General features: G+C 34.6%; 1 protein-coding gene and 1 long non-coding RNA gene across 2 annotated transcripts; both read right to left on the bottom strand.

Moving 5' to 3' along the window:
- Positions 1-42333: 42333 nt before the first annotated feature.
- LOC128279493 (uncharacterized) lies at positions 42334-44451 on the bottom strand. The gene is made up of 3 exons (XR_008269704.1): positions 44293-44451; positions 43335-43376; positions 42334-42482 (listed from the first exon to the last, which is right to left on the bottom strand). It is a non-coding gene; the product is annotated as an uncharacterized LOC128279493 (long non-coding RNA).
- An 8145-nt stretch (positions 44452-52596) lies between these two features.
- LOC108481564 (AP-1 complex subunit gamma-2-like) lies at positions 52597-66273 on the bottom strand. Its single transcript, XM_053028740.1, has 18 exons — positions 65846-66273; positions 64197-64499; positions 63882-64023; positions 62998-63171; positions 62318-62497; positions 61573-61727; positions 61383-61473; positions 60650-60813; positions 60120-60174; positions 58545-58667; positions 58362-58457; positions 57436-57563; positions 55681-55785; positions 55313-55572; positions 54524-54772; positions 54262-54437; positions 53504-53608; positions 52597-53010 (listed from the first exon to the last, which is right to left on the bottom strand). The coding sequence occupies exons 1-18, from the start codon at positions 65875-65877 to the stop codon at positions 52915-52917; spliced, it is 2634 nt and encodes an 877-aa protein (XP_052884700.1). The 5' UTR covers positions 65878-66273; the 3' UTR covers positions 52597-52914.
- Positions 66274-72089: the final 5816 nt, after the last annotated feature.

The raw sequence follows: 72089 nt of genomic DNA, 5'->3' as shown, positions 1-72089 counted from the left end.
ACACAAACAAAGGTTCACATAACTTACCATGCTTTCCTATACACGAATTTAAGTATATATAATATACATATATATATGTATATCCGAATGACTCTATGTCACAAGGTACATACATAAGTTATATATATATATTTATACCTATGTGTGACTATCACAATTTAATCGATTACTCATTTCATGCACAACCACGTATACACCTATATATAATTATAGCATGCCTTAATATCTTATATACTCCATTCGGACCTAACCACTCAAACTTAGCTTTCATATACAATTTCCATTTCATGATCAAATGTAGCAAATTGCACATAGGTTTCATTCTTGCCAAACAATGACCGAATATGCATATCAAATAAATAGCTTACTTAACACATTACTCACATAGCCAAAGTACATATGTCCAAATATGTATATCACCCAAAATTCTTATGACTTAACCTTTAAATCCCTTTTAGCCGAATATCCATTAAATATCTAGTTCACATACACAAACACAAACACTATAAAATTTTTCTTTAACTAAACATATATTCGGCAATGACCACAACAATTTAACAAATCTTAGAAACAATCTTTAACATTTTAAATTCATCTTATCCCCCCCCCATAACCAAATGTGCATATATATAAAAAAACTCAATTAACAACAAAATTTTCTTTCCAAAATGCATATACATACATACGGCAATTTCAATTCATACCTTTCAACCATGAATTCAACTTATTCAACCATCATTTAAACTGCTTGACATATAACTAACATCTTCCCAAAAACTTATCAAAATAACACAAATTTAGCACTTGCCGAATGGATACTTGTTCATTGATTCATGAATTTAAACCATGAGTTAACTATGCTATGTATTTATCAATTTAATGTCATAATCAATTACATAAAAAAAATTACATTACATACCTTTAAATGGAGATAACCATGGCCGAATGCCTTGGCTTCTTCTTCAATATTTTTCTTTCCAAAATTCGACAATGAAGAAAGAAAGATGAACATCCATTATTTTATCATCTTTTCTTATTTTTCTAATTATTTTTATTTCAAAAATATAGCCATTACTAATTGTAATACTTAAATAAAACATATATTATCCATCAACCATCATTATGGCCGGCCACTAAACTAAAATTGGTCCATTTGACATGCAAGTCCCTCATGTCAGTAATTCATGCATTATTTGGCACTTTACAATTTACCTATCGCATTTTCAAGTCTTATCACATGAGTCCTATCTTATAAATTTCACATACAAATAACAAAATCAAAGCATGAAACTTTCACACATGCATTTACACATATAGTAAACGTAGAATATAACGATTAATTATTTTTATGACTTGGTTCTGTGGTCCTGAAACCACTTTCTGACTAGGGTCAAATTAGGGCTGTCACAGAATGTTTCTTATGAAGGTTGAAGTTTTGGAGTGGTACGTGGGTGTTAAGTCAGTAAGAATCTGTGATTGTTGGTTTGGTATGTGACAGTGGATCGAACGAATCCTTTTCAATATTGTGGTATGGATTAACGATGGTTTTAGACTAATGAGGGATTATTGTTAATCATAGGTGCATTGATCTCGGAAGCGTTTCGGTTACAACCCCATAACAGGTGCCTGTAATACTGCCATTGGATGTGAAACTGCAAAAAAATAAAAAAAAAAAAGGATGTGAAACTGCAAAGGCTGAAAAGCCGAAAAGCCGAAAGGATGAAAAGTCAAAAAAGTGGGTTGACGACACCACACAGGCGTGTGGCCTCCCGTGTGGCAAGCCGTGTGGTCGACGAGATAGCCATGAGCATCTTCATGGGCCGAAACAATATTGGGCCATTTTGGGCCGAACTTGGCCATGTAGGCCCAATGGGCCTGTGGGCTCCACATAGAATTAATCACATAAAAGTGTGGTTACTATTGGGCTAAGTTGTGTAAACCATACATCTAAGGCCAATTTGGGCTATGTGGGCCATACGAGCGTATGGGCCCACATGGGCCCGCAATATGGGCTGTGGGTTCATCATCATCGATTGACTGTTAAGGTTGCACGGGTCGCCCAAGACAACTATGGACCTACTGTTGGGCCAGTAAGTGTACCTGGACCCTTTTTTTGGTAAGATGACTGTTTTACCCCTATGTGATGTATGACTGTTTAAGCATGCCATTTTTACTGTATGTACATTTATATCATGTTGCAGTGCATGGGATGGGATATATGATTTTGGAGGAAGTGTACTGAAAGGCTATAAGCCTATTACTGGAAGCTCTACTGCAAATACTATTTTAGTGCCATAACCGATACGACTTGGTGTGTAGGGTTGGGTGGGTCGATTTTATCCCCACATGGTTTGTAGGGCTGGCACGGATATGGTGTATAGCGGATGGATTGGGTAGGATTCTGTGTTTGCATACTGTACTGAAATGGGCTAAGGCCCAGACTACCACTAATACTAAAATGGGCTCAGGCCCAGACTGTTACTGCTATTGAAAGAGGGGCTAAGGCCCCTAACTGAAACTGAGGGCTTAGGCCCAAATTGTGTTTACTCTGATTGTATGCTTTTATGGAATTTCACACACTTAGTTTTCGTAAACTCACCCATCTTTTAACTGTGCAGGAAATCCCCAGGCTTAGACGAATCGAGGAGACGGAGGACTCGGAGGTGGTCACTCGACGAATTTTCTTTTAATATTATAATTAAGATTTTATTTTGGGTTATAATTTTTAATTTTTAGGGTTTATTTATTTTTGATTTATATCTGCTAGTAGTAGGATGCAGGTTTTCAAAAGATATGCATGATTTACCAAGATTCCACGAATATGCAAAACCGTTTCAAAAGCTTCCGCGATAAACGATATTTTTGAATTAATAAGTTTTAAAGTGAATACTTTTTTATAGTGACGCAAATATAATCAACCCATCCATCCAACCCTACACTCCATATGATGTCATCCCGGGATGCCCAACATCGTGGACATTAGTATTGTCCCCAACCCTCAAGGAATTGGGATAGCCCACGACCCTTTAGGTATTAGGGGCTATCAGTTAGCTATACAGTGCCGTGCAGAAGGCCACAGTACAGACATGCAGTATGAACTGCCAGATCAGATATATTATGCAACAAAGCTAGCGTATAAGTTGTACTGTGCAATGCAGGGAACCACGGTACAGACGTGCAGTATAACTGCCAGATTAGATAGTGATACGAAGCGTAGCTAACGTACATGTGGTATAGTGCAAGACGATAATCCGCTATACTGTTATCAGTAATGTCCACGACCCTCAGGGTATTAGGACCGCCCACGACCCTTTGGGAATTGGGGCTATCAGAATGCAAATAAACTGCCAAATCGTAAATCTCCCTTCTCTTCAACATCCTACCCCAAAAGCTTATATACAGATATACCAATTCAGAATACAATTTCAAACAGTCATTCATAATCAGTCAATCGAAATCAGAAATGTACACACTCGGTACTTGAGCTCAATTTCAATTACAAAAATAACCTCGCTTATCAGTGACACGCAGTCAGACAGTCAGATAGAACTAGTTGCACACTCACTCACCCAGTTAACTGGGTACAGAATCAAACATATCATACAACCAATCACCAATAATGCATTATCCAAACTCAGAACAAAGTCATACTTACCCTCAGTGAATCTCAGTCAAGGGTTGGGACACATAGAGTTGCGATTGCACTTAAATTACCCTAAAATCAGAACTTGGCAAGTTAGGGCCACATGCCCATGTGCTCCAGTTGTGTGGAGAAATCCAGGCTGAGTGGGGGTCCAAACACCCGTGTGAAGGGTTGCACATAGCCATGTGATAGAGGCACACACCCGTGTGAAGCAGGGACATGGCCGTGTGAACAGGCCATGTAACTCTCTGCCAAAATCACTAAAATAAAGTGTATGGAAGACACGACCGTGTGAGTGTCTCACACACCTGTGTGCCCACCAGACACGGCTATGTGCTCCGAAGAACACGTCTGTATGGAATCCCTAATCCCCAAATCAGCCGCACGGTCGTGTGGGTAGGCCGTGTGACTCCAAAACTCCAAATCAATAATTCCCAAACTCACACGCCCGTGTGCCTAAGGGACACGGCCTTGTGAATTTTGAAAAATCCCTAAATCAGCCACATGATCGTGCGGCTAGCCATGTGGCACCTAATTTAGCCCAAAAACCCTAATTCCCAAATCCACACGGACGTGTGCCTTGGCATACGCCCGTGTGGCCTTCGAGGAAGCCACAAAACCACCCTAAACTAGCCCCGGAACCATTATTTCAGCCATCGTAACAGTCTCTAACCTTTACTCTACCAACAAACATCAGAAGTTGGAGTATTTCACTCACTTCCAGCATTCAGAAAACCCAAAATCAAAGAGTTAGACCACACACACACACAAAAAAAAAGGTCAAATCCCACACCTGTTAGTTGCAATCAGAGATGGCGGCAGAGGAGCGAAAATCTCAAATTCACAAGTCAGAACTGAAAAACCAAAAAGAAAAGGGAAGAGGGATAGGACAAGAGAAGAGAAGAACGTGAAACTAACAGAGAAAAAAAGAGAAAAATAAAAATAAAAATAATATCAACAACAATATTTTAAGGAAAAAAATAAAAATTTAAGTAGCACCAAAAAAATAACTTTATAAAACCCAAAAATAAAACATCCTTGCATGCACAGAGACTCAAACACAGGCCCTCCAACACTCCAACATTCTATTTAACCATCAGACTAGCAGGCTCATTCTTGTAAAAAAAATTACACATCTAATCACATATGAGCTTCCTCTTCACTGTTCCTATACCCAAATCCCAAAACTTCTAGGCCCAAAATTCAGGGCGTTACAGTTGAAGCACTTGAACAAATACCAAACTACGTCAAATTCATGAAGGATATCCTGTCAAAAAACTGAAGACTTGGAGAATTTGAGACGGTAGCCCTAACAAAGGAATGCAATGCATATCTTCAAGACAAACTACCCCCAAAGTTAAAGGATCCTAGATGTTTTACCATACCTTGCAACATTGGAGCAACATATTATGGTAAAGCACTATGTGATCTGGGTACGAGTATCGACTTGATGCCCATGTCAATATTTAGGAAGTTAGGGATAGGTGAAGTTAGGGACCTACTACGGTTACACTTCAATTAGCAGATCGATCTTTAGCACATCCAGAAGGAAAAATCGAGGATTTATTGTTACGTGTAGACAAATTTATTTTTCCTGCTGACTTTGTTATTCTAGAATTTGAAGAAAACAAAGAAGTGTCAATCATCTTAGGAAGGCCGTTCCTAGCAACTGGAAGGACCCTTATTGATGTGCAGAAGGGCAAGCTTACTATGCGTGTTCAGGACGACCAACATTTAATGTTTTTAAGTCTATGTGATTCCCTGACACAATTGATGATTGTTCTGTAGTGTCCAATTTAAAGGAATTAATCATGGAAAAGGAACTCAAATATGTTGAGGACCCATTGGAACAAATTTTGACAACAGACCCTCCAAATGATGAAGAGGAGGATGAATAATTAGCTTTGCTAGAAGCTAATCAAAAGGGATTTAATCCGCAATCTTGTTTTGAGTTTTTGGAGTTAGAGAATAGGGATTATGCCCAACCAAAAATGTCAATTAAGGAGCCACCTAAATTAGAACTGAAGGTACTTCCGTCACATTTAAAATATGTTTATTTAGGTGACAATTCTACTTTTCCTGTAATTGTTTCAGCAGAATTAACCGTTGACCAATAAGAGAAACTCATCTTAGTATTGAAAAAATTCAAGAAGGTTATCAGATGGACCATAGCTGAAATTCGCGGCATTAGTCTATCTGTATGCATGTACAAATTCATCTTGGAAGATGGTGAGAAAGGGGCGATTGATGGACAAAGAAGACTGAACCCTATCATGAAAGACGTGGTAAAAAAAGAAATCATCAAGTGGTTAGATGCGGGTATAATTTACCCCATCTCAGACAATTCATGGGTAAGTCTATTCCAGTGCATGCTAAAGAAATGAGGTATTACGGTCATTGAAAACAAGAATAATGAGTTGATACCAAATAGAATGGTTATGAGATGGAGAATTTGCATCGATTACCAGAAGTTGAACAAGGCAACTAGGAAAGATCACTTTCCTTTTTTGTTTTTGGACCAGATGCTGGATAGGCTTGCAGGGTGAGACTATTACTATTTTCTCGATGGATACTCGGGGTATAGTCAAATTACGTAACATTGGAAGATCAACACAAGACAACATTCACCTGCCCGTACGGTACATTCGCATTTGGACGCATGCCATTTGGTTTATATAATGCACTTGCTACATTTCAAATATGTATGATGCCTATTTTTATGATATGGTTGAGAAATACTTGGAAGTCTTTATGGATGATTTTTTAGTATTTGGAGATACATATGATGAGTGTCTAAACAATCTAGCCAAGGTACTAAGGCGATGCGAAGAAACAAACATCATACTCAATTGGGAAAAGTGTCATTTCTTGGTACAATAAGGTATTATTCTAGGGCATCAGATAACGAGACATGGAATCAAGGTAGATAAAGCAAAGGAAGACGTTATTGAGAAACTCCCACCTCCAACATCTATAAAGAGTGTTAGTAGCTTTTTGGGCCACGACGGTTTCTATTGAAGATTTATCAAGGACTTCTCCAAAATTGCTAAACCCTTATGCAAATTATTAGAGAAAGACATGACGTTCAAATTTGATGAGGAATGCTTAAAAGATTTCAAAGATTTGAAGATTCGGATAGTTTCGACACTCATAATCGTCACACCAGTCTGGGAATTGCCATTTGAATTGATGTGTGACGCAAGTGACTTTGCGATAGGAGCTTTCATGGGCCAGTGAAGGAACAAAGTTTTTCATCCCATCTACTATGCAAGTCAGACTCTGACAGGAGCTCAACTAAATTATACAGTAATGGAGAAAGAGTTACTTGCTATTGTGTTTTCTTTTGAAAAGTTTTGATCTTATCTTGTAGGTACCAAAGTGACTGTTTATACAGACCATTCGGCAATTAAGTATTTACTTGCCAAGAAAGACGCTAAGCCGAGATTAATCTGATGGGTACTTTTACTTCAAGAGTTCAATCTAGAAATTCAAGATCGAAAAGGAGTATTAAACCAAGTAGTAGACAACTTGTCCAGATTAGAGCCGCAAGAAAGGAATTCTCCACTTATACCCATTCAGGAGACATTTCTAGATGAACACATACTGAAGGTAAATCATGTCCATAATACTCCTTGGTTTGCTGATATTGCTAACTATTTAGCTTGTGGTTTGATGCCAATTGGTAAGATGTATCATCAGAAGAAAAATTTTCTTCATGATGTGAAGTACTATTTCTGGGAAAAACCATACTTGTTTAAAAAGTGTATATATCAAATGATCAGCAGATGCATGGCAGAAGATAAAGTACAAAAGATTCTATATCATTTCCACTCAACACTAAGTGGCGGACACTTCAGAGGTACATGTACTACGGCCAAAGTATTGCAAGCCAGATTCTTTTGGCCAACACTATTTAAAGACGCGCATGCTTAAGTAAAGAGCTTTGATCAATGTCAGAGGGTTGGAAACGTCACAAACAGAAATGAGATGCCTCAAACAAACATCATTGAGGTAGAATTATTCGATGTTTGTATTGACTCTCTCGGTCATTTCCCTTCCTCTTTTGGTCACAAGTACATATTGGTAGCAGTAGACTACGTGTCTAAGTGGGTTGAGGCTGAGGCATATCTGATGAACGATGGTAAGGTGGATAAATTTTTTGCAAAAGCATGTGTTCACAAGGTTTGGAACCCCAAGAGACATCATCAGTGATGAAGGGTCCCATTTTGTGAACAAGTGGTTGAAATGGTTTCTCGACAAGCATGGAGTGAAGCACAAGGTTGCCACAACTTACCACCCGCAGACAAATGGGAAAACTGAAGTGGCAAACAAAGAGATCAAAGGCATACTTGAGAAGGTAGTTTGTCCGAACCAACGAGATTCGTCCAAAAGATTGGATAATGCTTTATGGGCCTATAAGACAGCATACAAGACACCTTTAGGGACGTCACCCTATAGGTTGGTCTTTGGGAAAGCCTATCATCTGCCCTTGGAGTTAGAGCACAAAGCTTACTGGGCTCCCCAACAACTCAACTTGGATCTTAAGCTTGCTAAAAAGAAACGGATGCTCCAACTCAATGAGCTAGAAGAGTTCTGAATGTTCTCATACGAGAATGCCAAACTACTCAAGGAAAGACTTAAGAGATGGCATGACAAACACATTTGGGTTCGAAAATTTGAAATAGGTCAGCAAGTCTTGTTATTCAATTCTAGATTAAGGTTCTTTCATGTTAAGTTAAAATCACGTTGGTCCGATCCATTTACGATTCACCAAGTTTGTCCATATGAAGTTCTCGAACTTCAAAGTAAGGGCGGTAATTTCGAGTCAATGCTCAGCGCTTCAAACATTACTGGGGGGATCAAATTGAACAGGACCAAATCTCGTTCATTTAATTAAATATTTAATTTTTCTTAATTTTTTAATAAATTATTTAGGGTATATTTTCGGGATTACTATGTTTAAATAAATTCTGTGACAGCCCTAAATTGACCCTAGTCGAAAAGTGATTTCGGTACCACTAAACCGAGTCATAAAAATAATTAACTGTCATAGTTGATGCTCATTATATGTACATATGCATGTGTGAAAATTTCATGTTTGGATTTTGTTAATTGTAAGTGAATTTTATCAAATAGGACTTATGTGAGAAAATTTAGAAATATGCTAGGCAAATGTAAGGTGGCCTATAAATGCATGTTGTGAAAATGTTTGGGTTTGCATGTCAATTTACCCAAAATTTAAGCATAGTGGCCGACCATGTTATGAATGGAAACATGTTGCAAACATGTTTAGTTAGTGGTTATGTTAGAAAGAATAAATAATGAAAAGGAATATGATGAAAACAAAGAAAAGAAAAAAAGTGTCCATCCTTTCACATTTTGTTGGCTTGGCGAATGTTCTAAGAAGAAGGGGGAGAGCTTGAGAAAATCAGCCATGGAGGTTGCTAGACTAAGGTATGTTTGATGTTGTCCATGAGATTCATGCATGTTTTTAGTTGTTAGTTTGAGTTCTACCTAGCCCATGGTTTAAATCTTTGCTATGAGATGGGGATGATATTCGCCATGGGTGTTGTCTTCTTGGTTGATGTTTGATGTTTGATGTTGTGGTGATGAGGCATGAAGATGAGTTAAGTTTCGCTAAGGTGGATTTGTGTTGATGTCATTTGTATGCTAAGTGTGAAGCTTTGTAATGATACATGTGTATGGTGCTTTTGATGTTGTGAATGGAAGTAGAGGAAAAGTAAAAGAAAATTTATGTAGAAATGTGATATATGTGGATTTATAGGATGTTACAAATATATGTGAAGCCATGCTAGATTAGGAAAAATTCAGTCAAGTGTTCATGAGATGAAATTTTATGTTTAGGTGAATTAAAGATGATAGTATAGTTGATATTATATATATATATATATGTATGCATATTCGGCCATCAAATTAAGAGCATAAGTGATGATGAGTCTAAGCTTTGTACATTCGGCCATATATATATATATATGCATGTGTGATTGGATTATTGATAGTAGGGCGATAGCATATGGTTATTAGCCGAATAGCTAAGAGCATAAGGTAGCAAGATAAAAATTTTACCATGCCGTTCCGTATGTCATAAAATCATTAAAATGTGAATACCAATATATGTAGCAAAGCGGTTGAATGAGTTAATTTATTTGTTTAAGCTCAAGATCCTAAAGGAGAGGCGTCCAACAAGGGGAAATTGAAGGTCATCGAGTAGCCGACTTGGAATTATTTTACCCAACACAAGGTAAGTCATTAAGCATATAGTTGGTATTGATTTAAATGATCGTAATACCTATGCAATTGTGTTTAATGAGATGAAATTGTCGAATGTAAAAAGGAAGTGAAGCGTATATAGTGGCTGGTTTTTGGCACTAAGTGTGCGGACAATAAGTGTTCACAGTTGAGAGAATGGCACTAAGTGTGCGGGCTTGAAATGCATGGCACTAAGTGTGCGAGTTTAAAGTACATGGCACTAAGTGTGCGTGGTTGATTATTAAGCACTATGTGTGCGAACCCACTATATAAATACATATATATATTTTCTATCAATTATTTATATTAAGGGTGCGACCTTACCGAATTGATTTCGAACAGCGGAAAGGGTGAGTACCTTGAGTTCATGGCTAATAGGTGCTATGTTTATATATGGAGTTGAGCGTGGTAAGTTTTGAACCTATGTGATGATTATAATTGAAGTCACGTACATAATGTTCATCGTGGAATAGGTGAAAGTTCGTTTAGTTGTATGATTGTAACGAAAATAAAATGATGTATGGAAATGCCTCAATTATCCTATTGAATAGCGTATGAAATGTCAATGTAGGACTTGGAATGAGATTGAATCGTAAGGTCTAAGAAACTATGGCATAGTTCGGTATGGATGGAGTACTTAGCCTCATTTCGTTGTTTCCTCTTGTGAAAATTTTATTAATGGATGGTAGTGTAATGCTTATGACTTACTGAGTTATATACTCATTCGGTGTTTGCTTGTCACCCATTTTAGGTTTCTTGGACTCGACTTTTTACGTATTCGGGACCGTCATCGAAGTCATCACACCAGCTTGCAACTTTTGGTATCTTCTTCTTAGTTGGTCTAAGAGAACATTTCGCATGTATAGGCTATTATGTTTGTTTGAACTTTGGTATGTAAAACTTTGGATAGCCATGCGAAAATGGCTTATATAATGCTTTTAGCATAGTACTATAATCGTTTGTATGTTGATCACTAAGAGGTATCGAAATGTTTGGAAACGATTAGCCATTGGAATGGTTAATCATGATTATACTTTGTGCTATGTATGCAAAAAGGGCTAATTGAATCATGGAAACTATGAAATAGGTAAAGTCTACCTTAAAGGCAGATGCTGACAGCAGCAGCGATGTGGATGTGAAACATCACTAAAAATAGTAGGAATGGAATTAAATAGTGAATAAATTATGTAAATGAACCTTGATGAATCTACTTTCATATGGAAGAAACGAAACGGTCATATGAGTTGTATGTTAAGAGATATTTAGGTTTTCGTGAAACAGGGCCAGAACAGTTTCTGGATTCGTTGTTCCAACTTTGGAAATTCATTATAAATTAACCCGAGACATTTAGAAGTCATTCCATATATGTATAGATTCCATTTTGAGTCTAGTTTCTATAGAAACAAACGGCATCAGTATTGAAGCCCTGTACAGGGAGATATCCAGGTCGTAATGCATGAAGGTCAGTGTAGTCGCACCCTGAAACAGGGGAGACTTTAACTAATAAACTGTACTAATTGGCCCGACCAAAAATTCTAGAAAAAAATTTGTAAATGGATATATGAGTCTAGTTTCAGGGAAAAATCACGAAACTGATTTTCGAGTTGTAGAACTCAAGATATGATTTTTAAGGTGACAGTGACACAGTTAGCCAGCTGTCGGGAAAATTTTTTTTATGAACGGTGAAATTAAGTGAACGAAGTCTGTTAACCCCTCGTGTCCGACCCCGGCAATGGTCTCGGGTACGGGGTGTTACAAATTTTGTCTAGGAGATTGGAACCTAAGCGAGACCGCTTGTGACCCCTCCAATCTTTCCTGGGGATTGATTTTAACATAATCTTTCGAGAAATTATTCCCTAAATGGCAAAATATTTTTTAAAATAAAAGGGTCAGTTTTGATCCAAGTTTTAAATTGCAACACAATTTCAAATTTTCTTTTAGTCTAGGTACATAATTGAACTATTTTCAAAATTTGGTTGCTCTTTTGTAAATACTAAAATTAGATATCTCTTCTTGTAAATATTTTCAAAAGGCATCTAGAATAAATGTTTTTAATTTAATCTAGTAAATAAGATGATAATCATGAATTTATAATTATTTCTATTATAATATTTATTAATTATTATCAGCTTTGCATAGAAATAGGATTAGTTTAAATTTGATCATATTTTATTTTATAAGTATTTATTTTAATAAATTAATAGCAAATAAAAATTTAATATGCATTATATTAATTATTAGTTGTTGTTAACTCTATGTAGAATTAGAACTTGGAATATCTTAATTATTAATTTGTTCTAAAAATTCTAATTAAACTCCTACACCTTTCACTATAAATTTTGATACGAACTCATATCGGGATGATTCTAGTCGTAATGTTGTCCAATCGTGAATTTGAGTAAGAGTTGAACATTTCAAAACAAACAAGGTGTAAACAAATAAAAGGTTTGAAGAAAGAAAGAAAAAAGTTTTAAAACAAACAGCAAAGAAAGGACCTCGACCACCTTTTATTTATTTAAACCTTGTTTGTTTTGAAACATTCAACTCTTATTCAAATTCACGATTGGGCAGCATTACGACTCGAATCATCCTGAGACGAGTTCGTATCATATTGGTATCAGAGCTAGTGAATTTAGAGTGAGAATCGATGAGTTCAGCATCTCGGTATAGTATTTTACATTCAAAAAAATTCAAAAAAAAAGAATTATATATATTCAACGAGAGAATATTAAATTTTTTTCAAAAAAAATCATGAAAAAAAAAATTCAAGTGCTTTGTTTTGATTTATCCATTTGCTACTCAAAGACACCCAATCAATCTTCTTACCATTCAGCCACACTTATTTTTTTTTCATTTCCTTTGTTTCTAGCCTACCCATTGTCCTACAATATTATCCTTTGTAACCCAAACATCAATTTTGCAAGCCGACCCACAACAATAGCTTTGAAGTTCAAGTAATTTCTTAAGAACTTAGAGAAGTGGAATGAGTGGAAAAAGGCAAGAGAGTAGTGAGACTATTTGAGAGGTATAAAAGCGAAGTTTGTGTGTGATTTCTTTTTGAGTGAATAGTGAGGTATTTGTTGTGAGTTTTTTTTTTAAATGTCACAAAGTCCGGTAAAAAATCCAAATGAGGGAATTGGTTTACATCCTGTAAGAAATGTTGGAGGAGGTGTGTCAGATCTTACTCTTTAAGCACTGATGCGAGAGATGGAGTGATTAAACTTGAACCAATCGAAGATTGTTTATTTCGAGTAAAGACACGTGAGCAACGAGAAGCAACTTCGGAAGATGCAAGACGAGGGTATAATGAAGTGAGTAAGCAAGAAAGTGATTCATCTGTTCGAAGTGTATGACAATGAGGTCGCCAACGACATCGGGGTCCTAAAGATTGTGATTGTCCAAATGATAGCCTTAAAAATATAAAGATGACAATTCCACCATTCCAAGGCAAGAATGATCCTGAAGCTTATTTGGAGTGGGAAAAGAAGATAGAGCTTGTCTTCGAGTGCCATAATTATTCGGAGAGTAAAAAGGTAAAACTCACAACTATTGAATTTTCTGATTATGCAATTGTGTGGTGGGACCAGCTTGTAACGAGTCGAAGGAGAAATGGTGAAAGGCCTATTTCTACTTGGGCTAAAATGAAATCGATCATGCAAAAAAGATCCATCCCTTCTTACTACCATCGAGATTTATATCAACGACTCCAAAACCTTACTCAAGGTAATAGAAGCATTGAAGATTACTACAAGGAAATGGAGACAGCGATGATCCGAGCTGACATCGAAGAGGATCGAGAAGCAATAATGCCAACATAGTTGAACTACAAAACTATGTTGAAGTGATGGACATGGTCCATATGGCGATAAAGGTTGAAAAGCAACTCAAGCGGAAAGAAGTAAGTAGATCCTATGACAATCCTTCTTCTAACAAATGGAGTCAAGGAGTGAACAAACCCCCTATTTGAACGAGAGAACCGGTTGCAGCAACTAAATCCAACCAGCCCATTAATGAATCAAGTCGAAACAAAAGTGAACAAATGCCAAATCGCACCAGAGACATAATTTGTTTCAAGTGTCAAGGCCGAGGACACATAGCAAGCCAATGTTCTAATTGATGAGTTATGGTGGTGAGGGCCGACGATGAAATTGAGTCCGAGAAAGAGAAAGAAAATGAATCAAAAGTACCATCTGATGATGAAGGAGAAGAAGGAGAATTGCCGGTTGAAGGAGAAATTCTTGTGGTAAAGAGAAGTCTTAGCGTTCAAAGTGTTGATTCTGATCAACAAAAGGAGAAAATTTTCACACCCGATGCTACATTCATGGCAAGGTATGTAGTTTAATTATTGACGGTGGAAGTTGTACTAATGTAGCTAGCAACATGCTGGTGGAAAAGCTCGGTTTGGCCACAACCAAACATCCAACTCCATACAAGTTATAATAGTTAAATGATGGAGGAGAGCTTAAAGTCAGAAAGCAAGCTGTGGTGGCATTTTCCATTGGGAAGTACCAAGATAAAGTGGTGTGTGATATAGTTCCTATGCACGTGGGACATCTACTTTTGGGACATCCATGGCAGTTTGATAGGGCGTGATCCATGATGGTTACACAAATCAGTACACGTTCAAGCATCGAGGCAAATATGTTACTTTAACCCTATTGACTCCATGAAAAGTGTATCAAGATCAACTGAAGTTGAAAGAAAAAGTACAGGAAAAAAAACTGAAAAAGATAAAGACAAAAAATTGAAAAAAAAGAGAGGAAAAAGTGAGAGAGAGGAGGTAAAAATACGAGAGGAAGAAGAGAGTCCAAAAGAAAATGATAGTGGAAAAATGAGCATATTTACGGGGGGGAAAGAAATTCGAAAGTCCCTATTGATGTGACAGCCCATGTTTGTACTTATGTACAAGGAGTGCTTGTTTGATACTAATGAACTTGATAACTCTTTACCTTTGTCTGTTGTTTCTTCGTTACAGGAATTTGAAGATATTTTTCCGGAAGAAGTTCCTAGTGGGCTGCCTCCAATCCGAGGTATTGAACATCAAATTGATTTCATTCCCAAAGCCACAATTCTTAATCGACCAGCCTACCGAAGCAACCTTGAAGAAACTAAGGAGTTACAACAATAAGTTGTTGATTTAATGGAGAAAGGATACATACGGGAGAGTATGAGTCCATGTGCAGTGCCAGTTCTATTGGTGCCTAAAAAAGATGGTTCATGGAGAATGTGCGTAGATTTTCAAGCTATTAACAAAATTACCATCAAATACCGTCATCCAATCCCTAGACTTGATGATATGTTGGACGAGCTTAGTGGAGTAAAATTGTTTTCTAAGATCGATTTGAAAAGTGGCTATCATCAGATTCGCATGCGGGAGGGGGATGAGTGGAAGACTGCGTTCAAAACCAAATACGGTTTGTATGAGTAGCTAGTGATTCCATTTGGCCTCACTAATACTTCGAGTACCTTTATGAGGTTGATGAACCACATTTTGAGGACTTTCATTGGTCGTTTTTGCGTAGTTTATTTTGACGATATTTTGGTTTATACTAAATCTTTATCTGACCATATTGAACATCTACGATCTGTTTTGGAAGTTCTAAGAAAGGAAGTTTTATATGCAAACCTTAAGAAATGTAAATTTTGTACTAACAAATTTGTTTTTCTAGGTTTTGTTGTAAGCGAAAGTGGTCTCGAGGTGGATCAAAAGAAGATCAAGGCAATACAAGAATGGCCACATCTAACCAACATCAGTCAAGTTAGAAGTTTTTATGGCCTTGCAAGTTTCTATAGGAGACTTGTGCCAAACTTTAGCACACTTGCTGCCCCATTGACTGGTATAGGTGCGGTTTTAACTCAAGATGGGAGACCGGTGGCTTATTTCAGCGAGAAGCTTAATGGAGCTACGCTAAACTATCCTACCTATGACAAGGAAATGTACGCGTTGATACATGCATTAGAAACATGGCAACATTATCTTTGGCCTAAAGAGTTCGTAATACATACAGATCATGAGGCTTTGAAGCATTTGAGAGGACAAACCAAGTTAAACAAATGTCACGCAAAATGGGTTGAGTTTTTGGAATCCTTCCCATATGTCGTTAAATACAAACAAGGTAAGGAAAATATCGTTGCAGATGCACTTTCGCGTAGGTATGCTCTTTTAAATTGTTTAGATGTTAAATTACTTGGTTTTGCTTATTTGAAGGAATTATATGTTGACGATTCTGATTTTGGAGAAATTTATAAGTTGTGTGTGCAAGGTGCGTATGATAGGTACTATCGGAAAGATGGATTCCTATTTCGAGAAAGTAAGTTATGCATACCTCAAGGATCAACAAGAAATGTGTTGGTTCATGAAGCACATAGTGGAGGTTTAATGGGTCATTTCGGCATAGCTAAAACTTTAGCTGTTCTACAAGAACATTTCTATTGGCCGAAGATGAAATGAGATGTGGCTAAAGTATGTAGTCGTTGTATTGCTTGCAAAAGAGCGAAATCAAGAATTCAGCCACATGGGCTTTATAAACCACTATCGATCCTGGAAGCACCATGGATGGATATTTCGATGGACTTTGTTTTAGGCCTTCCTAGAACAAAGAATGGAAAAGATTCAATTTTTGTTGTAGTTGATAGGTTTTCAGAAATGGCACATTTTATTGCATGTAACAAAACTGATGATGCTCTAAATGTTGCTAATTTGTTTTTTAGGGAGATCGTGCATTTACATGGTGTTCCCAGAACAATCGTTTCATATCAAGACACCAAGTTTTTGAGTCATTTTTGGAGGAATTTATAGGGAAAACTTGGAACTAAGTTGTTATTTTCAACAACTAGACATCCACAAACCGACGGCCAAACGGAGGTCGTTAATCGAGTTTTGTCAATGCTACTTCAAGCAATTATACGAAAGAATTTGAAAACTTAAGAGGAGTGTCTACCTCACATTGAATTTTCATACAATTAATCAGTGCACTCAGCTACTAAGTATTCGCCATTTGAGGTAGTGTATGGCTTTAATCTTTAACTCCCTTGGATTTATTGCCTTTGCCTTCTAATAAGTTGGTGCATGTAGATGGAAAGAAAAAGGCAGATTTTGTTAAACAAATACATCAGTGAGTTAGAGACAATATTGAGAGAAGAACAGAGCAATATGCTCGTCAAGTCAACAAAGGTCGTAAACGAGTGATATTTGAACCCGGTGATTGGGTTTGGATTCACATGCGTAAAGAGAGATTTCCCATTCAACGACTATCCAAGCTTTTGCCACGGGGAGATGGACCTTTTCAAGTCTCGAAAAGGATTAATGATAACGTATATAACTTGGATCTACCTGGTGAGTTAGTGCGACTTTTAATGTTGCTGATTTATCCCTTTTTGATGTAGGTGACGATTTGGGAACAAATCGCCTCGAAGAGGGGGGAATGATGTGACCATAGCTCGGGAGACCACTTCCGAATCCATTGAGCTGCCACGAAGGCCTATAACTCGATCATGATCTAAGATATTTCAAGATGCATTAGCAAGCAATGTGAATCGAGCTTCAGGAGAGCAAGTGGCCAAATTCAACATTCATGCATGGGATGGTCCAATTGACGTTACTTGCAATTTATTGCAAGTTGAACTTAATTTTTAATAAATTCATCTTACTTTAATAAATGAGTTGTTGGATTTTATTCAACTCGTCTTAGTTTAATTAATTAAGTGTTTTTTTTAACTTCATTTAATAAGTGTTGCTCTTAAATTAATCTAGTTCCTAGGATTATTTATTGATGCATGAGTTAAGTTTATTTAATAATGCTTCTTTAATTAACTAGTTGCTGGAATAATTGATGCATAGTTCATTTACTCTAAGTTAAGTATTAATGTGTGTTATGTTTAATAAGTGTTTACATGTGTTTAATAAGCTCATCTTAATGTGTTTATTGCAGGAGTCTTTTTCAAGTCATAACCGTTACAATTAAAGGCTGTTACAAATTAAATAAAGTGGCTTTTCAATTCATTTTCGGTTACAAAGCAAGGGGATGTTATAAGAAGGGTTATACATCATTTAAAGGAGGTTTAAGGAGCATTATATCATCACGTTTTCCACTACCAGCCGTTTTTGCCACTTCAAAGGTCATTTCAAGCATTCAAACACCAATTAAGATACTGGTTAAGAGTTGGTGTCCATTCAGCTGACCAAGGGCTAACTCAAGAGTCATATTTCAAGCAATTAAAGTCATCCATTCAGCTGAATTGAAGTGAATTCAAGGATAGAGTTATTTGGCACATTAAGTTGATTGTTTGTGGCCATTCAACTAGCCTATTCTTACATTATAAATAGATGAAATCAGCCTATGTAAAGGGACTTTTGCTAAATATATATGAAATATTTGACTTATCAAGCTTAGCTTGTGGCGTCTATCATTTCCTTGTTATTGAACTTATCACTTTCAAAGTATGGCATTCATTTATACCGAGGTTCCTATCATCCTTGATAGTGGGTCGAGGTTCATCACATACCAAGGTTCCTATCATTCTTGATAGTAGGTCGAGGTACTTTTTTTCCTGTTTGTTTTAAAACATTTTTCTTTCTTTCTTCAAACCTTTTATTTGTTTAAACCTTGTCTATTTTGAAACGTTCAACTCTTACTCAAATTCACTACTGGGCAACATTACGACTCGAAACATCCCGAGACGAGTTCGTATAAAATTTCACCTACCTTTTCCATTTTTTTCACTCATCCCTCCATCAATCCTAGCATCCAAAACCCACCAAGTACCAAATCACCTAGTGCCAAACTCTCAAGCCACAACACCGCCCAGCTCTGTCACCCTTACTCCAAGCAAAGAATTTATTCGGTAGCGACTCACGTGTGACATTTCAAAATTGACCCTAGTCGGAAGTGGTTTCGGACCGCTAAACCGAGTCACCAAAATGTTTGAACGTAATATTTATTGTCTAGAATATGTAATTATGAATGTGTGAAAATTTCAAGCTTGATTTAGCCGATAGCATGTGAATTCGTTAGTAGGACTTGTGTGACACTTTTGAAAAGTGATAGGCTAATCTATAAGGACCTAATAGTGCATGTAGCCAAAGGGAGGACTTGCATGTCAAATTTCCCCCTAATAGTTAGTGGCCGCCATGACAAGAGATTATGGGTAAAAACATGTCATAAAACATGTTGGAACAATGGTGTATGTAAGAAAAAAATAAAATAGTGAGCATGGGAATTTAATAATGAAAGGAACAAAAAAAAGAAAAAATGGTCTCATGCATGCCCATTGCCGTGAGTGTGGAGAAAGAAAGAAGAATTTTTGTTCATCATTTTCATTTCCTTTGGGCTGAAAATTCTAAGGAAGAAGGAAGGAATTCTTGTTTCATGTTGGTTTGGAAGAGGTTTAGGAGGAGGTTTGGCCATACTTGTACCTAGATTAAGGTAAGTTTGATGTTTTGCCATGAGATTCATGTATATTTTAGTTGCTAGCTTGATGTTCTTGTTAGCCCATGGTTCAAATCTTTGTTATGTCATGGGAATGAAATTCGCCAAAGTGAATATGGTGTTAATGCTATTGCATGCTAAATATCAAGCTTGATAATGATTCATGTGATGGTGGATTGAGGATTCTTAGATTTTCTTTTAGCATTTTGAATGAGATACTAAGTTCTTTGTTTAACCATGACCAAATTGAAACGGTATGGTGTTGTGGTATTCGCCATGTTGTATCCATAAGTATGATTCATGCATGTTGCATGGTAAGTAAGATTTAAGCTTTGGATATGTGTGTATATTTGGATATAAGCCACTTGAGAATTCGCCATTGCACCTACATGAATATATGTTTGCACATGATGAATTGGTATGACATGTATACTATTTTAAGGTGTCTATTTGCTTGTGATGTTGTTTCGGTTATGAAATAAATGAGAGATGTGTATAGAACTACAATATGTAATGCGTTAATTAGGAAAATGTATGCTGTTTTTTTGTGTAGTATTAAGTGTAAAATTAGCCTCCACATAGACATGCATATTCGCCAAAGGAAGTAGATTGGTGTGCATGTATTCGGTTAGAGGCAACCATATTGAAGCCTTATCTTGGCTTAGATTGTTGACCAAATGGGTAATAAGTGAGGATGGTTGCGAATATACAAACATACATATGCATGTGTAATTGAATTATGAATGTTTAGCAAGAGGGTTAAACTAGTTGATTTATTGATTAAGCTCAAGGAGTTAAAGAAGGAGAATCAAGCAAGGGAAAGACGAAGGTCATCGAGTAGCCGACTTGGACTGTTTTACCCAACACAAGGTAAGTCATTAAGCGTATATTTGGTGTTGATTTAAATGATCAATATATATATGCAAATGTGTTTAAATGAGTTGGTGTGTAAATGGAAATGTATGTGTATGGAATGATGCCATTGTTGAATGTATAAAGGCAGCAAAATACATAAGGTATTGGTCTCGGCACTAAGTGTGCGGGTATAAATGGACACGGTGACAAGATTGGCACTAAGTGTGCGGGTTTAAATTGTACAGCACTAAGTGTGCGAGTTTGATTATATAGCACTAAGTGTGCGAGTTGAATACATATAGCACTAAGTGTGCGGATTCACTATATGCTCTTGCATTACAATTGGCACTGAGTGTGCGACATTTATCGAGCTAATCCCGGACAGCGGATCGGGTAAGTACCTCGAGCTCATGACGAATAGAGAATACGTTCATGCTTGGGGTTGAATTTGGTAAGCCTTAAATCTATGTGATGATTGAAATTGTATGGTTGTGCTGGAAAATGAGTTAATGTGTAAAAAAAATGCTTCGATTATCTTGTTGTGTAGAATATGAAATGTGGATGTATGAATTGGTACGAGATTGGACCGAAAGGTCCGAGGTATTATGGTATAGATTCGATATGGACGAGTACCTAGCCTCATTTGTTGTACATGTAGTAGTAACTTTATCAGTGGATTGATGAATGCTTATGACTTACTGAGTTGTAAACTCACTCGGTGTTTTCTTGTCACCCATTTTAGGTCTCTTGGACTCGTATTGTTGCGTGCTCGGAACCGTCGTTGAAGTCATCACACCGGCTGAAATCTTGTGGTATTGTTTTTGTTGTTGAAGAACATTTGGCATGTATAGGCTATTATATTTTGTCGAATTGTGGGTTGTAAACTTTAAGCCATGTGAAAATGGCCTATGTGGTCGTCGAGTGGGATGCTAGAACCTATAGCCACGAGTCTTAGAAACTCAAATTTTGATAAGGTGGCCATAATTTGTGTCATGTATGATGGATGATTAAGGCCAAGGAAAAATTCATGAAATTGGCATAGTCTACTGCAGTAACTGTTGCGGACAGCAGCAGTGAGATGAGATTGAAAAATCACTAAAAATAGTAGAAGTAGAATTAAATAGTGAGTAAATTATGGAACTGAACCTTGATGAATCTATTTTTATATGGACGAAACGAAACTACCATATGAGCAGTATACTGGGAAATATTAAAGTTCTCGTGAGACAGGGCCAGAACGGTTTCTGGGTCCCCTGTCGCGACTTTGAAAATTTACCATAAATTATCCAGAAATAATTAGGAGTCATGCCTTATATGTAAAGATTCCATTTTGAGTCTAGTTTCATTAGAAACAAACGGCACCAGTATTAAAGCCCTGTACAGAGAGATATTCAAGTTGTAACGCGTGAAGGTCAGAGCAGTCGGTCCCTGTAACATGGGTGACTTTAACTAATAAACTGTACCAATTGGCCCAACCAAAAATTCTAAAAATAAATCCATGGATGGGTATATGAGTCTAAATTCAGGGAAAATTTACGAAACCAGTTTCTAAATTTTGAAACTCAAGATATGATTTTTAAGGCGACGGTGACGCAGTTTTCCAGCCTGACTGGTAATGTCAAATTGGTTGGTATCTTGAGAGGGTTTGGCCGTTAACCCCTCGTGTCCGACACCGGCGTCGGTCACGAGTTAGGGGTGTTACATCACACATGCATCCAGTACCCACGCACACCATGCGCGCCAGCAGCCTGCTTCTTGTAGTCGCACTTTCCTCACGTCCAGCTCTAGCAACTCATTAGGCCAACTTGACACACCTGCTTTCTGTCCATTTCCCTACATCTGTGCGGCACACGCATGCCCTGCTGCTCACGCAAAGACCCGCCCGACAGTGCCACCTGCTGCCCAATGCATCTACTCGCACCAACACCCTTGCCTATCGCACCACAACATCAATACACCCTACAACCATCCCTAAGCCAACCCTTTTTTCTTTATATTTATTTGCTTTGAGTTCTTAATTTTTATAAAAATTTGGTAAGACAATTTTTCTCCTAAATTTTTATTTCATTTAATTATTTAATTTTCCAATTTATTGAATTATTAATATTTTATACTAGTTAAATTTTTGAGAAAATATTTGTTTCCATCTTAAGTTCAGCTTAATCATGCCTCGCAAGAGAACTCGTGCCTCTGCCCAAATTGACGAATCACAAAATAAATTTCACTGTGAAGAAGCCAAAGCGAGATACGAAAGCGTTTTCAAGAATCAACAAATGCACCCAGAAAAAGGCTTTATGCTGAAATAAAGCAACTATATTGATTTCATGGCGCGCATTTGACAAATTGTTGAAGCTCTCAATTGGGAGTTGTTTTGTGAGAAAGGACCTAGTGCAGATGAGGAATTTGTTTATGAATTTTACGTGAATTTGACCTCAAGCGAATTAACGGAAGTTTCTATTTGTGGAATCAAGGTACCAATAAGCTCAAACACTATTAATGAATTCTTTGAATTACCTGATTTCAAAGACGACGAATATTCTTCCTTGATGAGCAATATTGAGTTTGAAAATCTACAAGAAATTCTCAAGGAACTTACAGTTTCAGGTTCTAAGTGGACTATGTCAAAGCAAGGAATTCACACTTGTCGCAGAGAATATTTGACACCACTAGCGAAGGTATGGTTCTATTTCATTCGATTCAGCCTTATGCCCATTTCACATAGGACTACAATTTCATTAGAGCGGATGGTCTTATCATACTCGATTTTAACTAGAAAGATCATCGATATGGGAAAAATCATCCTGAGAGAAATGCGAAATTGAGCCGCTAGACGTTCTGGCCCAACTTACTTTCCCTTTATAATAAAAATTTTGTGCTTGAAAGCTAAAATTCTCGCAAAAGTAAAAGAAGATAGGTTATAGCCAGGGCACAATCATAGATTGGGACCTCTACCGAATAGCTGGAGACTCTATTCTACAGCAACGAGTTGAAAAGAGTGAGGATCTTGAAGAAGAAGAAAAAGATCCCACAGAGATTGAACCAAGGCAATTAGCTGAAATCCCTGATAATGCAGAACCAATGGAACCAGTAACTGAACCTGGTGGCGCAACTTCAATGTTCAGGACTCAATCACCACATCCAGATCTTCGAGATGAGCTATCAAAATTGATGGGCATCACGCAACATATACAGTGGCAGCAACAAGCTTACTGGAGATATTCAAAAATGTGGGATGACTCAATGAGAAGCGCTCTTACGAAAATATAAATGGCCCATTTATTTTTGTGCCTGAGTTTCAAAATTTCATATTTGAACCATGGAGTCCACTATCAAAGAGGGAGCGAAGCGATTCATGACAAAACAAAGATGATGGAGCAAAAGATAAGTCAAATTCAGAGCGATCTGGGAATAAATAAAAAAGGAGGATCTTGAAATTATTTTATATTCGTTCTTAGCATATTTAATAGGATTAGGTTTTATTAGGAATTGTTTTTATCATAATAAAACAAGAGGTGGAAATCATAAATAAAAATGAACAAGTTGCAAAGTACAAAGTGTGGCAATAGATATATACATGTCTAGGATTGGATCTAGAGAAAGCTTGGTACTTAAGCAGTCAAATTGACTCACCTCCTCTTTTCTAGAATCCTACCTGGTGTATAGTATCTATTCACTTTTAACAATGAGGACATTGTTCATCTTAAGTAGGGGGACCGAAAAATTGAAATTATTTCCACTCAGAATAAATTTTTCTTTCAGTTATGATTAGGTTATATTTTGTTCAAAAATTTGAAATTTCATTAAGTATGCTAAACTTCAGTATGAATAAAGTTCGATTATTTCAATAATTGTTATGTTAACTGAAATATGACATAAATGTATTTTTAATAAAGCATGCAAATCATACCATAAAATTTTTAGTTCCTTAGGAAAGTTAGGCATGCATGAAAGTTTAAGTCTCTAGAATTGACTTAGTAGTTTCTTGAGGCGAAATCCTAGAAAGCATGGAATGTTGAAAATGATTTAGGCAACTTTTGTTTGGACTGTTTGAGCCTTTCAAGCCTTCCTTGATGAATTTTTATCCTTTGAAACCCAATTTTGAGACTATATGGCCTAATTTTATTTGAACCTTTGCAATATTTAGCCATCATTTTTCTCTCAATTATCTTTAAGTTGTCCCAAACACTAGACTCAGTACTATTCAAAATATTCTTTGAAAGAAGTTTGGGGGAGTTGAAAAGAAGTATCAAATGCTCAAAAAATTGTAATACATACAGCAAAATGCTCGTGTTAAAAAAAGAAAAGAAAAAAGAGCGCATATGTACTCGAAAGAAATAGATGTTCAAAAGAGCATGTGAAAGCAAAGTAAGTTGGTGTATTGAAAGTAATTATTCCGAAGGTCTGATTGAAGCTAAGTTTAGGATTTTTAGCCTAAATTTATCTATCTTTTACCTACCCCTAGCCTAGCCACGTTACAACCTTTTTAAAGACCTATTGATTCAAGTTTCTATGCTATATACATTAGTGGAGAGAAATCGTTATGTTCAACATATAAAGGCATAAGTTAAACTTAATGATTGCAACTTAATCTTGAATAAGGGAATAAAATCAAATTGGTAGGGATTTAACATGTCTTTATTAGGAAGCATTTACTCTATTTTTGCTATCACAAGAATAACTGAGATTAATTTGAATGGTATGTATACTTAAGTAGCGTAGAACTCAAAATTCTTGTTTTTGAGCATAAGTATACTAAAATTATAATTTTGGGAAGAATGTTATTCTGAAGAAATTTTTCAAAGGTGTTTTCTAAGAAGTTCTTTTCAAATTTGTGCATTACTCAGGACGAGCAATGAATTAAGTTTCGGGGTGTGAAAACAAGAAAATATATATACCTTTTCATGCCCATTTTAACTCAAATTCATGCAATTTCGATAAAATTCTTGTCGAAAATTATATAATTATTATAAAATAATTGAATTACACTAAAATTATGAACATGTTGAATTTTAATAAATTTTATACCAAATTCTAACTAATTTTGATTAATTTCGATAGATTTGCGCAAAGGGCGAAAAATGACTCGGTAAACACTACTAGAAGCACAAAACCGAGAAGCAATTTTGAAGCATTAAGCCGACTTAATTTTTCAGCATAAGACAGTCCAAATTATGTTTATTAATTTATAATATAATTAATTTTAATTTTAATCCAATTTAATTTGGGTTAAATAAATTATTGTTAATTAATTATGAAAAGGGGCCCAGTTGAGTTGAACCGAGAAAACCGATCCAACCGAGCACTGGGCAGCCCAAAACCGTCCCACATGCTAACCTAATAAGCTTGCTTGGCTGATTATTTGGCTTCCAAAATGGCCCTTGAAGACTCCTTCAAATTGCATTCAAGCCCCTCCACTATTTATGCCTTTTTAGATTTGCCCCTACCTTAAAATAGCATGTTTGAAATCTTCAAACATGCCACATGTATGGCCGGCCATGGGGGGAGTCTTAGGCTGCTGATTTTGGCTATTTTTAGAAGCTTTCTCAACCTAAAAATATCCTCCTTGGCTTCTTACATCAAACACATCTCAACGCTTCTCATCCCTTCACTTCTCTCTCATTTTTCTCTCTTCATTTCCTTACATTGTTCTTCATTTTCTTCCCCTATTCCCTTGTCGATTTCAACTCTTGAAAAAGATTCAATCAACCACCATTTGGAGCAGCATTCAAGTGTTTGTAGAAGTCTCACTTCGACAAGAATAAGCAGAGAAGGAAGAGTAGAGCAAACTAGTCAAGCCACGAAGAAAACACCGGATTTGATTCTTGTTCCCTATGATGAACATGCCTATGAATATTTGTGATGTTGATATGTTTAATTTAATTAGTATGGTTTAAATTTAATTCATGTTAGGTTGATTTCATTTCATCTACTTAATTTATTAAAATTGTGTTTGTGTTATTATAGGCCTCGGTAAGATGTTTGATTAAGTAAAACCATGACTAAGTTATTCTTGCATTACAATTGTAAGGTAACTAATGAATTAATTATTTAAACGGATTGAAATTGTAATTAATTGGCATGATACATAAGCAGTGCATGTTTAATCATCTAAGGTAGCTGAGGGTTAAATTAGCAACGGTATCTAGCGATACATTAGCCTTGTATAACTTGCAAGATTATTGTGATTAAACTGTTTCAAGGTAGAAATACATTGTTACCTGACGTAATCTTTTATGTGCTTATGACATTGAATTAATTGTTTGAAATGGCATAGAGATATATACAAGAGATTATTTTAATTTCATAAGTATGTATGTGCATTAAACATTTGTTTATTAAAATTTGTTTAATCGGTTAAATTGACATAAAGATATGGTCAAGAGATAAATTAATTTTGGAAGGTAAGTATGTTCATAAGTTAGCAAATTACCGAGTTGCCGTGAATTTATTCGTAACAACATGAACATGAGTTTAATAATTCTAAGTTAAGAAATGTAATTAATCTAACACAATTATGTCATCTTGATTAAAATCATCTTTTGAAATCGTGCATTGGAACTTTTATTTTATTTTTATTTATTTTACTTTGTTAAAATCCTAGTTTCTAATCACTTCTTCAAATCAAAATTTTTTTCTTCACCAAAGTGTTTTTAAAATTCAATTCATAAATAATTCTTTTCACATTCATTTGACGTGCTCAGCATGTCCTCAATAATCATAAACTTTCATTAAATGGAAACAGTGTTCGAATATTTCAAATTACCATTGTGTTGGTATCAATCAATATCATTCAATTTCACATCCTTTATGGATTCTTGTTTTGCATAAATAGCACCCTTTTACCTCATTTGTTTAAATCATACATAAGCTTCAACACATTATACCATTCAGTCAAACATTCTCATATCTCGTAACTCAAATATCCAATTATAAAATCAATCAAATATTCATACTATCAAACTAGCAATGTTGCCAACATGTCAATCTTTTAAAGCTTGAAACATACCTGGTTCGGCCACTCACAATTTGGCTATTAAGTCAATCCAATCAGCAATCTAATTTATCAAATATAACATGATATTTAACATTATCAAACAATTTTATGAGTTTAGGACCCACACCTTATTTTTCGCTTCTTCGCAAATCCAATTTTCCTTAATAATTCCTTAAACGAACCTAAACCAAAATTTAGTATAAATTCAATAAATTTACCATTAAACAAATCCCCAAACACCCACTTATGATTTCAAACCTATCGTTGAAATTATAACCGTTTTATGAATCCAAACTAGTTAGATTTCTTACACTGTATTGATGCAAACTGTACATACAATCGTTCTTCGCCTTTACGGATGATTTGGGGCATTTGGGTCAACACCTAATTCAATAATATACTGGAAAATCACTAGCTAATTAATGATTAAATTCATTAATTTAATCAATTCATAACCTTTACCCAACAACTATGTCGAAATAACAAACTAGTTACCCTTAATTACATTTACGCTTCACGATTTGTGGGATCCGAATGGCCAATCAATCAAGAAAATTTTTCCCTAATTGAAATGGGTTTAAAATCTAATTATAAGGATTCAAGAACTCAAATTAATTCTGGAAAAAATATAGGCAAGAACCAAGAAACAAAACAGACCCCTTTCTCTTGCACATAGGCGCACGCACCACCACCCATGGTGGCCAAAATTGGGGCTGATTTAAAATGGTTTGAGATCTCATTAAATTCTGGAAAAATACCTTTGAAATCATTTAAAATATCCAAAATTACAGATCTGGAAATTTAGGTTTTTAATGTGCAAGATTAATTAAGAAATTGAAGAGAGAAGAGACCTTACCCAAGCTAGTTGAGAGAAATGACAATGGCACTTTCTTGGCAATGTTTGGGATCGATCTTGGAGTTCAATATTTTAGATTTAGGGAAGATTTTAATGAGAAAAAATGACAACAATATGGTGGATAATATTTTAACAAATCTTGTGGCAAAAAGAAAAACAAAAAAAAAAAAAAAGAGATGGTAAAACTAGATGTAGACGACGACAACAATGGAGGAAAAGAAAAAAATTAAAATCAAAGAGAAGGAGAGGAGGAGAGGAACGGATAGGGAAATGAGGAGGAGGATTAAATGCTGATTATTAGTAAAAAAATTAATATTTATACCTAGGTTAACTAGGCTTGGATGGCCCACACATTAAAACAAGGGGTTTTTGTCAAAAAAATAAATTATTTTGCATGGAAAGGGAATTGAAATTAGGATCTCAAGGATAAATTCACTAATGTTTAACCATCAAACTAATAACTTATTCTTGATATAATTTGAAATATTTATTTTAAAAAAACAAGGCATGTTATATACTAGGATTTAAGGCAAAATTTGTAAAAAAAAAAAAAGATGCGAGAGAAGGGATTTGAACTTGGGTTTCAAGTAACGTTACACTAACACTTAACCAACAAACCAATACCTCATTTATTTCCTAAAAATGCATAGATAATTTAAAAAATTAAGGCATGATCACTCTTTCCCGATTCACAAACCTGATTCTACTAACCCCCTATTTTTGAGATGTTACAGCAAATAAGTTAGATATTTGAAAATATTGATTTGAGAGCATTATATCATTGTTGCATGACCGTTTGGAGAGTTTATTCTGATTAGCTAGTCTTGTTCATTTTGTTTTTGAGTCTTTGTGGTTTCTTGTGTATCATATATTGTTTCAATTGTGTCTCTTAAGTTAGATAGTGTCATCACTCGGGATGTGAAATGAACTAAGTTTAGGGGTGTGATAAATCTAGGATATAGAGTTATTTATTACTTTTAAGCTTACATGTCAATCAAGATAAGAGTGGTTTAGTTTGTTTTTGTAGTCATTTTAATTATGTTTATGTTAAGCAGTTAATTTTTGAAGCTTTTATTTTGATAATGTATTTTTTCCAAGTGAGATATTAAAAATGTGAATTTTTTTCCTTGAAGGTGGCTAATAGAACATTAGAAATGTGGAGAAAAAAAGATGTTGAATTTTAACATCTGAAACCCCAATGCTATAGAAAAGTTGTGGCATCAAGTTTAACGAGAGCATATTGGAGACCCCACATTTAAAGAACACCACACCAACTCTTGGAATTAACCCAGTTCTTAGTCAATTGCTGATGATAACTAAGAGTCAGAAGGAATTAGGCTCTAAAAAATTTGAATGACCTAAGTACTTACAAGAGGAAAAAAATATAATAGAAAGCGTAAAGAAGGAAAAGATCCAAGGGGAGGTGACCTAGCTCTTACCAATTTTTGGGGATATAAATACCTCAATTTTCAAAATAGAGGAGGGCAGCTCATACAAACTAGGAACATCCATTTTCAGAATAATAGAGGTTGGAAAATAAGAAGATAAGAAGAGGAAGAAAGAGACGCACCAATTAAGCGGAATCGCCTTATTTGGCTTCAAATCTCTTTACTATTCTCTTTATATTTTGTTTCTTTTCTTATTTGTATCTGAGACCATGGTTGGGTTTATTTTAATTATTTTAAATTTAGTATTTTAGGGCTAAATGTTTATTAGCTAGGATAATTATGGAACCTTAATATGGGATTATTAATACTATGCTAGGGATGTTTAATTCAATATGAGATTTATTCATTCAAATATTCTCCATGTTTGATGCTCGCTATTATCTTATCAACATTAGTGGGTAATTAAGTTAATTACTAATTCTGAAAAGGTTGTGATTAATGGACTTAAAATTTGAATGATGCATGTTTAATTTCTTTGGTTTAATTTTGTAATGATAGAAACATATATTGTTATGTTGCATAATCTTGTAGGAATGGTGCTTGAAAATGTATTTTTGACATTAAATTAGCATAGACCTATGCTAGTTTAATGAAAGGATTGAAACATCGTGACTTCGAGAAAAGCCTACAAACTATTGAATTCTAGATTAATTAATTGTCATATTGCCATAACATTACTGCAACATCATTACTAGTGTGCATAATAGGGGGACTTAATTATTCTAGCTTATCATTTCATCATAGTCTATTTTATTTAATATTTTAAGTTGTGTTGAATATTTATAAGAACTTAATCAAATTTGTGTTTCTTTTCCAAGTTGTCATTTGTTAATTTTAGAAATTTATGTTTTAAAATCAATCCATGTGGAGAGGATAACTCTAGTATTTGCTACTTTATTACTTGCTAGAGATTGTGTACACTTGCACGTTATAACAAAATTTGCTAAAGCTATAAAGCTCAATAAGTAACAATGATAATCAAATTTTATCCTAAGTCTTTATTAACCCTGAGCCCCTTTAGATGAATCATCATTTTAAGTTTAAGTTTATTTAAGTCATATTTCATAATTTTAACCCCTTCATTTGAGTTTACAAATTAAGACTTAACTTATAGTTTGATGATTTATTAACAATTCACATTATGCATGTGTTCCCAATTTTAGTATTTGATTCATTCATGACCCTTACCTTTCAGTTCCAATTTTCATCCTTAAGGACTTACACAATTCTTAACTCACCTTAATAAGGCATATTAGACCATAATTTATTTAGATGCTTTATTACACCATTTTCTTGAAGGCTTACTTGCCCATTATGTTCTTTACAATTAATACCTTTTAAAACGATAATTCAGATTGTACAATGGTTTTGAAAGCATTTAAAAGTAGCATTACTAGCATCTAACAATATCAATAATTCACTCATACAATGATAGAATCGATTTAAGTTCAAAACTTAGTAAGCCTAGAAAAATAAAGAAATGATATTAGAGACAAGGTATCTGTAACTACAATAACAAGAGTGTTGAAGCGCAAGTGTCCAAAGACCAGATCAGGATCGCACCAAAGTGCTAAGAATAGGAGCACCAAAGTGCAAGTAACAGGAGCACTTATAAGCTATAAAAGTAACATATTTTAATCTCATTCTTAATGCATTTTTGGATTATTAATTATGCAAATTAGTGAATTTGATGCTCCTAATCCTTTAAATTCACGTTTCTATACTTAGGAGAGCATTTGGGAGCGAAAGGACTGAAAAATGAGCAAAAATAGGATAAATAGAGTTGTTTTCAAAAGCCACACGGGCTGGGCACATGCCCATGTGAACCACACGAGCTAGACACACACCCATGTGCCAGCCCGTGTCGATTTCGCACCTTACTTCCCAAATACGCGAAAAAACTCAATTTTTAGGCTTTTTGTGCATTCTAAAGTCTATAAATACCAATTAGAAGAAGACATAGGGGGAAACTAGAAAAGATCGAAGAAAACACTCGAAGAACACTATTGGAATCAACTCTAAAGCGGATCTCCATCAAGTTTGAAGATCTCCTTTTTATTTCTTTCAAAGTTTTATTGAGTTTCTTTATGTCTTGTGGTTATTCTGACTTTGAGATGTTTCTATTCAGGATTATGGACTAAATTCCCTGGATACTTAGGGAGGATGAAACCTATGCTGAATCTTTTTATCTAATTTCTATTTTTGCACGATAAATACTTGATTCTTGTTCTCAATTATGTATGCTTATTTCTTGTTTTCATATTTCCGGGATATTAATTCATGTTTAATATGCTTATTTCAGTGGAGGAAAAGTTCCTGTTTAAGAGCAGTTTTAGCATAATTGAGTGGAGTTACATGTAATCCTAGAAATAGGATGACATAAATCTATCGGATTAGAGTCAAAACTAATAGGGGAATCAACAAATCGAGTTAATGCAACAGTAGGGGTTTTAATTAGAAAGAGATTTCAATTAATCAACCTAGAGTTAGTTATTCTTACTCTCGAAAGAGATATTAACATAATTTAGGGATTTCTACAGATCAAAACGCAAGTGAATAAATCATTTAATTCAGATTCATAATAATAGGTGAAGTTTAGGTGGATTCTTTCCTAGGTATTGTCTATCTCATTGGTTAATATTTGATTATATCATTGATTCATTCTCTGTTTCGTTCTTGGTTAAATTAGTTTAGTAAATTTAGATTAAAACACATTACCCCAAATTGTCGACTAAATAATAGAAAAATAGTATTTACTAATAGTTTTAGTCCTCGTGGATACAATATTCTCTACTCACCATAGCTATACTATTGTTCGATAGATGCACTTGCCTTTGTCGTATTTATAGTTAGTTTAGTGACCATCAACCACCAAATAAAATAAAGAATCCCCTATTGGCATGTCAATCATATCCTAACTATTTATCTAAGCTACCAGGACATTGTTTCAAGGTTTTCAAAATATTGGCAAACCACTATATTATAAATAGATAATTTAAATCATGGCATTATGTCACTACACAAGATTTCAAAGCTTTCATTTTTATCTCCATAAGGAGACACCTTACAATGTTCTTTCTTGAAGTCGTTTTCATGCCAATAATAAGAATTCTAACATCATTTGACATAGTCGAACTTTACTTACTTGTTCGAAATTGTTAGAACAAATATCCAGTGAGGAAAATCTTGAACACACAAACGGAACTCGAACAGAAGAAGAAATAGGATAAAGCTCCAAGGCGTGTATCAAGCCATTATGTAACACCCCAAACCCGACCTAGACGCTATGGCCGAAATCTGGCGTGTCACATTGAAGTGTTTTTTGAAAACCATATTCTCATTGAAAACCTTTCTTACTATTTAAAACCTCTGGCCATTTTAAAACTTGTGAAAACCTCAGTTTCCGTTGGTTTATTAAAAGTCATTCTCTTGTAAAACATTATCACCTTTAAAACTTTATTTGCTGTAGAAGATTAGTTTAAAGTTTTACGAAAACGTGATATTTTGAAAAATAGTTATTGTTTTGGAAAAGAAAATCATGTTCTACTCCAGCAGTTATAAAACAATATATAAAATTCCAAATTTAGAACTAGAAATTAAAAGAGGCCTTGTTACAACCCAGATCAAATATAAGTACTTGTAAATAGATAACTTAAAAGAAAATCGAAAACAATAGTAGTTGTGTGGCCATCTCCAAGTCCCTCGCAGCACCGATCCTCCTAATGCTGGGGATTACCTGCATAGTTAATGAACGGGGTGAGTTTATGAAAACTCAGTGTGTAACCCCCTCCTAAACTAAAATAGTTAGTAAACAGATAAAATTAGAATCAGTCTAGGCCGGAGCCCATTAAAGTAACAGTGCATACAGTAATGGTCTGGGCTTGAGCCCTATTCAATAATAATACAGTCTGGGCCTAAGCCTTATGTAGTGACAGTGTGGGCCTATGGCCAAAACAATATAATCACAATACAGGTATGCAACCCAACCCAATCCAACTAGCTCACCACTCGTACCAACCAATTCACCATGTGGGGATAAAATCGACCCACCCAGCCAACACACCAAGCTTAGCATCGGTTGCAGCACCAAGTTAACAGGACGGCTCAACGCCGTAGACAGGACGACTCAACGCCGTAGACAGGATGACTCAACATCGTAGACAGGACGACAAAAGGCCGTAAATATCACAGCAATGCTGCCAGTTAACAGAACAGCTATAAGCCATAAGTATCGTAGAAAGGCTGAAAGCCTTATACAGGACGGCTATAGGTCGTACACTTCCTCCGTCCATAATAACCCAACCCCATGCAATATGTCATGTCATAAATATTACGTGCACGCAAAGTCATACTTAGCATAATCATATATGTAAATCATAGGCACATCAGTCATACAGAACATAAGGGCATAATCCTCATTCTACCATACAGGGGTATTATGGTCATTTTACCCTACAGGGGCATTACGGTCATTTTACACTACAAGGGTATTTCAGTAATTTTACCAATATTGGGGTCTTAGCTCAGATAATGGCCTCTTCGAAGGTCTACAGTCACCTCAGTGACAGATAACCTAAATGATCATAACAGTGTAAATGGGCCCAAGGCCCATTACTCGGCCCGAGTGGGCCCACACCCTCGTGTGGCCCATTTAGCCCAAATTTAGATATGGCTATGTGACCTACATAGCTCAGTCCAATAATTATCACAATTTGAAGATTCAATCCGTGTGGGTCCCATGAGCCTGTTGGGCCCACACGACCCATCTAGGCCTAACGTGGCCCAGAACTACCTAAGTTGTGTGCGCGACATGACAAGTCTATCTACATCCCACTTAACAATGAAGTTTACACAGGCCGTCCCATGGGCCTATTGGGCCCATCGAGGCCCAGAATAGCCCTAACATACGAGAACGCTCGTGGCAGCTTCTATAGTCTATCGCGCATGATTTATGGTCTCAGTTCGCTCCTCGTGCATTAGCACACTCGTGAGGCCTCGAATGCCGAGGTTTTGGCTTTTCGGTTTTTTCCAACCTCCAACAAAGAAGGGCGTGAATACACACCTGTTTATGAGAACGCGCCAAAGCCTACGATCACCAACTTTGGCACATCCTGCATTGAGTCTTAATCACTTTTTCCCTTCCTCAACTCATCTGGTTCGCTCTATTTAAAGCCAGCTTCTCACCAATTCCCATGTTAGCTTCACGATGTGGGATTACTTTCAACCATTAGGAAAATTCATTATTTTTGTATGACCACTTCAACCACAGAGTTCCAGTCCAACTCCACCTCCTACACAGCTCAAAAAGCAAAAAAAATACCCCATTGCGCATCCCAAGACTTGAACCTTAGACCTCACAGTTACATTACACGCCACCTTGCCACTATACCACAAGGCTCTTTCTATCACCATTTTAGCCTCAATTAATTATAAGGTCTATAGGCCAAAGTCTAAGTTCCTTTAAAAGAAAAACCAAAATAAATTGCAAGAGCCAAGACTTGAACCCAGGCTCCCTTGCAACCTTAATGACGCCACAACCATTAGACCGCAAGCTTTCTTGTGTCCTTTATTTACCACAATAATTTAAAAGGCCTTCATCTAAGTACCCCGAGTTTTATTCACTTAAAACCAAAATTTTTGCTAAAGCCCAGGTTTGAACCCAAGATTTCTCTAACACTTCTCAGAGCCATTAACCACCAAAGCAGACATTTAATTGTGTCATTTCCTTGCACAATTAAATGCTTGTATACAACCTCCCTACGAACCCATACTCAAGGCCCAAAACTTCTAGGCCCAAATTCGGGCGTTACACACTATTTTTAAAGTTATATTCGCCTCCACCTATCTACGGTGTGCAAACGGGTTTCAAGCAAATTAACCTCGAGGATACAATGAAGCCAATGGCTATTTGCGTTTTGGACTGACGAGAATAGCCTACTACACACTGAGCAACGTATGACAAGGAACTCAATTTCTATAAAGGATTTCTGCAGTAATACTTTATAGAATAATCTAATAATAAGGAAGGAAAGAAAGAATATTAAAATTTGTTGGTATGATTTCCAAATGAAATCTCATTACTATTTATAGGAATTTTCATGTCTCTTCATAGAGACATCTTTCATCAATAGGTGTCTTTCGAATAATAATGTCATGTCTTTAAAATAAACACATAATTATTCATTTAATTATAACTATTCAAATAAATTATTTAAATAGTTATAATTCTTTTCAAAAATCAAACAATATAATCTTTTGATTAATTACACCCATTCATTTATAGTTTTTAGAACACTATAAATATTTGAAAATGTTCCAACAATCTCCCCCCATTTTCAAAATATTTTGGATTTTAATATTCTTGGAAATCAATTTGCATAAATGAAGGTATCTTACGATTGAAACTTCACTTAGTGAAAACATGTTAAAGTTAATCAAAATTGCATGGTAGACTAAGCTTTGAACCAACTATTTCATTTGATTAACCGAATACATCTCACACAATGATTTCAACATCGGTCAATGCATAGTATCTAGGGACACTATTATGGCCATGTGTCTGTGTCCTCTTTTCATGAGTGCTGTCAGAGCCAAGCCCTTGAGCTCCTAGAAGCAGCTACACTTCCACTTACATAGGTAGATACCATCAAGAGTGTTCTCGTAATTATAACACTCTAACATATTTATGTTATGGGTCCATTAAGAGTACATTACTCATCCTTCCCTTATCATTACGGGTACCTAGCACTTTAATCTTAGGATGGATTTATTTATAGTGCTAACAGTCACATACTAATGATGTACTTTGCCTCATTGAACTCAAGACTTGACGTTATACCAAGCATTGAGTCGAGTTTCCATCATGGGTGACTCTAATTAATGGGCTTGAGTCCCATCCCTTTTGAGGTCCTTTTTACTGCATCTCTAGCAAGACTTTTTGTCAAAGGATCTGCCAAATTTTCACTTGACCTCACATAATTAATAGTGATCACTCCATCAGAAAGTAATTGTCAGACATAACTATATCTTGACCCAATGTGTCTAGACTTTCCATTATATACTTCGCTATATGCCTTTGCTAGAGTAGCCTCACTATCACAACGGATAGAAGCTTAGGCCATAAAGGTATATCATAAGTAAATTTCTTAACCATTTTTCTTCTTTAGATGCAGCGGCTAATGCAATAAATTCTGCTGCCATGGTGGAATCAGTAATACATGTTTGTTTCTTAGAACCCCAAGAAATGGCTCCTCCACCAAGAATGAAAAATCTATCCACTAGTAGATGCATGATCTTCCAAACTTGTAATCCAACTAGCATCCGAATACCCTTCTAAAACTAAAGGATATCCATTATAACACAATCCATAGTTAATAGTTTTCTTTAAGTACCTAAGTAATCTATTCAAAGCTTGCCAATGCAAACTACTTGGATTACTTGTGTACCTACTCAATTTCCAACAACATATGCAATATCTGGTCTTGTACAAGTCATTATGTACATAAGACAACCAATTAGACTTGCATATTTCAATTGATCAATTTTCCTACCAGCATTAGATACTAATTTTATTTGAGGATCCATGGGTGTAGATGCTGGTATACAGTTGAAAAGATCAAACTTTTTAAGCACCTTTTCAATGTAATGTGATTGTGATAAAGCTATAGTGCTTTCACCTCGGGTTATTTTAATCCCAAGAATAACAGCTGCTACACCCATATTCTTCATACCAAAGTTGTTTGACAAGAATTTCTTTGTGTTTTCTATTTGTTCCAAATCTGTGCCAAAAATGAGCATGTCATCTATATATAAGCAAATTATGACACCTTTTCCATTTTCACATTTGCTATATATACACTTATCAAATTCATTTATTTTATAGCCATTAGCTAAAACAACATTGTCAAACTTTTGGTGCCATTGATTTGGTGCTTGTTTAAGTCTATATAAAGATTTAACAAGCTTACAAACCTTATGCTCTTGTCCTGGAACAACAAATCCTTTCGGTTGTTCCATGTACACTTCCTCTTCCAATTCACCATTTAAAAATGCAGTTTTAACATCCATTTGGTGAATAACCAAATTATATATAGAGGTAAGTGATATTAAGAGTCTAATTGTAGCAATTCTTGCTACTGGAGCATAGGTATCAAAGTAATCAATACCTTGTTTTTGTGTAAAACCTTTGGCTACCAACCTTACTTTAAACTTATCAATGGTTCCATTGACCTTCTTTTTTTTTTTTGAAGATCCATTTACAACCTATTGGTTTGGAACCTGGTGGAAGATCAATTAAGATCCAAGTTTGATTTCCCATTATTGAATCCATCTCATCATTTATTGTTTTTTTTCCAAAAAGTAGAGTCTTGGGATTTCATTGCCTCTTCAAATGTAATAGGATCAAATTCCGTATTATAACAATAAAGTATCTTATTGCATATACTTTCAACTTTTCCTTCTATAAGAAACATAATGAAATCTGGTTCAAAATCTTTGACCTTTTTAATCCTCTTATTTCTTCTTAATTCTTGAAAAGATATATCATTATTATCAATTTGTTCCAATGGAATCTCATTCTCATTTGAAGAATGAATCAATTGTTGTTGTTGTAATTGTCTTGATATAAAATTAAATCTATTTTCATCAAAAATAGCATCTCTTGGTTCAATAACAATATTAATTGAAATTGAATCATTTGGTTCAATTACCATGAACCTATATGCCTTGCTATTATGTATATATCCTATAAATATGCATTCAATCCCTCTTTCACCAACCTTTTACGTTTAGGTGTTGGAACTTTAACAATAGGTCTACAACCCCAAACTTTCAAATAATTAAGGTTTGGTTTCCTTTTCTTCCATTGTTCATAAGGGGTTATTTTAGTTTCCTTATTAGGAACTCTATTATATATGACAAGCTGTTGGAACAACTTCTCCCCAAAAACCTTGTCCAAGTGTGATAGCCCTAATTTTTACCCCAGTCGAAAAGTGGTTTCGGGACCACAAAACCGAGTCACAAAAATAATTAACTGTTATTTTCTATGTTTATTGTGCATAAATATGCATATGTGAAAATTTCATGCTTTAATTTTTGTCAATTGTATACGAAATTTTCAAATAGGACTTATGTGAGAAAAATGAAAAAGGTAATAGGTAAATTAAAGATGGTATATAATGAAAGTATTAAAAGGAAGGGTTTTGCATGTCAAATTACCCATTTTATTGTTAGTGGCCGGCCATGTTGTTAGTTGGTGTATAATATATGAATTTTATTTTAGCATTAGCTATAATTAAATGACTTTAAAATATAGTAAAATAATAATTAAAGGAAGGAAATGGGTGAAAGAAACAAAGTCTTCATCCATGTTTCTTCCTAGCCGATTCTAAAGAAAGAAAAGAACAACCATTCGGTGATCTTGAACTCAAATTAAGCTCAAGAGCAAGGGGGGTCAAAGTTGGATAGGGGAAAGGAAAAAGTGATCGAATAGCTGTTGAAATCGTTCGACAACATCCGAGGTAAGTCTTTAAGTAATGGAACTTAGCTTATGATTTGATAAAGCAATTATATATATGCATATATGTGTGAATGTTAATCGGGGTTTAAATCCGAGCTTGGTCTCGAAGGGCTTTTGAGCCAATGTCATAATCCGAGCTTGGTCTCGAAGGGCTTTTGAGCCAGTGTCATAATCCGAGCTTGGTCTCGAAGGGCTTTTGAGCCAGTGTCATAACCGAACCTAGTTTCGAAGGGCCTTCGGGCCAATGTCATAATCCGAGCTTGGTCTCGAAGGGCTTTTTGAGTCAGCGCTAAGAATCGGGCTTGGTTCCGAAGGGCGTCTGTGACGGCATAATATTGAGTTGAAAACTCATAAATATTCGTACGAGAAATCATATAATACATGTTGAAACAATTTGAAACAAATGTGCTACTTACAGTAAGATAACTAGGTAAGTAATTTACTCTCGTTGAGATTATGATTATGTTAAATTATGACTTTGAAATTGGTGGGGATGCTTAGGCCATTGTTTAAAATCATTCGAACGTTTATGATCTGATTATGATGTATGAGTTCCGAATTAGAGAGTTCAACTTCACAAATGTGAGATGTAGGTGTATATGCATGAGATTGACACGGAAATGTGAGATGAACGTATTCGACTATAGAATGAATTTAGTTGGATATATATATTGCTTTCACCTTTGTGATATGAATGATAAAAGTAGTACCTTAGTTATTTTCTATTCGCCAAAGGATGAAACAAACAAACTTAGATATTATTATGCCATTCTTTTAAATGATTTCATTATTTAAAACTTACTAAGCATCGAAATGCTTATTCTTTTGCTGTAATTCTCTTTTATAGATTTTGTTCGTCACCATCGGACTCGGAAGTGTCAAAGTCAAGTCATCCACACTATCTAAGCCACTTTTGGTACTCTTCAGTTGAACTTGATAATGGCATGTATAGGGCTGACCCTTGTTGTTGATTAAGTATCTTTTGGTAATGTATATTCGTATAGCCATGCGAAAATGGCTTGTATATTTTGAGTATAACATTATGATCATTTTGTATATATGGTCTTATGATATGGTTATTAAGTGGTGTGGAAATGTTTGGTAATGATTAGCCATTGGAATGGCCAATCATGGTCCTATTGGTGCTACGTATGTCATGGCTAATCGTGATTATACTTGGAAATAATGTATGTCAAATTACTAGTTGATTCATGGAAAACTATGAAATAGGTAAAATTTACCTTAAAATAGATGCTGACAGCAGCAGTGATGTGAATTTGAAAAATCACTAAAAATAGTAGAAATGAAATTAAATAATGAATAAATTATGTAATCGAATCTTGATGAGTCTAATTTCATATGAAAGAAGCGAAATGACCATATGAGCCGTATTTTATGAGATGTTTAAGTTTTCGTGAAACAGGGCTAGAGCGATTTTTGGATACCCTATTCTGACTTTGAAAATTCACCATAAATTAACCAGAGATAATTAGAAGTCATATTTTATATTTAAAGATTCCTTTTTGAGTCTAGTTTTATTAGAAACAAACGGCATAAGTATTGAAGCCCTTTACAGGGAGATATCTAAGTCGTAATGCATGAAGGTCAGAGTAGTCGAACCCTGAAACAGGGGAGACATTTAACTAATAAACTGTACTAATTGGCCCAACCAAAAATTCTAGAAAAAAATTAGTAAATATATGTATGAGTCTAGTTTCAGGAAAAATTTACAGAATTGGATTTCGAGTTTTGGAACTCGAGATATGATTTTTAGAGTGACTGTGATGCAGTTAGCCAGCTCGTCTGGAAATTTTAAAAATGAATTGTATGAGCTGTTTAAGTAAGGAATTAAGTCCGTTAGCACCTCGAGTTCGACTCCGGAAAAAGTCTCGGGTACGGGGTGTTACACCAAGACCTGAATATGGTAACATTGAATTTACCATTTCAGTCAAGACTCTATTTTTCCTTTTAGTTACACCATTTTGTTGTGGTGTGTAAGGGGCTGAAACTTGATGGACAATCCCATTGGATTCAAAATAACTTGGATTATAGTATTCTCCACCTCTATCCGATCTTAAGCACTTGATAAATGATTCACACTGAAGTTCAACTTCAGATTTATAAACTTTAAATTTATCAAGCGCTTCATCTTTTGAATGCAATAAATATACATAACAATATCTAGAACAATCATCAATAAAAGTAACAAAATATTTCTTTCCACTTAATGTAGGAGTATTATGCATGTCACATAAATCACTATGTATCAAATCAAGCAATTTTGTTTTTCTTTTAGCCTTAGGGAAAGGGTTTCTTGTAATTTTAGTCAACATACATGTATTGCATTTTTCAATATTATTATTAAAAACAGGAATTAAATCTAACTTATACATGTCATTCAATTTCCTATAATTCAAATGACCTAATCTATAATGCCATAAACAAAAAGATTCAATCATATAAGTAGAAATAGTATTTTTATTCTTATTAATAATATTCAGTTTGAACATACTCTCATACATATACCATTTCCCTACAAAAATTCCTCCCTTAGACAAAATAAACTTATCTTCCTCAAAAACAAACAAGTTTGAAACCAAACTTATTTAACAGACTTCTAGACACTAAATTCTTTCTAACTTCTGGTATATAATATACATCATTTAAGGTTAAAACCTTTCCAGAAGTGAATTGTAGTTCAACAGACCATTTGCCTTTGATTGCTGCGGTGGAAGAATTTCCCATGTACAAGACATTGTCATTTTCACATTGTGTGAACTTTGTGAACATGTTTTTGTCTTTGCACACATGTTTGGTTGCTCCGGTATCAATCCACCATGTATTATTGTAACACCCCAAACCCGGCCCAGACGTTATGGTCGGATCCGACATGCCACATCAAAGCATTCAAAACATTTTATATTGTTGATCTAGAAAAACTTACTTAGTGTTTTAAAAGATGATTTCATTATAGTTTAAAGTGGATGGAAGCTGTGCACCAGGTAGGAAACCGGAAAAGAGGAGGTGAGTGAGTCCATTGGATTGCTTAAGTACCAAGCTCCCTTCAGATCCAATCCTAGACATGCACACCGCCATTGCCACACCTTAACGTCATGTATATTTCTAGGAAACCGATTTGATTAAGTCCTTTTTAGGAAAAGTGATTAATTTTGGAAAATATCTTCATTGCGGAAGCTTTGCTTGTTGTTGTGTTATTTTGAAATGAATTACTGTTTTTGAAAACACGCCCTAAAGCTATCCAATTCCAACAGTTAATATAAGTAATACCTATCTTAATAAAACATATCAAAACCATCAAAAATAATTAAGCGGCCTTATTACAACTTAAAACCCAAATCATAAAAATAAAAGAAAAGATGTCCAATTCACCGGAAGAAAACAGGAATTTGCAGAACGTGTGGCCACTCCGAATTCCCTCACAGCTCCAAGCCCACTATGGTTGGGGTTTACCTACGTGTATGAAAAATAAGGGGTGAGTTTGAGAAAACTCAGTGTGTAAAATAACCCAACCATAGTCTAAATCAGCTCAAACCACAGAAATAGAATAAGTTGGCCTTAGCCCAGAACAGATTTCAGAATGAAGCCCATAGGCCCATAACAGAACAGAACAGATATTACATGTTTATGCAGAAACCCAACCCAGATTCATCCATAACACCCTCGTACCAGCCTTACACCATGTGGGGAGACTACTCGACCCACCCAACCGCTACACACCATAGAAATAGCAGCGAGGCTGCCAGATATTGTGACGAAGTCACCAGATACAGATATTGTGGCAGAGCCACCAGAACAGATATATGTGGCAGAGCCACCAGATCAGATAATTGTGGCATAGCCACCAGGACGCTTCCTCCATAGTATAACCCAAGTCCCCATGCAACAAATATATAATCATGGCATACATCATACAGAATCAGATCGTCATGCTTTTCAGTCAAAAGTAACCCTAGGGGTATAATGGTAATTTTGCATACATAAGGGTATTCAAGTAATTTAACTATTCTTAAGGTTTTCATACATAACATAGTCATTTACGTACGGTCAGAAACACTTACCGCATTTTCTTACCAATTTGGGCCCGTTGGCCCATTATCCCGTTTTTGGCCCATTAAGCCCAAAAATATCGAAATGCACAAAATCGCGCACTCTGCAGTCTTATCACTTTAATTTACCATATACATCAAACTATTAATCTCATGAGCATTCACACACTCGAAATATCTCAAAATACCGGCTTTTCGGCATTTCGGCTTTTCGGCTTGTGCCGATCTAGTCTATAAGAGGGTGTTAGTTACACACCTGTTTGCGACGATATGCTGACGAGATCCACACACGAACCACCTACAATTGGATTACTAACACGTTAATCTAACTATTCAAATACAAACTACGTATTAACCCCTTACAATATTCGGCCAACCACACCTACAGATCATAGTAAGCTTATAAGAAAACAATAAGCAACTCATTAACAAATTTTTGCCAACGTTTACCACATAATCATAATTTCACTGCAAGCTGTCTTCCTGAGCAACAGTCACTAAATTATTTATAACTGGAGCTAAGAAACTCCAAATCAAGTGCCGTTAATTTTCCCTGAAAATAGACTCATATATCTTCTATCCATAAAATTTTCAGAATTTTTGGTATGGCCAATCAATACCAGATTTTTCTTAAAGTTTCCCATGTTTCACTGTTTGACTAATCTGACCACTCTTCATTACGAATCAAATTTATCATTGTACAGAATTCAAAATATGTTATCGTTTATTCTATTTGAAACTAGACTCATTAAGCTTTAATTACATAATTTATGTAGCTTCTAACTCATCTCCCACAATTTATGGTGATTTTCCAAAGTCACGTTACTGATGCTGACCCAAGCAGATTTATTACCAAATCACTCTTTCACACCTAACTTGCATGCTTGTTATTTAAACATGTATATCACCAATCAATCATCACATATCTATGATTTTACTTAAGTATAATCTCCATTTCATCATTTTAAAGCACAACATGTTAGCCGATTTTTCCCCTTAGCATCTAAGGCACATGCATGCTCATTTGTTTGGCTCAACTTCACCTATCTTCCATTTTTCATCAAAAGAACATGAAACAACAACCATTTCCTTCATTTTAATTCATGACTAAATGCTCACAACACAACTAAAAACCAAAATATGCTTCAAGAGTTAAGGTAGAATCAAGAAGAACTCATGAACCTCAAAATAGAAGCAAGGTACCAAGGACTTACCTTCAATTTTCCTCCTCCTAGTGACCGAATACTCAAGAGCTTTCTCCTCTCCTTTCTCTTCTCTAACTTTCGGCTATGATGAACAAAGATGGACAAAACTTTGTTCTTTTCACCCCTTTTTATTTTAATAAAATTTCATATTTCATCCATTTAATTCTTTAATACAAAAGACATGAAATGCCCATCATGGAACATTTACCTAAGCCATTATCATGGAACATTTACCTAACCCATTATCATGGAATATTTACCTAATCCATTATCATGGAACATTTACCTAACCCATTATCAATTTGTATCATGAATTATGGATATCAAGTGCTCATATTGTCTACAACAACATGATGGCTAGCCACTTCATGTAAAATGGGAGGTTTGTCATGCAAATCCTCCTATTTTGCACTCCTATTTATTTGGCCACTTCAATTTAGCCTATAGCATTTTCAAACATTTTCACATAGGTTCTATTTCATAATTTCACCCCCTTTTTCTTATGGAACAAAAATTAACTAAAATTATCGGGTTCTATCTTAAGCTTGGGCCTTCTAGAGGCCCACTAACATAATTAAACCTATGCCAACATTCACAGAATTCCCGAAAATTGGGACGTTACAACTATCATCTTGTGCCATATTAATTTTAGATATCATTGCAACGAACTTTTCGTTAGTATCAGCCTTAGAAGATGATTTCTTCTTTAAAAATCGACATTCATTCTTGAAATGTCCTGGCTTACCACAATGATAGCATGAGCCCTTTTGTTTCTTTTTGAACTTAAGTGCTCTATCAGTCTGTTTGAAATTTCTCTTGAACGGTTTAGTAGTCTCTACTTCCTCCGTAACATGCACTTTGCCATTTTCAGAATTTAGATTCTAATCTTGCTTTCGATATTCTTCTTCAATACAAAGATGATTTGCCAAAGCCTCAAAAGATATTTCCTCTTTCTTATGTTTTAGAATTCTTTTAAAGTCTTTCCAAGATGGAGGAAGTTTGTCTATTATGGAGGATACAACAATCATTTTATCCATTTTCATATCATATTGCTTGAATTGATTCAACATCTTTTCAATATCACGGAATTGTTCCATAACAGAATGACCATCAACCATTTGATAATTATTGAAACGACTTACAAAAAATTTCTTACTTGTAACATCTTTCGTCATGTAACTTGTCTCCAATTTGTCTCATAATTCTTTAGCAGTGACCTCGTTTTGATAGGTGTCAAACAAACCATCCAATAAATCATTCAATATGTGGCCCATGCACATGTAATCAGCATTGTCCCATTTTTGTCTTTCTCGGGTTGCAACAACAGATCCGTTTTCAATCTCTTCAGGTCTTGGAGTATCCAAAACATAAGCAATCTTTAAAGTTGATAATAAGAAGTGCATCTTTTACTGCCATCGTCAAAAATTGTCACCGTCAAATCGATCAAGTTTGACAAAATTGGAAGCCAACTCCCTTAGTGTTCCGTTTTCATGTGTTATGGTAGTCATCATGAAATATAACCTTAAAATTGTTAGTACAAATCTCCGGTGAGGAAAATCTTAAACACACGAACCGAACTCGAACAGAAGAAGAAATAGGACAAGGCTCCAAGGCATGTATCAAGCCACTATCTTTAAGGTTATATTTACCCCCACCTATCTTCGGTGTGCAAACGAGTTTCAAGCAAATTAACCTCGATGATACAATGAAGCCAATGGCTATTTGCGTTTTGCACTGACGAGAATAGCCCACTACACACTGAGCAATGTATGACAAGGAACTCAATTTTTATAAAGGATTTCTGCAGTAATACTTTTTAGAATAATCTAATAATAAAGAAGGAAAGAAAGAATATTAGAATTTGTTGGTATGATTTCTAAATGAAATCTCATTCCTGTTTATAGAAATTTTCATGTCTCTTCACAGAGACATCTTTCATCAATAGATGTCTTTCGAATAATAATGTCATGTCTTTAAAATAAACACATAATTATTCATTTAATTATAACTATTCAAATAAAATTATTTAAATAGTTATAATTCTTTTCAAAAATCAAACAATATAATCTTTTGATTAATTACACCCATTCATTTATAGTTTTAGAACACTATAAATATTTGAAAATGTTCCAACAAAAACCATATTTTTAAACATACAAATATAAATTTACAATATTATACTCGATATAATTTCAATAAAGTCAATTAAACATGAGTATTTACAAAATATTTCTATAAACTTTACGGTCATTTTAGTATGTTAAGCTTGTCTTGACAATTGTCAACTTAAAGCATGAGTTTGCACTTTGACATGTTTTTTACCATAGTGGCCTTATCTAATATTTCTATAATAGCGACATGGTTCACATATGTCCACCTATACTTCCATGATACTCCAAAATTCTCATTTCATAATTTCCACAAGTATTTCATGACTATATAATTATAACTTCACATTTTAATATGTTATTTTGTATATTAATGTCATGGAATTTCACATTAATATTAACACTATTAAACACTTAATTATAACATTAATTGCATAAACTCTAACCTTACTAACTTTGTAGATAGACGAGTATCTATGATACTTACCTGAATGCTTCCAAACAATTAATCAAGCTCCCATTAACACCAATCCACCATCAATTAAACTTGAAACTTCATGAACCAACATTTCCCCATTCTCATACAATAAAAAGAATATATCCAATATTAACATATACTTTTTAAGCTTTTTCATGTCATTGCTCAACAAATATTAAACTAATGGAGGTGTAGTAAACCATTTTTTACTGTTGTTGAAGCTTTCTCACACTAGCTTTGTCTTATCTCACAAAAGCTTCATAAACCCTAGGTTGTATTGATGAAATTGATGGAGAAAATGAGCTTAAGGAATTGCTTACATGAAGATTTTAACAAAATCTCTAAGAAATTTTGGAAGAAAGTGAAGAAATAAAGAGGAGAAACATGACAACCATGGAAGCTAGACTAGCAAGTGATGCCGATGGTTAATGGTTTAATTCCTTCTAAATGCATTTTTCATAATTTCTAACAAATATTGATACCACTTCTGTAAGCTTACAAGTCATATCTACATCAACCAAAGTACTCCCTAAGGGAGATAAAACCCCCGAACGGGACAATACCTTTCGTTAAAGATTCAAGACTGTTAAAAATAGGCTATTTCAATTATATTTTTCACAAGAAATTACATAAATATTTATAGACATAGTGAGCTTAACTTAGGAAACTTTGCACTAGGAAACATACTAATTCTAGGGATGTTGTACCTAAAAACAGCCTTAAAGTTAGGGATAAAATATTTACGAATCCTATTTGATACACTCAAATATTCCTTAATTAGGAAACTAAAATCGACACTCCCCTCAAGTCGGGAAGTGGATATCATCCATTCTCGACTTGTTTACTAATTCTGAAACAACTTCCCGCACAATCCTTTGGTAAGTATGTACGCTAGTTGACCATCGGTGGACACAAATGGAGTGCAAATTAAGCCACCGTCCGATTTTCCTTTATAAAATATCTGTCAACCTCAACGTGCTTCGTTCGATCATGTTGAACTGGATTATGTGCAATCTTGATAGCGACTTATTATAGCAATACAACTTCATTAGACCTTCCCACTCGATCTTCAAATCTTCCAAAATAATTTTAGCCATAACAACTCACAAACTCCAAGAGCCATCGCCCTAAATTCATCTTCGCACTAGATCTAGCCACGACATTTTGTTTTTACCCTCCAAGTCACAAGGTTGCCTCCTAGGAAAGTACAATAGCCCGAGGTTGATCTTCTATCAACCATAGATCCCGCATAATCTGCAATGATATAGGCTTCAAGGGTTAAATTCGCCTCTTTTAAATAGGATTCCTTTGCACGGTGTGCCCTTTAAGTATTGTAGAATCGATATACTGGCTCTAAGATGTGATTCTTTGAGATTGTGCATAAACCGACTTACAACACCTCTTGCATAGGCAATATCGGTGCGGTATGAGACAAGTAAATGAGGTTCCCACAAGTCTTTGATATGACCTTTTATCAACTGCTGCATCTTCTAGTGCATTTCCAAATTTGTGGTTCACCTCTATGGGTGTCTCTGCTGGTTTACAGCCCAACTTGCCCGTTTCTGTCAACAAATCAACTATGTATTTTTGCTGAGATATGAATATTCCTTCCCGAGAGTGTGCCACTTCAATACCAAGGAAATATTTTAACTTACCGAGCTCTTTGACTTCAAATTCTTTTACTATGCATTTCTTTAAATTCTTCATTCCTTCTAGATCATCACCAGTCACTATAATGTCATCAACATAGACTAATAAAGTAGTCACTCCCCCTGAAGATGAGTGTTTTAACTCCCCCTGAAGATGAGTGTTTTACAAATAGAGTGTGATCTCCTTGACTCTGTTTATACCCCAACTTGAGCATTACTTTGGTAAATCTTCCAAACCAAGCCCTCGGGGACTGTTTCAGTCCGTACAAAGCCTTTTTTAGTCTGCAAATTACCTGTCCTGTATTTGGACCGAATCTTGGAGGAACATCCATATAGACTTTCTCCTCAAGATCACCGTGTAAAAAGACATTTTTGATGTCAAATTGCTGTAATTTCCAACCTCGGTTGGCAGCTAGTGACAACAACACTCTTACAATGTTCATCTTTGCTACAGGGGCAAATGTCTCAAAGTAGTCTATTCTATACATTTGAGTGTACCCTTTAGCAACCAATCTTGCTTTGTACCTCTCCAAAGAACCATCTGACTTATATTTCATTGTGTACACCCAGTGACATCCCGCTGGTTTCTTTCCTCTCGGTAATTGCACAAAGTCTCATGTCTTATTTTTTTCAAGAGCTTCCATTTCAACTTTCATGGCATTTTTCCAATTCACATCTTCTAATGCCTCGAATACAGTTTTGGGAATGGAGATAGAATTTAGGCTGGTAAGAAAGGTTTTGTGGTTATAGGACAAGTTTTTGTAAGACATGAATAGGTACAAGGGATGTTTTGAACATGTTCTAGTCCCTTTTCTAATAGCAATGGGAAAATCATCTAAATTTGCAGTATTAGAATTCAAAGTAGGTTCAGCAATTACCTCAGGTTGTATAGGAGAAGAAGATGATTGAACTTGCACCGGTGTCTTCTTCCTTGAGTAAACCAGTAAAGGATGAGTAGTGTCCTGAATTCCTCTTGGTGATTTGGGTGTATTAGGCTCTGTTTCAGTTGTATAGGGCCATTGTTTCAAGTCAGGCGAGTTGGTTAGTAGGCAAGGACCGAGTGGGAGTGTTTGGTTCTTTGGACAGGAGCTGGAATGTGAGTGTTTTGCTCTTGGACAGAGCTGGAATGTGGGTGTTTTGTTGCTAGACAGAGCTGGAATGTCAAGAAGAAAGAATTCTTTGTCCTTATCTTCGTGAATAAGATCTCCCTTAAAGATAAGGACGAGTAAAGAAATTCTCTTGTTCGCAAAAGTAACATCTATTTGTTACAAAAATTTTTTTGTGGTGGATGATAACATTTGTACCCCTTTTGAGTGGAAGAATAACCAAGAAAGACACACTTGATAGCTCGTGGATCAAATTTTCCTCTATTTTGAGAATGAACATGTACAAAAGCAACACAGCCAAATATTTTGGGAGTAAGGTTACTTGAAGTATTGAAATTAGGAAAGAATTTTGCTAGAACTTGCATAGGACTTTGAGATTCAAGGACTTTTGTAGGCAATCTATTTATCAAATGAGTAGCAGTTAAAATAGCCTCCCCCCAATATTGTTTAGGGACATTTTTTTGGAACAAAAGGGCTCTTGTAATAGCTAAAATGTGACCATTCTTTCTTTCGGCAACACCATTTTGTTGGGGTATACTAACACAAGATGACTCATGTATAATGCCTCTTTCCTGGAAATATGTTGAGAGAAATTGATTGAAATAATCCTTGGCATTGTCTGACTTAAACCTTTTTTATTTCAACTCCAAATTGTGTTTTGATCATGTTGTAAAAGGTTGGAAAGACGGTCACATCATATTTTTGTTTTAAAAGAAATATCCAAGACACACGAGTACAATCATCAATAAAGGATACAAACCATCGAGCCCCAGAAATATTTGAAATAGTGGATGGCCCCCAAACATCACTATGAATAAGAGTAAAATGAGTGAAAGTTCTTTTATTGCTTACTGGAAAAGAGGTACGTTTATGTTTTGCAAGTTCACAGATATCACAATGAAATTTTTCAACAACCAATCCTTTGAACAATGAAGGAAACATAATTTTAAGGCCTCTAAACGATGGATGACCAAGGCGAAGGTGATAGAGCCAAATTTGGTCTTTATTGGTTTTAATAGATTCGGATATGAAAGATGAAGGTGAGGAATTCAGAGCACTAACTTCTCCACTGGATTCTTCAAGATAGTATAGGCCATTTACTTCCTTAGCATGTCCAATCATCCTCCTCGTATTCATTCTCGAAAAGACATCGATTGTGATAGAAAACCACTTTACGCTTAGAGTCTTTGGTAATTTTTGAATGGATAAAAGATTGGTAAATAGTTTTGGAACATGAAGGACATTTTACGAGTAAGAGTTTTGTTTATAACAATATCACCTGACCACCACTGTGATCACAGAACCATCGCTCATGTTATTTTTCTACTACTAGGGCAAGGTGTATATGAAACAAAATTTTTGTGAGGAGTGGGTCATGTGGTCCGTAGCTCTGAGTCAATGACCCAAGAACTTTTGGTGATCAGATTCGAGATTTTAGAATCTTAATAAGAGGATATACCGAAAAAGCCAAACTCAAGTACTGTTGAAGAAGTTTTTCCAATGATCCCAACAAATTTTTAACTTCTCAATTTCTTCTTTATTGAATTCAACAGTGATTCACGAGAATTATTTTTCCATCCAAATTGTCTTCTTTGTATATGCTCGTCCTTGTCCCTTTGGTTGTCCACCTTTTTTCGAAAAATTTTTATTTGTTGTTTGTGGCTTCCCATAGAGTTTCCAAGATCTTTCTTTAGTGTGACGCCTTTTACAATAGGTGCACCATACTGGAATCCTGTTAATAGGCTTTGTACGTTCTATCTGTCTATTGTCTTCACTATTTGGTCGCTCCAGCCAAATTTCCTCTCACTTACGACTTTTGTAACCAAGGTGAACTATCCACTTGATCGTTCTCAACCATAACTCCTCTTCTTCCTTCCTCAAAGACGAACAATTGCAATTGTCTCATTTAGTGATGGTAGTTCCTCTTTTCCAAGTTTTGAACTCTTCTTGCATCAAACTCAACATTTAGTCCAAGAAGAAAATCATAAATTCGATTCTTTTAACGAACCTTTTCGAGTCTTGCATCTTCACTGCACTTCATTTGAATGCACCGATAATGATCCATCTCTTGCAATAAACTTTGTAATGATTGAATACTCGTGATTGATCGACTTCCTTGCTTGGTAGATGAAATCTTAGTCTTGATTTCATAGATTTAAGCGAGATCTCGAACTTTAGAATAAGTCTGTTTCACGACTTCCCATATTTCTTTGGATGTGTTAAGAAACATGCATGTATCACTAATTTCGGCATCATAGAGTTCCATAACCAAGACATTACCATAGAGTCTTGTTCATCCCAAGCATCAAACTTAGAATCTCCTTCTTTAGGTCCAGTTCCGAGTAAGTGACTTAGTTTTCATCTTCCCTTCAAGAACGTCTGAACCAGTTGAGACCACTTGTAATTTTTCCCATTTAGCTTGTAGGCTACTTGGATGTTCGAAACTCACTTGTTGGGTTTGAATTGTTCACGAAACTTCGAGACATCCCGGTGTTCTTGATCTTGACAGCTTAATCATGTTTCATTTGAACAAATTTTACAGCTTGAGGTCAAGGTTGGAATCAAGAAAAAATCGCCAGACAAAGAAAAAAATCCCAAAATCAAACTAAAAAGCTCGATACCATGTTAAAAACAAAGCTATTTCAATTATATTTTTCACAAGAAATTACATAAATATTTATAGATATAGTGAGCCTAACTTAGGAAACTTTACACTAGGAAACATACTAATTCTAAGGATGCTGTACCTAAAAACAGCCTTAAAGTTAGAGATAAAATATTTACAGAATCCTATTTGATACACTCAAATATTCCTTAATTAGGAAAGTGAAATCTGACAAAGACCAACCTCCCTTTAACAAGAACCGTGATAAAATATGTAAATGTTAAGGGCTAATTTTATTATTATGCAAAAAAGAAAAAAAGCCACAATTCAACAGAAGAGTGACAACAGAAATTCAATGTGAATAATATTGGTGGCGAAATTGAAAATTTTAGAATTGAATGACCAAAACAAAAAAACACACTAGTACTTGAATGACGAGTGAAATAATAATGAAGATGATAATATACATAAAATCACCTAAGATGAGAAAATTTTTGAAGAATCAACACAACACAACACAAACCCCAACAAAATCTTATGTTCCCCCCACGGTTACAAGATTTGAAACAAAAAGATTGCATTACCAGTCTATATCACTACAAGTTGTGAGATAAAGTTTCTGAGAGTTAAAAGAAAAAGGAAAGGTGGTACATGAATATCTTCAGCATCTCTGGATCAATCATCCTCACAAATCGCGAGGGAAATTGCTGACTTGCCCCTCTTCTAAAACATCTTTGTTGTTTATCTTGTAAGCTATCCTTATGCGCATGACCAACGATTTCTGAAAGTTAAAATAGATAAAAGAGTAACTAAGCCTCTCTAAAAGATCCTTGAAAGATGGATACCATCGAGAGATTAACATTATGAAAATATTAGTTCATGGCATATTTCCCAAACAAAGTTAGCCTAAACCACCCTTTTCTTCTAAAGGATAAAACATGCACATGCAAGCATCGTTCCGTTGATACAGGATAAATCTAAGATAAATACTTATTAAAGTTAAAAAGTAATAAAGAAGGCCAAGCAAGCATTGACAAACTAACTATAGTGCAAAAAACATGCTTAGTCAAAGTATCACTTTGATTCTGTCAAGTGCTTAATCCCTATGTTCAAAAGTTTAAAAATTGCTTTTATATGATAAAACAATCATAAAAAGCTGCTGCCACAACATGCCAGTTAGAAGAACAGAGAGCACCACTAACAATATCATAGAGCAACTTAACCAAGACTATATATACACATATATAATCATTTACTCCAAACTCGGTACATACCTTCCCATGTTGGCTATTAGTGACTTTCATGCTTTGAGTGATGGACCCATTACCACTTGCAGGCAAAGTGTTGCTACTAGCAGGATCCAGATGCAGCTGAAGAAACTGCCGAGTTTAAAAGGAGTAAGTGTATCAGCATCACTAGTATTCAAAGAAGTATGCAAAATTCTACATAATAACTCACAATTTTCAATTATTATTTTCAAGCAACGTATCAAAATTATAGATTTTGTGAAATTAATGAAGCCTAGATTTTAGGAACTATCCAAACAAGGCCAAATAGAGGTATTCTTGAGGCATACAGAGAACTAGTAGTGAGGACAGTCTTTAAGTTGCAAATTGCGAAGTTCATAGACTGTCACATAAATCCATGATAATAAAGCAACAGAGAGAAAACTGATAATGCAAAATCCACCTCTAGCAGATGGCACTGGAACACAATTATAAATCCAACTCAATGATCATTTTTAAGCAACATGTCAATATTATAGATTTCGTGAAATTAATGAAGCCTAGATTTTAGGAACCCTACAAACAAGGCAAAATAAAAGTATTCTTGGGGCATATAGAGAACGAGAAGTGAGGAAAGCCTTTAAAGTTGCAAAGTTCTTAGGTCATCACATATATCCATAATTAATTAAGCAACAGAGAGAAAACAGATAATACAAAATCCACCTCTAATAAATGGGACTGAAACACGGTTGTAAATTTCTATACTATTATGCACATCAAGCTCATAAATGACCATCTTAAGTTACCTTAGGAACTGCCGCCTGGAAAAGAAAATCATTATAAACATTAGGTGACAGATTTGTAAAAATAGCCTGGATCAAAGTTGTTTGTGGGTTTCCTGGTTGCTTTGAGATGTTGAATGTCATCCTTAAAGTGCTGCTCTCATATGCAACTAATGAAGGATAAGCTGGTCCATTTTCCTCTGCGAACAAAATGAGAACATATAACTACTTTGGCAACTGCAAAGGCTACAACATCTGCGATGGAATTCTAAACTTTAAAATTTACCCTTCCTTTGAGGACTAGGGCCAAACCCGTCCAATAAATCCATCATTGGAGCAGGACTTGCAGAAGTGGCATTTGGAGAAAGTGACGTAAGTGATGCAAGGCCATTTAAATTGGCAAGTGATGCTTTGTCGTCTTGAATGGAGGACAATATATTAGATGCAGATGAGCTGCTTTGTGCAGGAGGAGATGTTCCAATTGACAAAAGATCCAGCAGAACATCTGTGCCAGCTTTTGGAGGCTGACTTGTGCCTAAAAAGTAGGAGACAAAATCAGCCTTCTTTTTAATCAACGGGGTAGCAGCAATGCTGATAATATTTCACTTTAACTGTGAACAGTATATTTAGGATTTTAATGCCTATGCAATACAAAGTTTTATTACAATGACTAGGAGATTACTTATTTTCTTTTAACATTGTTACACACCTATTATACATTCAAAACCAATTTGGAATTCATAATATATTGATAGGGAAATCAAATTTAAAAGTGACTTATCCTTTATGGAATAATCCAAAGAGTTAGTTTAAGTCAAAAGTTACAGGCATTTTCCTGAAAAATTGTCCACTATGATTATCGATGGATGCTCAACCAGATAAATAAAAAGACTAAATACTTGGTTCTTGAACAGATTTATTAGTTATTATCCTGAAAATGCTAGTGTCAGGCACTAACGCTGCAAAATCCTAAGGAGCATGAACAATAAGGTAATTCAAAACATAACCACATGCTTGAAAAAGTAAAAATCACTTAAATGCTTCTCAAATGTGCACCATTACGGATCCAACTTACCTGGTGGTGCAGAAGCAGGGGATAAATCAACACCAAGAAGATCCTGAAGAAAATCACCACCAGAAGAGCTAGGTGCAGGGGCATCATCTGAACTTAGGTCAAGTAAGTCTGCAACAGGAGCTGCAGCTGGTTTAGCAATTCCATTTGGAAGATTACGTGCTGTCCCAGTGGAAGTTGAAACAGATGTCGGCAAAGAGCCAGCTCTCCTTCCACTGAAAGTTGCCTCATCCAAAACTGGCATCCTTTCAACCAGTGCAGATCTGTACAAATTCATCCATCAGCTTTTGTGTTTCACAACTATGCTATGTTGCTGGAAGCCTTCTAAAAGTCTATGAGGTACAACTAAAAAAGTTCAAAATTAATTATACCTAATGTTCTGATGCTTCTGAAGAATACAATTAAATTCAATAGATCTCTGTTGCAACTCAAGCACAAAGCTTCGTTTATTCTGGAGTATTATATCCTTGATCCTCCTGAAGATACCAATCAATTAAAATTTATTTTCCTCGTGCTAGATAAATGAAAAACAAAAAATCTTCAATTACATCAGGCAGAATTTTCAAAAATAATTATGGACAGTTAAAACAATTTGCCAAGAAATGAATTCAAGTTAGATCACGTTTATAACAACTAGGGTTAGAATCTGTGTGTTGCTTTGGTATTATTGTCCGCTTGAGGACAACTTTTAGAACTATAGATATAAAAAAAAACAAATAGAATACCAAAGTACAAATCTAATCCATTATATGCAAAATAAGTAAAGATGGATGTACAACTTCAAGTCCTTCAGATTATATCAATATATAACTTATATAATAGAATACAAACATAACAACTCATCCAATAAAATTTAACTTGTAAAACCATTTGACATTTTATTCAATTTTTACCTGTAATTTACCAATACAATAATTTTTATTTGATAAGTTAGAAACAAATTTTAAAAATAAAATTAAAATTAAAAAAAACCAGAACTAATCATCATTTAGTATGCGACAAAAAATGAGTTATTGAAATAGTGGCACAACGAAAATGACACGAAAATTATTTGAATGATGCAAATATAAACATGGCACAATATAAAAAGCAATTACGACATGAAAATATATGACATGAAAAAATATATGTACATGTTGAAATTTATAAAAAGCAATGACGACACTGAAGTAGAAGTTATTTGAATAATGCTAATTGGACGGGTGATTTCGGACACAATATAAACATGACACAAAAACAATACAATGCGAAAAAATAACACTAACACAAGAGAAAACACTAATAAGTCAAAGTCTGCATAATATAAAATATTGATCTATCAATTATATATATGTGGTACCAAGAATTTGATTATAATAGGAAACAGTAACACATACAACATGTGCTACTTAATTTTTTTTGTTTTTCAGAATGTGGAAATGTCTGACATGACAATAAACAAATAACATAAATAAGCACAACACAATTAGGGGCGGGCCAGGCAGGGGGGATAACACAACACAAATGCTTCATTGTTCAAATTTTTAATATAATGTGTCAAAGTTATATATTACCTTAAATACGATTATAATATGAAAAAACAACACAAATATAACAAGTGATGATTATTTAAAAATATGAAAAATTAAGGAAGCTTGCAAATGCTTGCCATGTGGCAAACAAGAATTTCTCAACAATTAGGGTTATTTGAATTGATCATCATACAGCATGTAAAAAAAAATTGTGAGTTATTTGAATTGGCAATTTTGAATATGAGAATTAATTAAAACACAATATGAAACGAAACTATAACACAAGCACGAATGTTCAAACATGCCCAAAAAAATATATAAAACAAGTTATTACCTTAGATAAAATTATGAACAGACAATAAACGCAACATGAATAAAAAGATCTCTCTTTCTCTTTCTTTTCTTCTTTTTCTCTTTACTAGCAATAGTAATAACCCTTTAATTGCAAAAGCAATTGATGATGAGATTACTTTTATTTTATTTATAAGATGTCAAAATACCTGCTTAATAAGACTTTCTTTTTTTAACCCTAACAAAGGTGAGCTAGTGGAAACGTGTGTAACCATGGGGAATGAGTCTGATAAATGAAAAATGTGTGGCAAAACATTAACATACTCTGAACAAGAAGGAAAACGAGAAGAGAGCTTTAACAGAGCAATCAAAGCCATTGCTTTAGTAGTGAGATCGGAATTATGGCGCTTAATAGAAACCTCTAAAGCATCCACAGCATCAGACTCTGTTACCTGCAGTATAGGAGGAATGTAGAGTGATAGGACTAAGCATTCAATTTACATAATGCAGCCACAAAATATATTGGATTTATGTGATTCCACAAAAAAGACTCAAGAGTAACATAGAAATCCATTGGTTGACAGTTGACACCCATTATTACATTCGACTAAAAGCAAACTGAAATTATTTCAACCAGAAATAATATAAAAAATACTTAAACAAGATGGTTGGGATAAAAAAAAAAAAGGTATTTTGCTATGCCTTGTCAAAAGGAGAATGGTTCCTTGCCTATTTCTAAATCTGTAAAATCACATTACCCATAAACCCAAATCAGTGCCATGCTTGGTCCAGACTATTTTGATTAATTGTGTCTTTAGAACAGATTTGTCCCTAGGTAGCCAAAAGGTATTTGATTGTTATAAGAAATTCAGTTATACCACTTTAAAATATAAATGAAAGTTCCACAAGAAAATTCTACACTCTTATGAAGCACATGATCAGTTTACATGTACCTTACTACCAATTAAACAAACAATCCAGTTACTGGTTCTATTTACCACTTCATTACATAAAGTCAATTTAACAGCAACAAGTCACAAGTCTTTATGTCTTAAACTTACAAAAATCTTTAATGAAGCTGAAAGGGATCCTAATAAACTTCCAGCAACAGAAGATTCTGCTAAACAAACTCAAATTCACATAATACAGCCAACTATCAGCTGTTTTTCCCTCTTTTTCTGAGGATGAAGAAGTGCGACATGATTACCTCAACTGCTTGCAAACTAACCTATGGATAAGGATGCACTTACAGTTATTGGCTCTTCAATATCAAGCATCCCGACATTATTCACCAACATGTCACCATATTCACCAATACACCAAACTGCAACTCGAACAAGGGTTTCCTAATGAAAATATCAATTTGCATTTGAATAATTAAGCAGATAAGAATACAAATTTAGACATAAAATCCAAAATAAACAGAAGAACACCTGTTCTGCTGATGTTTGGAATGCTCTGTACAATGCCCTGACTGAATATCCATGGAGATCAGAAGCATTACTTATGACAACAATAAGGGCATGCCACACTTCATCCTTAACAAAATTTCCAGCCTACTAAGCAAAGGATTAATATCAGTACTCTTGGACCAAAATAATTTCTAGAAACGTTGAAAGAACTAAAAAGATAAATAACAAAAAATGCAAGTACCCCAATGTGACAAAATTTCATCCTCAACCCCTTTTTTGTTGACTAATTAGGAATTCTCAAGTAGAAATGAGAACAAGAATCCAACAGATGGAGATTCTGAAACCAAACAAGGATAAAAGAACAAGCGTTCTATTACTTGAATGTTGGCCAATGGCCGAATCTCCTTTTGTTTTTAAGTGACACTTAAGTTTCATCAAAAAAAAGAAAAATTGAAGGCAAAATTAGAATATAGTAGTGGTTAGATAAACCACTACTGGTTATAAAACTAGTTCCACACTTCCAGCAAATTATAATGCCTACTCTACCCAATTGCTTTCCTAACATGCAAATTCAGTAAAAATTAGGCCAGCAACCAATTACAAGTCCAAAAACCATTGACCTGGCTACTTTTCTGGATCAAAACCACAAGTTCTTTGCAAATGACTAGTAGTAGTGGCTTGAAGTTTCATAGGATTTCATCAATCACATTAATAAATCCTCACTTAGAAAAGCATCAGAATCCTCCGGCATTAAAGTCCTCGATATCTACATTGGGATCACACCTCACAATCATAAACAAAACCAAAAGGACCAATATCATACCAGAATCCATTCCAAGTTACAAGATGGGCACATACAAATTGCAATGGCCCAGCAAATTTTCAGGTCTAAGCCACCATTTCTCAACAGCGAAAAGCTTAAATTCGAAGTTCTTAAGTAATGTGAGGCTTATACAGTTTTCACCGGTGATGTTTACTTCAATTTTTCGTGGGATGGAATATCCCATTTTCAGCCTTTGATAGTTAATTCACTCAAAGGCAACAAGCAGCAGAAGTCACAGCTGAGACTGGTCCCATCACTAAATTTAACTTGAAAAATGAAGAGGGTGGACTTATGCATTTGACAGAAAATTGGGCCAAAATTTCAACCCCCACCCCCCCCAAAAAAAAAAAAAAGAAATAATATATCCAGTTATTTTTTAAGCATCACATAAATAAGATGCAATAATGTGCTTCCCATTCATTTGCAAGTATTTATACGCAACAAGATCAGATGATTAACAAAGATGCCTAATAATCAAAAGAGTAAAGATGAAGACATGTTTTACCCCGTTACTTAATGGACACTCACAAAACATTGTCATATTAAGGATTGAAATAATAAGCACATCAGTGAAACAAAATCTGATAAGAACATTTAAGAAAATGTAGTACTCTGCAACACCAACTGGGACAAAGACTGCAACGGATGCAACTCAAAGAAGAGAGAAGACAGTAGAAAAAAGCAGAAAGATGGACAGGTATGAATTCTGTGGAATATAAAAAAGTAAACATCTTACTCCAACTACAGAACAAAGCTATGAATGACAAACATACCTCGGAAAGAACCTTGAGCATCTGATCAATGTACCAAATTTTCTCTGGGGAAAACCTGACGTAATTGAAATGATTGTTAATCAACTGGACAACGATCCAAAGTAATTCCAAGTGAATATTTCAGCATCCCTCCATCAGCCAGAATAAAAAGAAATTGTCCAATAAACCAGAAGACAGTATCATCCAACATTAAGAAGATGATTAAAGGAACCTCAATAAGTTTAATAAAGTTGGCAATCCGTTAAAATCAACTATGTCAAATAAATGTATGAAAGAATTTCCTTCACCAGGAGTGATAACCCATCCCTTTAAACTTCCCTAAAAATTAAGTTGGACAAAGGATTATACACCGCATATACAGATAGAAACATCCATGTATGCATGTACATATGCAAGCACAAACATTATACATGAAAATACAGAGCCAAGAAGAGAGAGCATATAGAAGAAAATTACAAAAATATAGCATAAAAGAAAAGGCAAAGTAGCACCTCTTAACTCTTATTAGACTAACAAATAGCAGAACTTACTTTTCAACAAGAGAGCAAATCTTGGCAGTAAGAACTCCCTTAAATTCTTGATCACTTGCTTCCAAATATTCAATTAACTCTTTAGTCAAAGGCTTCACATTGCTTTCATTCACCAGCAAGTATACAAGGTCAAGTGCCTTTTTTCGAATTGAAGCATCTGAATCCTGGAAAACAAAATGTCCAATCAAAAACTTCTTCAACAGCTGAAAACTCACTTTTTTTACAATAGTGGCACTTGAGAATAAAATCAGAGTTCAATTCAAAGCAACCAAGAAAATGCTGGCAACTCTTTTTTTTATTTGTTTACTACTGCTCAAATTTAGGATCTCTATCCAATTCCTATTCCAACCTACCCCTGACCCAAGCCCAAGGCAGATACTGGAAATTACTATATCTCCAAAATTGAATCCCTAATATATCCAAATACCAATCAAAAGTGACCAACCAAACAATAATAACGGTCACAATTCCTTTTGACAACAAAGAATTTATCCTCAATGGAAAAAAAAAGATCAAGTGATATCTAAAGAGTTAATTAATCCTCACAGCTTTTTTAGCTAAGTCTTATTCCATCACATACGGGGTTCACCTAAAAGTAAAAAATAAATGACAACCAAAGAAACTGGGTAGACAAAAGGAAAGCAAAAGCGAACTGCTTGACTGCTTCTTTAGCAACAACTAAATCAGACCTATTATAATCAAGAAAATGAAATCTAATATCCTCAGGCCGAACCTTTACACATTCCAAAATTGTTGCCCTATGTCTCTGCACTGCTTGAGCATCCACTGTAATAGCCTTCATAAGCATATTTAATGCAACATATCTGAAAAACATGCAAGGCTCAGTGTCATAATATAGTAAAGCAACAAAGAAAGTGTAGAAAGTGGCATGAAAAATCAAGATAAGATTTGAAAGAAAATACCTGATATTGTTGTCACGATTTGACAAGAATCTTCCCAATATATTGATGGCAAGCACACGTAAGCCACCATTATCTTCAATGCTCATAATGGTTCCAACACATTCATAAAGAATAGCATTTCCGGCGTTTTTATTTGACTCGATTTTTGTTGCTACCTAGAGAAAAATGTGACCACAGAGCCTTAACTTCATTAGGAAATGAAATCTTGTTGAAGACCCATGAAAGGAGTTTTCTAAATGTTTAGCTTCAAGTCATTTTCCAGAATTGAGATTTTAAAAGCAATATCCACTGTACTACAAATAGTACAATCTTTTCAATTAACACGCTCCAAGCAATCTCATCAAGGTACTTCTCATGTGAAGGAGCAAAATTTGAGGAACGCCCAGTTTATTTTCTACCAAGGACAAAACTTGTATTTTTTTCATCATGCAGTACTATCTTAAACCATGTTTTTTAAGAGAAATATCATTCCTCAATAGAGCAATCTATTTTTTCCTATTTTCTTTACAAACATCTAATAAGAAAATTCAGTGTTCCACAGACAATGAGCATGCACATGAAATTTACCGCAAAAGAAAAAAATACCGAAAATGAAGAACTTAATGTTGTCAAAATGAAAATCAAAACAAAAACCTCAATGCAGTTAATCATTGGTGAGAGAAACAATATAGGGATATGCATTATGCTTAAATACTTCTTTCATGAATTTGACAATATTACAAAAATAGAGATAGCCACAACATACCTGAGCAAGTATGTCATTCATACAGTCACTAGCATCAGCATCTCCTTGGCCCAATATCCGCAGAAGCTTAAGCAATCTTATATGAAGGAAAGGATCTGTAATGCCAGCAATGTCATACTCAGGAGCATAGGGACTGTTTGCCATATCCTTCAGAGTTTTGACCAAACCTTCAGTACATTTCTGCAGTGATGATAAAAGAAGCTATTATCACAATTAGAAAGTTGATGCACTATCCATTTTTGACAAGTTTCTTCCCACTGAAGTCCACATATATGATTCAGTTCAATCTTTAAATGATACAAAAAAAGGACCCTGTTTTTGCATGACCCTAAAGGCCAAAACAAGTTCGTAAGTCCTATAAACCAAATTGTAAAATTAACCTGAAGCATCTTAGTATCAAAAACCAAAGGATAGCCAACAGTTTAGGACATAACACTAGTAAACCTGATCCCTTTCTTCAATGCTGTCGATGGTAAGTACTCTCCAGCCAAAACCAGAACAAAGGATTGCTGGTAGAGTAGAGACGGTCCAAACAAGCAAAAGAAAGAAGTAATATTTACAAAAATTTCTTAATTATGGCTTTTTCTTTCGCAGGGTTAGAAAATGTTTTTATATGCTCAATGAAGTGTTTGTCTTTCTGATGCTATAGCTATATTCTTATAAATCCATAACCAAATTACCTCTCTAAAATATTCAAGGGCTTCCGAACTGACTTTACATAGATCGGTACAAAGTTGAATTCCTGTTATTAGGACTCCATGATGCTTTTCTCTAAGGAGTGAAGCAGCAGGATTTATAAAGTTTTCAGCAAGGTCTGGAACTTTTTTTATGATCCTTATGGAGCACAATGCTGCCTACAAAAAACAGATAGAGTCAAGAGGAGTCAAAGATTGAAGTCAGATCGCTCAAGAAAAGACATAACCTAAAAATTATCAGATAATGCACATGATGAGAATTCATGAACAAATGCAAGTTGGCATGGCCAGAAAGAAAAGAAGAAAAGAAAGTCAGTATGATCAAATTAATCCTCCAACAGGATAACAAGTAGTTGTTTATGAACCAATTTAGTACATCAAAATGCCTTCAGAGAATGGCTGGAAACAGTCAACAGATGCCATTCCCTTGAATGAGTATGTGCAGCAAATTCTCCTGCTTAAGATAAATGGGCAGAGAAAGATCCGGATTTCATGGAAGTAGCAGGCATATGAAGGTTGCATAATTAAAACATACATTTTGAGGTCTTAGTCGTGTGGCATGTGGACCTTGGATTCACATGGATGTTTTTAACCTTTGCATTGACAAGATTACAAAGGTATTATTGGAAACAAATAAATAACAAAACCATGATACTTGAAGAGCTCAACAAAAAAATCAAAACTTTCCAACTCCCGTAGAAGAAAGGAGGAGGAAGAAAGTACCTTTAAGAGGGATAATTAGCAATGTTTAAGCTTGTTAAATTCACAAATCCTGAAATCAGCCTCCCTTTTCCTCCTTTATTTTAAATCTCATTGAAACAAAAATCAGTGGCCAACAGGCCCTTGAATAAAGAATAGAACACACTTACTTTCTTCCGGATATTTGGATCTCGAAACTGCAGCAATCTTTCTACTTCTGGTGCAAGGTCACGGGCCATTTCAGCCGAACAAATATTTCCCAAAGCACAGAGAGCAAGTCCTATAATATACTGGTTTGAATGATTGAGATCTCTGCATATAAGTTAAGGTTTCTGAAAAACTAAACCATATCTCTCCATTTTCTTATTTTTACCCTTGGTAACACCAGCCTATCAGGGACAATGTTATTCATAGAGAAAAGAAATGGTAAAAGGGAAAAGGAAATGGGAACAAATAAAGCTTGAGAAAGTCTACATGTAGGATACTGCTTTAATGAATTTGTTACCAACATCAGAACCTCTTGTCTTTCATCAAGAAGCAACATAAGACCAAGATATCCAATCCTCTTCTCTGGAAATCCAGAAGACGCAATCAACTTCAGGCACTCCATTTGGCCAAAATGAGTTGGATATCCAAGCATGTGAATGAACATGAGCTTTGCCAGGTTACGGTGCCTATAGTCTTGATCATTTTCACTAATAGCAGCACGAATAGCAGCACACTCTTTCCTTACAACAGCACGTTCTTCTGCTGCAGTTTTGCAAGAACGTATAGCCCGTATCATGTCCCTGCATTGGAGCAGTAAGTACAACAGTTTCAACTGATATGCATATAAACTAAAGTCAAGTCAATCGTTCAGATCCATTGATATAACTTGGAGAAGAAAATATACAAAATATGTGGTCAATAATTTGGTTATTTCAAACAGGGCAAAAGGTGTTTGGGGGGAGCTTAGTCCCTGAATTGTTTAGGGAGAACAAAAGTGTTCTTAAAAACCAGCAAGAAATTCATGATCCTCTTTTCTTTTCCCCAAAAAAATTACATATAACTAAGAGATCCCATTTTGCAATTTATACCAAAATGTTCTTGTCAACAATTTCTGGAACGTACTACTGAACTACGCATGGGAAGAATATCAGGATATAAATCATTTGATGAATAAAGACAAGGAGGTTGAGATCTTTATATCCATAAAATATGGATGAAATTCAGCAAACTAATGCAAAGAACCGACTTAGAATTCCCTAACAGGGAACAGAGGTTATCATTTGCAAATTTGTTTAATCATACTAAATTTATATAGAGAAAGATACAACTATTCAGTTACATTGCAACAGATACAATCACGTAGCAGCCTACACAAGGAAAAGTAAAAAGAGAATTCAACTTTGCGATAGTTTCCTAAAAGTGTGATAAGTGCTACAAATCAGTTTGAACATATAACCACCAGAATTACAAGTACAACTGTACAACCAGGATATTCTTATTGTACCTTTGGTAACCATATTGGAGGATACTTACGTACATGACTACATTGACTATATTTTATATCTAAATTGCCACTAATTACTGATGTTTAAAGGTTCAAGATCATATAAATATCCCAAAATGCTGTATAACTTACATATCTATGGTGCAAGAAGTTGAGGAAGTATGGATAGTAAACTGGTGGATGTTTTCGTTTCCTCTCTAGAAATTTGTACCTTAAGCACCAATGGTATTTGGCGCATCATTCGATATTACCAATATTCATGAAAACAATAGATCAAGCTATTGTCAAACCCATTACTATATGAATATGCTATAACTTCAAATATTTCTACATTTTCACCCATAACTGCAACTAATTCAAAGCCAAGCTAGCTTGAAAAATGGAATTATGAAACCGAAATTCCTAACAAACTCCATTCGGCTCTAAGTTCAGACGCAATCATCTTTTAAGTAGAACTAACTACAACCGAACACCATAAATTTCAATCAAGGAATCAAAACAAATTGCACAGAAGCCCAGCTCTTTTAATCGAAAAACCAATACATTCAAATAAAAACCATCGTGTTCTTGATCTGACCTTCAAATTAAAAGGAAAAGGGAGGACAAAAAGAATAAATTGCAACGGAAGGAATTGATGCTCACCGTAGACGAGTACCGGACGAGAAAGGATTCATGATTGGGTCCAGGGTTGAAAGTTTCGTAGAGAGCTCGAATCAGATCCAATCAATTAAACGCTTCAAATAAATCAATCAACGAACGACGGCTGCACGGAATTAAATCGAATTTCTTTTCAAATCTAAGATCTGCAGTTGAAGATCCAAAAGTTGGAATTCGGAGATCTAAGAAGAGTAAAGCAGGCAGAGATTTGGATCTGAACGACAAAGAAAACGAACTCTCTGTTCTCCTTTTATTTTCTTCTTTTTTTCCCAGTGACAATGAAAATGCTGCCTGCTTCTTTTGTCTCTGTAAAACAATTTTAAAAAAAAAAAAGAATAATATAACTAAATTATCAAAAAAAATGTCGTGATTTTTATTTTTATTTGAACTCGGCCTTTTAAGATCCAAAACCTCAGCCCAATTATATCAAAACCATATTCGTAGATTTAATTGTCATATTTTTATAAAGGCTTAAATATGCTAATGCCCCCTGTACCCTATTAAAATTTAAAATTTTGTCTCTACATTTTAATTTTGAGACATTGAGACCTTGTATTTTTTATCTAAAAGTCTTGGTCTTCTCCCTAACTTCACCATTAAAGTTAATGGTGCTAAAGGTAAAATAACTCTTTTAGCCCTTAACATTTAGAATTTTTATCAATTTGATCATTATCCTTTAAAAGTACATTAAAATTTTAAAATTTAATTTATTTTCATATTTTAGATAAAAATATAAAAATTAAAAATATAGTTTCTAAAAAATTAAAAATATGAAAAAATTAAAATTTTAAAATTCAAAATATAAAATGACTTTAAAAATATAAACAAACATTCCAAAATTAAATGTTATCTAAACCAAATTAGACCGCCAATTGGATCGGAATTGAACCAATTTTGAACGAGTTTGACCAATTAGTTCCCAAAACAACTGGCCTGAATGATTCAAAGAAAATAAATTATTAAAACATCAAAAATAAAAATATTAAAAATATATAAAAATTTGTTCAACTTTCAGTTCAACTGATTCTTTAGCTCAATTCAACCAATTCATATCGGTTCACAGATCAACCAATTTTTTTACCATTCCATGGACCGATACCTCAACTGGTTCTTGATCCAATCGATCCAGTTTAGTTTAGATAACATTGAATTTTGAGATTTTTTTAAATTTTACAAATATTTTTAGTTTTGAATTTTAAAGAGTTCTTTTTCATATTTTCTTTTTATACTATATTTAATTTTTTTGTTTAAAATAAGAAATACATATTTAAATTTTTTTTAAAATTAACATTTTTTTAAAGGGTATGAAACAAATTGACAAAAAACTGTAAATGTTGAAGCTAAAAAAGTTTTAAAATGTTAAAAATACTGGTTGACCCGTAAATTAGTATGGACTGGGTGAACGAGGCTAAAAAAATTAGTTGAACTATCAATTGAACCAATTTTTATAATTTTTGATATTTTTTTATTTTTATTTTTAATAATTTATTTGCTTTGAATCGATCAAATCGATTTTTTAACACAGTTGAACCAATTCGTAGCAATTCACGGCTGAACCAAATTTTTATTTCTCAATGGACCAATACCCCAACTGTTCCCACTCCAATCTAGATAACATTGAATTTTTAAATTTTAAATTTTTGTTTATATTTTTAAAATGATTTTTATTTTTGAATTTTTAAGAATTTTTATTTTTTCTTAATTTTAATTTTTAAAAATTATATTTTTATTTTTAAAAGATTATATTTATTTTTATTTTTTTAAAAATATAATTTTTTAATTGTTATGTTTTGTAAAATATGAAAAATAAAATATTTTTTAAAAATTATGTACTTTTAAAGGGTAAGAACCAAATTGAGTAAAAAATTGTAAATGTTGAGAGCTAAAAAGTTATTTTGTCTTTGATATTGTTAGCTTTAACAGCAAAATTGAACGGCGGGATCAAGATTTTAAAATCAGAAAAGTATAAGGACTCCATGTCTTGAAATTATAAGGACTAAATTGAGTATAAAGACCTTTAGCGTATTTAAACCTTTTATAAATCTATTTATTTGTATTTATTTATGATGCATGAATCGATTGTATATATTAAATTTATAATATTCTTATAACATTAGTTTTTTAATTTAATGAATTTCTAAAAATAATTAATAATTTGTAATTATAAAATATTTTTAAAAATATTTAACTAATTTATAAAAGTATTTTTCATAAATTTCTAAAACCCACTCATAATAGTGTTAATTTGAGAATATACGAGTTAGAATTTTTGAAGTAAATAAAATAAAAATTATTAGGTATTATTTAGAAAGCTACCTAGTAATTGGATTTGGATGTAATTACTTATAATTACACAAATGTGACATGTTTGGATAACCATTGTAATTGATGGGTTCCATCAAATTCTTAGGGATGATTAAAATTGGAGTAATTACACATATAATAATACCCAAATCTAATTTTAAAATATATTTCTATAAAATTTATAAAAATTATATTATAAGTATGAACACATATAAGTGTTTGGGATGGTTATAGCCAAAAAATTATAATATAATTTGTGTATTTTATAAAGTTATAACAAAAATTTATATTATTTAAATCCTAAAAATTCGAAGTTATTTTAAAAATAATTTATATGGAACATGCGTCGTATTTTGGAGGAAACAGAGTTGACATCATGACAAAGAAGAGTTGACATCCTGATGACACGACAACAACGTCCCGACGAGAAGAATCGTCACGTCTTGATGATGGAAAGAATGATATTCCGACGAGGAAATATGCCACGTCACGACGTGGCGACTTGTTCCCTACTAAATTGGGTTTCTTCTCCTAGTTAAATTTTACTATCTTTTCCTAGTCTAACTCTGATTATTCTAGGGATATTTTAGTCATATATTCACACGAATTTTAACATATAAATAGGACTTTTAGCAACCCTACAGAGTTCGATTCAACAACACAATTAAGAGAGCTTTGTGGGAATTTCGGGAGAACTTTGTATTTTGGGTTTGAGCTTGTTTATTATTTCTCCATCTTGTACTCCTCTTCAATTTTTTCCATTCTAGTAAAGTTTCTTTTGCCCATGGTTTTTTTATCCTCTTTGGAGGTTTTTTCATGTAAATATTTGTATCCAATTTTTCTCTATTCGTTCTTGTTCGTCAAATAATTTGGGTTTATCCTAACAAATTGGTATCAGAGTCAAATTTGGTTTTCGCATTCAACCTATTCAGAGATGACAATGAAGTAATATTGAGAAGTTTGATAGGGTCCCAAATTTTAATTTCTGGCAAGTTCGAATTACGAAATTCTAGTTCAGAATGATCTGAAAAAGGTTATTACATGGTAAAAGCCTGCAGATGTGAATCAAACAAAATGGGAGGAGCTTCATGAGAAGACTCTGTCAACAATTCAATTGTGTTTCATTAACAATGTGTTGCAGGAGGTGCTTACAAAAAAAAAATTGCAGTAGCCTTATGGAAGAAATTAGAAGCCCTTTACATGACAAAGTCTCTCACAAATTGCTTGGTATTCAAACAATGATTATACACGTTCCGTATAGCTAAAGGTGAGTCTATTAAGGCTCACATCAGTGAATTTTTTACTTTCCTTAATTACCAAAGGAATGTTGAGGCCAACATTGACGATGAAGATTAGGCTATGTTGTTGTTGTGTTCTTTGTCTCTTTATATAAAACTTTCAGGGAAACCCTAATTTATGATAGAGAAAGACTCTCATTTGAGGATGTGAAGGGGAACTTATTGAGTAACGATAAACTTGACAACAAGTTAGGTTCGAAAAACAAGTTAGATGGGCAAGCCTCGATTTGGTTGCTAGAGGAAGGCAACAATCTAAGGATTCAGGTCAAAAAAAATCTAGGGCGAGATCGAAACCATGATATGTGATGTGTCTTGATTGATGTTTGGAGATAGTATGATGGATAATATACTTAAGTGATCCTTATAAATGATTTGGTAAGTTGGATGTTCATATTTATGCTTTGCTTAAAAGGATTTGGTAGTTCTAGTACTTAGTTATAAGACTAACATGAAATTAAATACGAAATGGTTGAATGCATACATGTCTGGCTTGACATTTTGAGTTGTCATTGGAAGCATATTGGTATGTTTGAATCTAGTCATTTGGATAGTTTTGAGTTATTGCTTGAGGTGCCAATTTAAGGCATACTGGTTAGGCACGTAGGATGGTGATTTTAAATGATGGTTTTGGCTTGTTTTGATTTTCTTTTGAGGTAGATGAATATGGTTTAAAATGGATGACTTGTAGCCTAAGTGAATTGTGCTAGAAAACTTGTTTTGAAAGGTATAATCATTGTATAAAATTTGTGAGAACTGAATCAAATAAAAATTTCATGTATAAAATTGCACAAAATTAAAATTCATATCTGAAATTTCTAATTAAACCAAAGTTGTTGTATAAAAGTTATTACAATAATAAAGCAAATATACTATTTTAAAAAATGTATTCATTAAATTTTTTATTGATGATATGTGCAAGATATATTATTTATAGGAAGAGAGTGATCATATGAGATTTTTTTAATAATTTTATTATTTTCATTACCTTCTATATTAAATTCTTTATGGAACATATGAAGGCATCCATTGCCTTATAAAGCTAATAAAATAAAGAAAAGCTTAACAAAAATAATATATTGCAACAAGGGTATTTTTTTCCCAATCATCAATATTTTTTGGTAGAAAATAAACAGTAACTTATGCGATTACAACCACGGGTTTCATTACAATATCAAAGCTTTATTACAATCCTTTAAAAAAACATCCTTCACTGCATCTGGAGGAGCAACAAATAATTGTAAACTAGTAAGACTAGTGGCTCTTTTGGCCAAGCAATCCGCAACTTCATTCTAAGATCTCGACACATGTCATAATCAGATTTCTCATTCTTGGTGCATCATTTCATAAATCAACTGTAATTCCACGATTTTACTACTAGCAGCACTACCAGCCAAAAGAGATTCAACCAACACCACATTGTCACATTCAAGTTCTATTTGTCTAAAACCCTTATCCCAAGCTATGCGTAGTTCTTCTAAAACAGATCTAACTTCAATTTTAAAAATCAATTCCTTACCCAATAACATAGTATAGCCATATAACCACCTTGCATTCGAGTCCATCAACACACCTCCAATCGATGTTCGCATTATTAGATGGCACTGCTCTATCCATATTTAGCTTAATCCATCCATCCTTTGGTGGTGACCAATGATAGTTAGTGACCATTGGATTTGACTTAAACAGACTAGAACTAGAAGTTGCATAACTTTTTGCCCATATGAGACCTGTATCCACAAGATTTTAGATGTAATTATGTCCATTAGAAAAGACAAGATGATTCTTATTATTCCATAACAACCAACATATCATGGAGAAAAGAGGCTGCGATTCAAAATCCTTACTCCCACAATGCCCCCTTTCCTAAATATTCTAAAGTAACCAATCATTTAGCTGTAATGAAAAGAAAATAGTGTGAGCGTGAATCGACACAACTGACATCCAAACCTCCCTTGAAAATAGGCAATCCCGCACAATATGAATCCCAGATTAGCATAAAGTAGCACATCTGAGACAATTCCTATCATTTGATATGTGCCTCCTCAATCGTTTCCCATTCATTAACAATCTATTTTGCCAAAAGAGACAAAGGAATACCCGAACCCATTGAGGTGTCTTAGTTTTCCATATAAATATCCATATAGGAAAAGCCTCATGACTCACCATACAAAGATTCATATATGTCTCAAAACTAGAGAAGTTCTCTTTCATCATCCATTTCCATGCTAGCTGGTCCAAGCCTGCATCAGAAGTAGGTGGCAACATTGTTGTTATCTGGTTAACTACATTATCAGGAATCAAACATCTCAATTGGGACCAATCCCAATCTCCATTAGAATCAACAAAATAACACACATGGAGTGTGTCATTTGGTTTACCAAACCCTCTAAAGAAAGCTCTGAGCGGACCAATCTGCCAAAACCATACATCATTCCAAAAATTAGTGAATTGAGCATCACCAATGGACCAAAAAATATTGTTAGTTACCTCTGGCCAAACTGCATTCAATGATCACCAAATGAAAGAATAGTTGCTCCTCACAATTGAGGTTGGAACTAGCCTGTAAACACGATTTATTTCTTAACACTTGAATCCACAGTGCATCTATCTTCGTAAGTAATTGAAAA

The sequence above is a fragment of the Gossypium arboreum genome, chromosome 1 (genome assembly GCF_025698485.1).
Source record: "Gossypium arboreum isolate Shixiya-1 chromosome 1, ASM2569848v2, whole genome shotgun sequence".
Lineage (NCBI taxonomy): Eukaryota > Viridiplantae > Streptophyta > Magnoliopsida > Malvales > Malvaceae > Gossypium > Gossypium arboreum.
Note: the sequence above shows the minus strand (reverse complement) of the source record. Positions and strands in the feature narration are given on the sequence as shown.

What these genes read in the sequence shown, in the direction of transcription:
- LOC108481564 (XM_053028740.1), bottom strand. Translation starts at nt 65,877, where the DNA reads ATGAATCCTTTCTCGTCCGGTACTCGTCTACG. An exon ending in TGCTCAAGGTTCTTTCCGAG is followed by an intron (nt 58,668 to 60,119) that starts GTATGTTTGTCA and finishes TTTGCTTAGTAG; the next exon opens with GCTGGAAATTTTGTTAAGGA. An exon ending in CTAATAGCCAACATGGGAAG is followed by an intron (nt 53,011 to 53,503) that starts GTATGTACCGAG and finishes TTTAACTTTCAG; the next exon opens with AAATCGTTGGTCATGCGCAT.